Source organism: Acomys minous (genome assembly GCF_964271855.1).
Source record: "Acomys minous genome assembly, chromosome: 12".
NCBI classification, from domain to species: Eukaryota; Metazoa; Chordata; class Mammalia; order Rodentia; family Muridae; genus Acomys; species Acomys minous.
Window position 1 is genome coordinate 82,633,538 of NC_140493.1, and position 71,625 is coordinate 82,705,162.

Consider the following 71,625-nt stretch of genomic DNA (forward strand, 5'->3'; position numbering starts at 1 on the left):
TTGTTTTTATTTTGCTTTTAATGTTTGTACAAAGCAAAGCTGTGTATCTGAGAGGGTGTCAGGGAAACACAATAACAACAAAAGGTAATAAAACCAAAAAGCAGGGGCTTAGGGAGGTGACTCAGTGAGTAAAGCACATATTGCGTAAGTGAGAGGTTGTAAAGTTCTGGGTTCAAATCCCAAGAACCCATGTAAAGTTTGGAGCAGTAGCACATTTCTGCAGCTCCAGCGCTCCCACAGCAAAATGGGGCTGGGAGAGTAGAGACAAGAGAATCACAGAAGCTTATGGGCCAAGTGTATGCTGCAATGAACAAGAGGCCCCACCTCCAACAAGGCTGAAGAGCACCCGAGGGTCACCTCCCACTTCTAAGAGCATTCTGTGGCCTAGGAACACCTGCACTCACAGGAGTGTTCATGTGAACATATACCTGTGCATGCACTCACACTTCATACTTGCATACTTAAATCACGCACGCACAATTGCATAATGCGTGCACAAACTCACACATACACACATGCGCGTGCACACACATACAGTATATACACATAAATAAATGTAAAGTTTAAGAAAATGTGAAAAGCTAGATAAAACACTATGAAGTCAAAGTGGTGGGCTCTATTGCAGGTTTCACTACCCATCATGAGAACCCTGCAGATGTGCTCACTTCCCTATCTGCAGAGCAAAGCATGGGACACGGATTCTGATTACTCCATGGGGCATCATTACTGTGTAGAGGGATAACATGAAATCACACAGAACATCTCAAAGAAACCTTTGGAGCAAAGGGGTATAAGGAAATGGAAAATAAGGTCAAATTCAATCCATTTACAATTACTTTGTTGTTTGTTTATAGGAAAGAAAATGACAACTACTATTTTGAAGGATTTTTATCTTTTATTTTTATATCAGAATACCCTTTTTAAAAAACAAAGATCCAAAGAGGAAGAAAGATAGTATAGCCTCAAAACTTTTACAAAAATTCTCTTTGTTTCCCCAAATTGGAGGTAAGTGAAGTAGGATTCTGGGTTATCCACTGTTTCCTCTCCCTGTACATGGCTTGGCTAATTTAAGAATACTAAGGTTTCATCGAGTATTGGGAGAAATAAATTAAAGTAGCTGCCCCAAATTGGATTGGCTCAAATCCCTTCTTCTTAGCTAATCATTTGAAAGGTCTTCACAATTGTCCTAGAGAAGACAAATTAAACCTGCACCCTCCTCTCTTCCTTTCCTCCCCCTCTCTCCCTTCCTTTTGCTCCCGCTCCCTTCCTCCCATCCCCCACCCCCCGCCCCTTGGAGGACATTTAAGCTTCAGCTTATTCTAGGACTGACCTCCCAGGCATCTTTACTTTCTCTTTGTCTCAGGCAACTTCCATATTTTATTGCCCCACTCACCACCCTTCTCTCTCTCTCTCTCTCTCTCTCTCTCTCTCTCTCTCTCTCTCTCTCTCTCTCTGTGTGTGTGTGTGTGTGTGTGTGTGTGTGTGTGTGTGTGTGTGTGTGTACACATGTACATGAATATTTGTGCATGGTATGCATGTGGAGGTCAGAGGACAGCTTTGGGTATGGGCCTTCAGGATGCCTTCTGCCTTTTGCTAATGACGGGATGTTCATTGGCCTGGCACTTTGCCAAGCAGATTAGGCTACCCAGATGGTGAGCCTCCAGGGATCTACCTGTCTCCGCCCCCAATCTCATCATTTCTGGGATTGCAGGACCATTTCACCATGCCCAGGGTTTAATGTGCACTCTGGGCATCTGAACTTGGGTCTTCATGCTCATAAGGCAGCTACATTACCTACTGAGCCATCTTTGCCCACACAAAACTGTTTGATCTTTAGGTGAGAGCATTTTCTCCTGTTCATGAGTATAAAGAAAGCCATGTTAAATAGTTTTTTCTTTTATTGTAAAGATTGTTATTTTATTTTTATTTTTACATATAATTTGTATTATTACACACGTATATGTAATAAACTACCAACAGCAAGAAGAACCATGACACAATCAGAAATTATGTAAGTGTTATATTCTTAGTGTTTTGGCCATTTGTATTTGGCACCCTTGAAGAAAACCCCTTTCCTATCTTGGTGCATCTAAAATTCTGAATGTAAATCAATCTCCATTACATCTTGTCATTATCAAACTTAAAACATCTATCTAGACCTAAAAACATCTTAACCCCTAAACAACTAAGCTTCATTGTAAATCTAAGCTACCTAGTCTTCAACCCTTTCATGTTAAATAATTTGTCCACAACCACAGAGCTGGTGACAGAGAATAGTTCACGGTGGAGGTGAGGTTCTGTAGAAGGGGAACACTACCAACCATTCGGCCAGGGAATGCATTTCATGAGTCAGAGCCGAAAGTGTGTGGATGGGAAAACCTAAGACAGAAGATTTGGCTCCCAAAACATTTTCTAATGTTTATGAGCCATGATGACCTTGAATCAGACACTTTACTCTTCTGAGTTTCAGTTCGTGTGTGCTTGGGAGGAAGGAGGGGTAACTGGTATAGTTGTGTGGAGATGCTATTGCACAGTTGAAACTGTGGCTTGATTCTCAGCCCCCACAGTTCACAACTGTCTGTAAGTCTGGTTCTACATGATATTGGATATGAACATGGAGCACAGATCTACATGCAGGGAAACAACCACACACACAGAGTAGTAACAAATACAGTTTAAAGAAAGTACTGTGTCATCCCAGATAGAGGAGAGAGTCCCTTATTAAGTTGTGTTCAACATCATCATAGTTTAAAACTACGATTCTCACCAGCACAGCATCATTAGCACTAGTATCTACATTATTTTCTCAGCAATTTCTATTCTCAAAATATATGAAATAAAACAGCAGGTTTTATATTAATTCCTATAAAAACCCATACTAAGGATATCCACACCCCTTTTCAATACAAAGAATGGAATGCCATGTTTTAATCCAGACTCAACGTTTAGGAAGAGTTTCTCAATGTTACATTTCCTGATTAGAGTTCAGGGATTGACTAAGACATACTGTATTGAAGGAAGTCATCTTTACCAAGTAGAGTATTGCTTTCCACCTTTTGTTGATCAAGGTTACTTGCACATCAGGATTGCTATGGACCTCCACCAGGGTTTCCTCTGGCTTCGCCCTGCCCAGGAGTAGCTCACCATCTTTTGGATCCTAATCCCTGAGCAAGGATATTGATGGAGATTTGTGATGGGTACTGGTAGGTGAGCATGATGGCTGAGGTCAGGTGGTACAACCGGGTTCTCTGCTGAGTTATAGCTCTAATAAGCAGTTGGCTGGCAGCATTGCTGCTATTCTTTTAGTGCATTAAGAACATCACTCAATGTTCTTCTGACTATGATAATTTCTGATGAGATGTGTGATAATGTTTTTTATTTTCTCTCGAACACTTTAAATATTTTTTTCATTCCATGCATGATAATGCAGTGGATTTAAATGGAGTTTCTTTTTCTGTTTCTTATATGACTGGTACAGGTATAGGGCTTACCTTCCTGCTCACTCTTCCCTCCCTCCTTTCCTTCCATTTTTCCTTTTTTCCTTTCAGTGCTGGGCATTTTTCATGTTTTCAAAGATGGGGATGCAGCCCAGGGCCATACACACAACAACATGCCAAGTCTCTACCTCTGAGCAACAAACCCAAGCCTTATCTTTTTGATACATAGTTTCACACTGTAGCCCAGGCTAGCCTTAAGTTCATACTGCACTCACTCACTCACTCACTCACTCTCTCTCTCTCTCTCTCTCTCTCTCTCTCTCTCTCTCTCTCTCTCTCTCTCTTCTCGTAGTTTTTCCAGACAGGGGTTTCTCTGTGTAGCCCAGCTGTCCCTGTCCTGGACTCACTTTGTAGACCAGGCTGGCCTCGAACTCACAGCGATGCACCTGCCTCTGCCTCCCAAGTGCTGGGATTAAAGGTGTGCGCCACCACGCCCGGCTTAGTTCATACTGCTCTTGCATTTGCATCCCGAGGGCTCAGTGTGGGAGCATGTGTCATTATGTCTAGCTTGTAACATTTTTTAAATCAGTAGCTTGATATCCTTCAGCAACTTAACAAGTTTTTCAACCAGTATCTCTTCAAACATTGATGGAGACTTGTTATCTTTCTTATTCTTTTTAAATTTATTATAATTTATTCAGATTACATCCTGAATGTTATCCTCTACCTTGTATCTTTCCGGTCCCATTCTCCCTCCCTCTTCTGCCCTATTCCCCTCCCCTGGACCATCCTGTGGCCATATGGTGTGGGAGGAGGTTCCCATCTCTCTTCTTCTTTATTGGAATGCCTCTTTCCCTGCCTTAATTAACTATGATTCATAATTATAATCATGAGATTCATCAAAGATCCCATTCCAAATGATAGACCTTGTAAAGCCATTTAGTCCTTCTTGAACATACATAATTCACAACTGTATATGGATGTGTTATACAATGTCATACACATTGTGTATATTGTATAGCATGGCATATATTATTTATATGTAAAGTTATTGGTATACTCTCCCACTCACACATCGACAGTGTCCTAGTTTAAGAGCACTGATTTCTGTTCAGGGACATCTAGGTTGTTTCTAGATTCTGACTGTTATGAATAAAGCTGCTATGAACATATCTGAGAAAATATCCTTGTTGTATGATAGAGCATCTTTCAGATATATGTCCAGGAGTGGTATAGCTGGGTCTTGAGGTAGCACCATCCCCAAGAATGGATAAAGAAATTGTGGTACATTTACACAACGAAATACTATTCGGCTATTAAAAACAAGGAAATCATAAAAATTTCAGGCAAATGGATGGAACTAGAAAAGATCATCTTGAGTGAAGTAACACAGATCCAGAAAACACACATGGTGTATACTCACTTATAAATGAATATTAAGCATGTAATACAGGATAACCATACTACAATCCAGAGACCCAAAGAATCTAAATAACAAGGAGGTCCCTAAGGAGGATGCTTAATTCTCATTCAGAAGGCAAATAGAACAAACACCAGAAGTGCTTGAAGAGAAGGAAGAGGACCATAGAGGTCCCCTGAAAGACTCCACCCAGTGGAGGACTGAAGCAGATGCTGAGACTCACAGCCAAACATTGGGACAGAGTGCAGGGAGACTTATGGAAGAGTAGGAGGATAAAAGAACCCAAAGAGGACAGGAGCTCCAGAAGAAGAGCAACAGAACCAACAAATCTGGGCCCAGACAGTCACAACTGGTATCATTCCTTTTTAAGTGGAAACTTTTCTGGCTAGGACAAACAAGGCTTTGAAATACTTCTCAAAACAAGAGATAAATTTAAGCCCATTTGTCATCCTCTCTTGAGTTTTTTCTACCAAATAGCATGGATTGCATCACCAGAGATATTTCCCTAAAGGAATTCTGACCATGTCTGTCACATGTCTCAGAACCCATGAGTATGGTTCACCTCTTATTTATAAAATAAGTTAAGAGTTTATAGCTTGAGCATTGTGACTTTTACAACCCACTTCCAGTGGAACTCTTTAGCTTTCTCCATCATTGGTGAAAATGTGCTGTATGCTGTCATGGCAACCTGCTGTCCTACACCCACAACTCAAAGGGCATTCATATTCCTTGTGTTCATTTTATCACTTCTTCTTTCTGGAACCCTAATCCCAATTGGCTGTCTGTCCATTTAACTCCCACTTCCTTTTAGTTTCCTGACATCTTGCAATAGAGTGAGTCGGTCTACATTTTTGACCCCTACAAATCTTTAATAGCATAGCACTTTCCACTCACACGTTGCCAAATATTTACATATTTGTCTATGCAGAAGATCATTCCAGGTACGAAGTGTGTCCTCAGTTGATGGCAAATTTTCTAGCAGGTGCTTATTTACTGGAAACTAACAGAATTTTAAAAATGGGACAAAGTCCCCTTCTTTTGGGCATACCATCACTTATTTCCTTTCTGTCATTAATTCAAGAGATGCGTTTCTTTATTACTATTTTGTGATAGTCATAGAACACCGTCCAGGGCACAAATCTCTGATTTCTTCTGAAGCGTCACACTCCATCCATCCACTCCATCCAGAGCACCAAGAAGAGTGTATGACGCTCCTTTAAGTCGTTTCACACAAACATTTCAATCTGTCATGCTCCTTTCCATGGGTGAAAGACCTGAAAATGAAGTATTTGGCTCTTGGAGAGTTATGGTACAATTCTTGGCTCACCTTGATAAATATTGATCTTGTATAAATTACTCAGGACGATGGTTCTCTGGGCAGCACACACAGCCCCCCTCCCCTTTATGCAAAGACATAAATCATCCATGAATGGAGCCCCACATGCTCTATGAATAAGTCCTTGGATTCCAGGATGACTGATACTCAAGTATTTTTCTCATTTGAGTGCAGACCTAAATTTAAGCAAGCAATCAGACTACAGACTATGTGAAGTTACAATGCCCTTTTGTTCACAGTAAGGTGAGAGATGCATAATAGGCTTTCAAGGGTAAACAGCACTTGTTTCAAGATAAACACCATTAAATGTGACTACACATCTGTGCCCTTAATAAAGGCGATGTCAGGCAGAAAATTCTTGAGAAACATCTCAGGTCGTGCTCACTCAATTTTAAGTTTTAGCTGCTGATGGAAAGAGGAGTGTGTGTGTGTGTGTGTGTGTGTGTGTGTGTGTGTAGAACTGGTCTTCTTTGACTACAGTTGAATTGAGCCTTTGGTTTCATCTAGAAAGTTGTGACTAGCACAATGAAGGGTCTGTGTGTGGCAAGGAGTCATTAAAATGAGGCACCAGAGGGCAGCAAACATTGGTTTTCTGAGATTCTTGTGGTAAGATTAATAATGAGTGTTTAACCTCTGGGGACTTCATCACTGGAGAGACATGAAGAAAGATAAATAGACAAACTGACAAATAACTTGTGGTCTCTTGGCAGGGCCTGGAATTTGTCATTAGGGCTCACACAAAGGGCTGAGATGCTGAAAGTTCTTGGGAAAAATAAAGGAATGTGACTATGCTTTTAGGCACTTTTATTGATGTGACTTTTCCCACCTTCACTGCTTTTGTCCTCTGATTCTAACTTTTTTTTTTAAAAAAAAAAAACATTCTGTGAATTTCTGTCAGTGCAATTTAAATTGCATCTAACTCATCCCTAATACACCCTAGTTTTAGGAAATTATGCACAGAAAGTCTTTAAAGAGGACTCACAGACATATATTCAGAGGGAACTGTTACAGAATTATTTCTGGAGGAGATGAAAAAAAAACAGCCAAATACTCATAATGGGAAACTGGCTAAACAAATTATAAAACACTTATCTGAGAGAGAAAAAAAGTGCAGGAGGCAAGTTGGCAGGCTGACATGGATTTGTCAGATGGACGGTTGTCCAAGTTTTATTGATCTCAAGCAAGAGATGCTAAACAATTAAGACCCCCACATTGTGGGTATATACACAGTTCTGTCATGTGGTCATATCGTGAGAAACATAACCAGAGAAAGACTTCCATGTCTCACATTAGGTATGGCTGTGTTGCATTAAATTATGGTAATTGTAAGGGCTTTGTTTTAATGACTGAATTTTTAAATATAAAATCCCACCTTCTCCGCAAGGGAGCTATGGACTTTGGATCACCTTTGCTGAACACATTGCATATCGTGAAGACAATATTTAATTTGTGCCAAGCTGGCTGAAATCCAAGTTCAGTGCTACCACTTTCTGGCCCTAGAATAACTTTGGGGGAAACGACATCCCTTCCAAAGCTGCATTTCTCTCTACAACATGGGAGAGCCAGTGCGATAAGATTCTTAGGAGCTGTAAAATGAGATGTGTGGATACACTCATTCTTGGTGTGCTTTCTTGTACATGTGTAACTGTGAGGGCCAGCGCTGCCATCTTTACCAGCTATTTGTTCACTAGCTTAGGAAACTATTGTGTAAGGCATGTGATAAGCTCCAGGGCTTCAACATTGAGCAAGCAAATTTACCAATTAAGTCTAGAAATCATACAAGTAATCAGACCATTGTCAAACAGTGTAGTAAGAGAGAATTGGGAAACTAACTCCAGGAAGTACTTCTCAACTCACTTCCCTGGACAATGAATAAGTTTTCGAACGGAGGAAGGATTAGGAATGAACAGGCTTTAGAATAGAGAGAGGATTTGAGATGAGGTAAGGGGGGAGAGGATGATGACGGAGGCTCCTCTTGATGGTTTTTGCACATGCTCAGCATAGTTGAACCCTAAAGAGCCTAGAAATGGTGCGATCAGGGGGTCTTATGCCTCCCAGACACGGCTCCTTCCCACAGTCAATAAATGGAATAGAAGAACGAGTCTCAGTCAGCAAACCTAGACTATTGGGGAGTGAGGGTAAGAGATGTGTTTATGTTATTTTGGATTGGGGTACACTGGGGAGCTGAATACAGCAGCATCCATATCCTTGAAACAAAAATCACTGAGAAATGACATTTGTTTAAAATTAAGTTGCTAATGACCCACACAGAAGCTTTAGCACTAAGAACGATGGTTGGAATGTTAACAATCTGTGTGAGTGACTAATCCCAGGCAGGGCTAAGAGGACCAACTCGGGGCTGAAATAGGGCCCTGGAGGTCAGCTGGGAGGACGGCCCTTAGCCATTCATCCATTCAAACGTCGACGAATCGCCTCTGGTAAGTGCCTACTGGAGGAAGAGGAAGGTGGAAGGGGCTTGAGCGCACTGCTTGTCGTCTAGTAAGAAAACAAACGTGTGACAGCTGATGACACAGCATGCTAGAATGGGACCTCATGAGTAGAAGCTGACAAGAGGACGTCAAAGAGGCTTGGAAGGAAGTTGCAGCACTGGGTTGGTTTTCAAAGGACTCATGGCAGGCAAACATGCAGCTGTGGACCTGTCATCCTAGCACTAGGGAGGAGGCTGGGGACTCAGGAGTCAAAAATCATCCTCTGCGACACAGCAAGTCTGACAGTCACTTGGGCTATGGTGAGACCTGGTCTCAGATGGGAAAGAGGAGGATGCGCGATGTTTCGGTTAAGGCCAGGAGCAGGAAGACAGCACCTCAGGAAGTGAAATCAGGGAGCTCAGATAATATGAACACTGAAGTCAGGAACAAATCATAGCAGTGACGTCACCCCCTGGATCTTAAAGACAGTGTGTGGGGGGGGGATTCGTATCTGTGACCATATACTTACTAATATGAGGATCATATATGTATATCAGCTTTGAGTTTATAAGAAGTTTAACCTTCAATGAGTAGAAGTCATATGTGAGCACACTTGTAACCCCAGCACCTAGGGCTGAGGCAGGGGTTAGCCTGGACCTCGCGGCAAGACCTTGTTTCAGCAAAATGAGACAAATTGAGTACATGAAGAGAAGAAGATGAATGAGCCATAACTCCTAGCTTTATAATTTGGGGGGAAGGTAATAAAGATTTTACAGAAGGTAGGTGGGTGGACAAAGTGCTGGACATGAAGCTGTTCATCGAAAATATACAAAGTGATTAGGTGTGTAATTTAATGTAAACGACAAATGGGGATGTAGTGGATTAGCTCCCATTTCAGGAATGAGAAAATAAAGAAAATTAAGGCTTGATGCTACTCTGTGACATCTCTGGAAACACACAAAGCCCATGGGCTTTAGACTCAGAGTCAGAGTCCTGCTTCCACTGTCCTTTCAAGGATGTGGCCGTTTCTCATATAAACCCTGGAAGAAGAGGGAAATATCAAAGTTCCTTAGAAGGCAAAGGAATCAATACCAAGAGTTTTAAAGAGGAGTGTGGGGGCGTGTATTTCCATGCAGGAAGACTAAACCTAATAAAGTTCATAAAGGAGGTACAAATCTCACCCAATATTTTCTTATGACAAGTTAAAAATATATGGAAAGTTAAAAAGATCTGTATAGCAAATATCCATAATGCCCCATGACCTAGATTCTATAATAAACTTTGCTATCGCTGCTATCGGGTCTGATACATTTTACAGGTAATTCCTGTATGGTCACTATAGTAATTACAACTACAAGGCTATAGATAATTACTAAAATTCAAATACTGTACCATTGTCCCTGAGAGACCAAGGATTGTGCTTTGTATGTCTATGTAGCCAATGAGCAGCCTGGACACTGAGACGGTTGGCTCCTTAGACATCTTTGGTGAACATGTGCCTGATAATCCCAGTGAGGACGACTTGATTCAACCAATGGAGCTAATGCACTCTTTGACACTTTAGTATAAAAGAGAAACTGCGTGGTAGTGGAAGGAACCACTGTGGAGAACTGAAGTGTGGGGCATGTGGAGCATGCGACGACGGGGAAATCAGCCTGGAGCTAGTGAGGTCGAGATGTCTAAATCCCAACAATCTCAATCTTGAGACTGGCACCAGTAAGGATTGCTTCTCTCCCTGTTCTGTGCCTGCATGCTCACAGTCTCTAGACCCCCGCCTCTGCAATTCTCAGAGAGTCAAGTAGCCTAACACCTGGAATTCCTCTCCATGCAAATACAGAGTTCCCAGTACCTCAGCCCCAGCCAATGATATTCACTCCCCCAGAAAACTCCTACCCCTACCCTGTATCCTCCCGTCCCAGCACCCCCAATAAGAAGCACTGTGCCACAATACCATTGGGAGAGCTGTGATGCTAAAAGGGCTCTATCACTCAAGGAGCTGTTTAGAAGAAGGCTTTCTTCCTCCAGTTACTCACAGCCAGACTGGGATCCTGAGAACCATCCATCCTCCAGGGTAAGCTTTATTCCTTTGGGTCCAGCACCTGCACGCTCCAGTGCCTGGATGCTCCCAGGGAAGAGGCAGAACCTGGGCTCTGGAGTATCAGATGGTTGTCGGATGAATAAGGGCAAAAACAACTGAAGAAGGTCTTCCTGGAAATCCTGGCACACACTGCAAAAGGGGTGAGGGCTGAACGCCTACCTCGAAACCCGCTGTGGTTTAGGGTGGTCTTCTGTTTCAGCCAACTCTCAATTACACCGTAGAGGATATGGGAGCTGTGGTTCAGCAGAGTTTACAGATTTAAATTTGGGGAAATTAGTGGAAAGGTTTTTTTTACTATTATTTCACAATTGACTTAAAAACATAATAGCCCATATTTTAGTTAACAGGAAAAAAATAGATCACAAAGTTTACAAATGTGTTGTATTGTGAGTTCTCTCAGTGCTGAAAAATTCTAATATATTATGCATATTACAGTATATATTATGTAAATTATAAATATATTAATATAATATTATATATTATTATGAGGCTAAATAAACAGGGGCCTTCGGGAATAGAGAAAGGAGGGTTTTGGGTTTGGGGTTTTGTATTGTTTTGTTGAATTTTCAGTACACAGGGTCTCTTTGTGTAACCCTGGCTGACGTTGAACTCACAGAGATCTGCTTGTCTCTGCCTCCCAAGTGCTGAGATTAAAATTGTGCCACCACTGTCTGACTGAGGATGGAGTTTTAAGTGATAAGGGCCTTGATGATTATTGTACAGGATTGAGGAGTTTGATCTAGGTAAAGATGGAAAGAGAGAACCAACTCAATAAAGTTGCAGTCTGGTATGCACAGACACAGCCTGGCATACACATGCCTTCAGCACAGACATCTTATTGCTCAAACACACATTGGTTAACGAAAAAAAAAATTGTAAGGTCATGAAAGCATTGGAAGTAGTTAGACTAAGAAAAAATGTGGTAATTATCTTCAAATTGAAGGATGGACGGAAAAGAAAATAGAGATACTGGTCTTAAGGCTGACTTCTAGCTACATATGCTTGTAATTTATGAATATGTACTTACAATTTACATATCTAAATATCATGTGTTTATATGAGATATATGTAAAAATAAACATGAACTGAGACACAACACTTAAAGCATCACCGTGGCTCAGAAATGGATAGAAAACAGGTGAGACAAATGGTAGAAGGAGCTGTATGCTGAAACACTGGTGGCAAGCACAGCTGAAAATGACAGGAAAAACAGGAGCACCCTCACTCAAAACTAGTCATAAATGCCTCCGGCAACTCTTGTGCAAGTAGATGACAAACAGCGCAACTCATGACCTCACTTTATACACATGCACACACATACATGCATGCGTACCACACACACCTGCAGAACCCACATACACCTGTTACAAATGGACAACAGGCAATGTGGGGCTTTGGGGGAGCTCCCAGGTGTTAGTGACACCAAAGAGAGTCCTGCACGTACAGATGATGATGCTGTGGGCCCCGTCACTGCCATCAGAAATGAAGTGTGAGCACATTTCCCATGTGCCCTGCACATGCTCACTGGAGCCCTTCTGTCATGACACCTCACAAGGGCCCCGTGAAGCTCCACCCAGAAGGATCTGCTTCTAAGTCACCTGGGACCTTGGTGGCAGAATTGATCCCTGCCAGGCCATCCAAGTGATGTCTCAGCTCTTAGGTGGCTATTATCCAGAGGCCACACTCCGTTCCTTGTTGGTCTTACCCCAGGGCAGCTTGCAGATGGCATCTGTATTATCAGAGAAAGTATTAAATGCCAGAGAAAGGGCATGGGCATGGGCAGGAGAGGGAGGCCCAGTGGTTACAGTCTGGTCTTACATGTCCCACTCATCGCTTTTGTCCTGTTCTCTTCTCGAGAAGCAAACCTGAAAGAAGGGCATTACCCCGGAGACTGATGCCAGGAGAACAGACTATCAGAGCCAAGAGAAGATGCTGCCTGCCCTGGGCACTGTACCAGCCCTGGGGGTAGCGCAACCCAGAAGCTTGTGTTTATGTGTATATGAGTGATATGAGTGTGTGTGTGTGTGAGTGTGTGTGTGTGTGTGTGTGTGTGTGTGTGTGTGTGTGTGTGTGTGTGTGTGTGTGTGTGTGTGTACAGGTCTCCTCAAGAGGCCAAAAGAGGGTGTTTGGTACCCTGGAGGTAAAGTTACAGGGAGCTGTGAACTGTCCGATGTGGGTGCTGGGAACTGAACTCAGGTCCTCTGTAAGAGCAGCAAACACTTTTAATCACCATATGTCTAACTCCTACTCCTGTTCCCTCTATGAAACCATGGAGGTGGTTAATGCACTATTGTCTGCTTGTTTTCAATCTTAATGGCATCCTGTGAGGAAACTGGGAAACCCATGTCAATCGTCCTCCTCAGCATTTTTTTCCCCTGAATCTTCAGGAGGTGTTAGGCTCCTGTATGCTGTTCAGGGAAGGGAGAGTTAGTTAATCCTGTGTTTGGTTTTTGTTTTTCACACAGGGTCTCATGTGCTGACCTCACCAACTTCTGCTCCTCTTGTCTCGACTTCCTAAGTGCCGGGGTTATAGGCATGCACCACCACCCTAAGTTTACGTGGTTCTGGAGCTCCAACTTGCGCACACTCAGCAAACACTCTGCCTGCACCCTGAGCTACATCCCCAGGTCTACTTGGTCTCATTATCACTACTCATTGTAATCAGTTGAGACATCCCACTTTAACCTCAAGCAAACGTCAGGGAAAGCAATGAGTGGGGGGAGGGGGGCAGGGCGGGTAGACAGGTGGACAGTTGATATGATCCTAGCTGTGCATGGTGGCAGGGATGGTGAAGGTCTCCCATAGCCTGCATGCTTTCAGGATGTTGCTTTGGGGAGGCTTGCTGACTTCCTGTGGGGAGGAGACGGAACTTATTTACGTTAACTTGCCAACTCCTTCTCCCTGTTATCTGGGTCAGTTAATCCCAGCATAGAGCTCTGAGCTCTTCCTTGGCCAAGTTGCTTTGTTTTGAAACTCTCCCCCAGGCCACCTTGCCCAATGATGTCAGAACCGGCCAGAGCAGTGCCAGACCCCGCCCCCGCCCCCACGCAAGGTGATGTATGAGGGGAAATGCATCCTATCTTTGCTCAGGAAACATCTGCTTGATCCAGCAGTCCTCAGGCAGGTCAATGCTTTATAAGTTAGTGGAATAGAAGCAGATGGGAAGATCTGGTGGGGGTGCGGGGGGGGGGTGCCTCGGGGACTATTCATCCTCACCATCAAGAGTCACAAAGGCGAATGAGATGTGAGGAAACGGCCTCCAGAGCAGACGCTCTCCAGGGACCCGGCACTGTTGCACATAGTCACATTTCCTAGCTTGTAATGGAAAACGAATGCTGTTTACAAGAGCTTAAAGTAGCTGAAATGGGAGCACACGAGCCAAGCTGTGTAGTGGAGGGTAAACTTCTTGGAAGCTTTCAGCAGCCCTGTAATTATTCAATACCCGGGCCTGAAATATAGACTCCTAAATGAAGAATGTTATTCAGTCTCCCTCGGAAAATGAAACACGACATTCATTGGGAAGCAGGATCCATGACCACTTACTTAAACACAGGTCCGGGCCCTCAGAAGCTGCCTGACATAACACAAAAGTCACTGTATGGCTTACAAGGAGCTCTCTAAGTGCCATTTTCAGACTGCTCAGCTTCCAGCAGGTATTTCTCAGCTTGTGAGCTAATGGAGAGGAACCAAGGGCCGCAGATAAGAGAAGACGGATGTCATATTTTGTCCTCACCTCCTCCCAGCTTTGCCCCAGGGGGAACCCAACTTCTCTTCACATTCAGGGCTCAGGCCTGTAAGTGGCAAGACCTCCTCTCCTGTTTCACAGGTCAATCAGTAAAACCATTCTTCCTGCTATAGATCCGCTAAAGGTGTTGAATCAGAATGAAAAAGGCAAATAATAGTGATGAGGAAAAAGAGAGGAAGAAAAAAAAGCCTCAAAACACTAAATGACTCATATTAAAAGTTTAAAAATTCTAAAAAGTATGTCTGACCTGGTAGCCCCAAGCCACATATCCTAACAATTTGGAGTCAGCGTGGAGGAAGTGGAAGCAGAGGTCACCGGGACACTTTGCCACCATCAATCTTCTGCTCCCATCCTCAGCTCATCCTTTCTCAGATGCAGTGAAGAGGGGGACAAGTGAGGTATCACTTTGGAGGACCCTGAGCTGGGAAAAGCACATACTGTACTCTTGGCACTGGCCAGCACTTGGTCCTGGGTGCACACCGTCACCGTCTTCTGCTAAAACTCATTCCTCTGGGATCCCACGGGATAATCGGCAGTGTCTGACAAGCTCATGTTGCTCCTGTATAGCTTGGTGAGCCCATGTTCTTCCATCACTGTGCACTTGTTCTTCTGGTGTCTCTGCAGACAATGAGATTCCTATCAGAGGAAGCCATTTCACCTTCATGGATGTTACCAGGCATACCAAGGGAAGACAGGAAGCCTCACCATGTTCTGTCACTAGATCATTGCTTACCTTAAAAGTGAGGGCCATAGCCAGGTGTGGTGGTGCACACCTTTAATCCCAGCACTAGGGAGGCAAAGGTGGGAGGATCGCTGTGAGTTCGAGGCCAACCTGGTCTACAAAGTGAGTCCAGGACAGTCAAGGCTACACAGAGAAACCCTGTCTTGAAAAAAAAAAGAGTGAGGACCAGTCACATGTACCAGAATCCATTGAGTGTGCATGCATTCATAGTAAGATATTATAGACATCCCCCAAAGGCTCCTCTGTATTTGAACACTTAGTCCCCAGTTGGTGGTGGTGTCTGGGAAGGTTATGAACCTTTTCAGGAGGCGGGGCCTTACTGGATGAAGCATGTTAGGCAAGGTGGGCTTTGAGGTTGTGTAGGCTGCCCTTCTCCCTGTTCCCTCTGCCTCCTGTGTGCAGAGGAAATGGGATGACTCCACTTCCCGGCTGTCATGCCTTCCTTGCCATGATGGACATGGCCCCCTCAGAATCAGCAAGCTACAAGTCAACCCTTCCCCCTCTTAGTTGGTTTTCATTGGGCCATTCTACTACAGAAAAGTAACTAATAAGCAAATAAGCCAAAGTAGTAATTTATCTAAAGCCCTCCATAATTGACCTAATCAAGCCATATATTTCTATTTTCTCAAGATAGATAGATAGATAGATAGATAGACAGACAGACAGACAGATAGATAGATAGATAGACAGGCAGGCAGGCAGGCAGACAGACAAGACCCTTTCCTACAGTGAAGGAATATTTTAGGGAAAGAACTGCTTACTTTTGGAGTACCTCACACTTTTTATCTCCCACTTCTGGACTGTGCAATGGTCTTTCTCTGACTCACTACATGGCATGATATAAGACATATAAAACACAACATGGGCAGGAGAGGCAAGATGTACATGGATGCTCTTGGCCTTTGATTTATTTATTTATTTATTTATTTATTTATTTATTTCAGCTAAACACCGGAGCTATGCTCTGCTTCAGAAACTCCATCAAAGTGTGGGCAGTATGAAGGGACCTTGGAGCATCCCCCGGGATCACACAAAAGGAATTCCATGGTCACAGGTGTCAAGGGACTGTAGGAAAGAATGGAAGGAATCAGGGAGGAATAAATCATACCAGGTCACTCCTCCAGCTGCAGTCCTTCGGAACTCACAGGCGGCTTCGATATCCAACCTTGAGTCCTCACGTGGCTCTCAGGATCTCCCCTGACCTGTATGTTACTTCAGTCATGCAGATTCCCAGGCCACTGTTCCAGCCACAGCAGCCCTATGAACTCCGATTCATCTGGAATGGTTTTCTTCCTCTGCCTTCTCTCAGCCAGTTCCAAAACACACTCAACTTCGCCTCGTGTCGTGTGTGTGTGTGTGTGTGTGTGTGTGTGTGTGTGTGTGTGTGTGTGTCCCTTCTGAGCACATCCCACTCACTCTTCAGCAGCTTGTTCAGTGCACCTTGCTCAGCACACCACAGGCTCCTTGAGGGCAGAGGGCAGGCCCCCAGTGTGGCTTACTCACTCCAGGATCCTTCCTGCCTGCCCTCAGTCCTAACGATACCGGCATTTGGACAAAGACCTACAATGTGATTCAAGGTCTCCATGCTTTCACAGATAGCTCTCTGAACTGACTGGGTGGTGCCTTCCTGATTTGTCTCTTCCGAATCCTAGTGGGAAGCAGGGGTTGTAAAGGGCAAACACTGTGGATGTGGGTCCTGAGGGAGAAATCTCAACCAGACGGGGCGGGGGAAGGGGGGAGGCCAGGGCTTCTCACTGTGAAACATTTGCGAGGGAAATGACCCTGTCTGGGAACATCAGTTCCAAGGTGATTGCTAACTTTGGATTATTACATGGTGAGGATGATTTGCCTGTGGAAAGAATTTTGCACCACAGTAGGCTAGCTTCTTTTACCCAAAATCCTCAGTACGCTGGGGTGCACAGCATCTGGATTGCACCATTTCCAGACATCACAGCAAAACGTGCATATAGCCAGGCAGCAAAACCATCCCTCTCCAGGGCAAAACTCACACATTTTCAGGGAAGGACCAGTGGGAACCTAAAGAATCTAGAATTTTCCAAACCACTGATTGGAGGAAGTCAATCAGGAAGGGTTTAGTCTCCTGAGTTTGCATTGTTTGCTCAACCTTCTCTAAATCATTTATCCACTTTCACCACATGAATGTCTCTGACACGCTTCCCCAAGGCCACTAACCAGTGAGCAATACGGCTTCTACCCAAACATCTTACTATCTACTACTCTGTTTGATGTGTGGTCTGTACAGAGACTCCGCCTCAAAAAAAACAAGACAACCAACCTTAAAACCATTTGGTGTTCTCCGAAGCAACAAAGCCCTTGACTGTCTAAATGAAGTGGTTTCTTGGCTCTGTGGTTAGGAGCACTGGCCACTCTTCCAGATGATCTAGATTTGATCCCCAGCACCCGCGTCTCAACTCACAACCATCTGTTCCAGGGTATCCAATGCCCTCTTTTCGCTTCCAAGGGCACCAGACACAAATGATGCACAGACATACATGCAAGCAAAACAGTCATATACATTTTTAAAAAAAAACTCTTTAAAAATGAAATGGCTTAAGTGACATCGTTTTCTGTCAATCCTCTGGTCAAAAGCTGTGATCTTTGTGCTTAGATCTCAAGGTCAATTTACATTCACAATACAAGACAATTAGATGCTATTTTTCCCAAATTAGATACCAGCCACTTACTGGTAATGACATATTAATGACAATTTTGTGAAGCATTCACTTACTTGTATAATCTTATTTCCAGGATCACCAGGCACATGCCATCAGGAGAGTTTAAATGACAAGGAAGAAGTGTTCATTGATAAGAAATCAATCCCTCCCTCCTTCCCTCTCTCCCTCTTTGCTTGGCAGAAGCCTGCTTACTGCTATTACTAGCAATCTTGCCGTCAAATTTAGATAAACTGAAAAACAGAGCTGATTATTAAACTTAACTTAAGCACTTCACTGATTCTTCCCAGAAGCCACATATATGTAGCCTTGAATGTAAGTGAGCTATAAATTCTCTCTTCTTAAAGAGATTTATTTAAATTAATGAGTATTTTGCCTGCATGTCCGTAAGTGCATAGTGCGCATGTGCTGTCTGTGGAAGCCTGAAAAGGGTGTCAAATCCCCTGGGCCTGAAGTTATTTAGAAGGTGGCTGAGTTGCCACGGGTGTGTTGGGTACCTGAATCTGAACCAGGGTCCCCTGAAAGAGCAGCCAACGTTGTAACAGCTGAGCCATCTCTCCAGCCCAAACGTTTCCCGCCCCCCTTCTAGTCCTGAGCTGGGGCAGGTGTCCATGCAAATCATGCAAACAACTGATTTCTAGCTGATTCCTTCTTCCAAAAAGAAAGAGGTAAGAAAAAAGCGGCACAAGCGGGAAGCATAAGTCACTGTGTGTTTATTCATAGAACACAACTTTCTTCCCGGAGAGGACACACAGCCTAAGGAATTCCACTTTCACGATTCCTTTCTTCTGGCTTTGCATCCTGAGTTTCCATATCCGTTAATCAAGGTTTGCACAGAATGATTAAAAATTTTCCCTGAGATCATCAAGGCCGTGTCTTGTCCACAGAATATATTTTCCTACAAAAGTTCAGGATGAAACACAGGGCTCTGAGAATCCTTGTTTGGAAGAGGTAGAATCCCTAAGATGGTGAAAAGCACACCAAAGCATTACTTCAATTTCACTTCATTATAAACTATCATTATCCCTTCAACATCTCCGAACATTCTAGAAGGGTAAGTCACTGTACCACACAGGAAGACACTGCCGGCATGCTATGCACAAGCCATCTTTCTTCTTGACGCCTCAGGCTTGCAATCAAATGTACAGCTAGAGAGGTTCAGGCAGCATTTCCCCAGTGGTTTATGGGAAAGAAAAGACCCAGATGTAGGCAATTAGGAAAATGTGGTCATCTCAGCATGCCCTCAGTCAGGCCTGGGACACTCCTCATAGTGGCCTGATATCACAGCAGCTACTGATCCTGCACACATGGGAACACAGCCAGACTTGCTTGCCTATCCAAGCCAACAAAGTGTAAAGAGAACGTACATCACTGTAGCTCCAGTATTTGAACATGGAAGGTCAACTATGGACCAAAATCCAAGTCTTCCAGTTGCAAGAAAGAGTATTGAAGTGAGCCAGCTTTCTGGGAAGGACCACTCTTACGTTTTCTCATCCTTCCTCCTCTCACCCATCCCCCTAAAAATGGCACAATGGTATTCCCCACTGAGAATTTCCCAGATAAAAAATAAACAAGCACAGGCCTCCCACTCGGTAGTGGAAGAAGGGAGCAGGCCTGCAGGAGGACCAGAGGGAAAGAAGGCAGCAGATGAGCCAGGCAAGGGCAGGCACGCCTGGGGTACGTGTAGACCTCTGAAGATGGAAGGCTGAGCATCACTTGGTGTGGCACATCTGGAGATGTCCTTCATAGATGCCGGGTACCGTTCTCTTTCTTAGGTTTTCTTGAGGTAGTTCTGACATGCTTTCACCATGTCTTTCAAAAAGTTTGGAACTCCATTCTGCAAAGGGAAAAATTTTTTTTCTATGTATACCTCATTCTCTGGAGTGTGGCAAACGATAAAGAGTGATGGCTTTCTGGATAATTAAAGATAACAGGACCCATGATTCCATTTCAACATGACGCTGTCACACAAAATGGCAGAGGACAAGACCCAGAGCAGACAGACTGCTGCTTCAAATATAGGGCCTTCCAAGGGACAGGATATTCTCCATGGTGAAGTGGAGACTGGGGACTGACTTTCACACGTACTCTGGTGCTCCTTATTTGGCCATGTCCCCTTGACGGTGAGGCCCGATGGCCCTCAGAGGAAGGATAGCCGACTACCAAGAAGAAACTTGGTACCCTAGCATCATATTCAAGGGGAGGAGGTCCCCATCAGTCACAGTCATAGGGAAATGGAATGGGGTGAAAGCGGGACGGGAGGGAGGAATGGGAGGATGCACGGGATGGGATAGCAATTGAGATGTAGTATGAATGCTTTTATTTTTCAATAAAAAAATAATATAAAAAAACTAACAAAAAATATAGGGCCTTCCATTTGACTTAAAACTACAGAGCCCTTTTTGAAATATTACTTATTAAAAAGAAAGGAATAGGAGGCTAGCAAGATGGCCCAGAACATGCTTTTCCTGCAAGGGATCTGAGCTCAGTTCCCAGGCCCTCTGTTAAGTAGCTCATAGGTACCAATAACTGACTCTACCTCCAGGGCTCCCACACCTCTTCTGAACCCTGCACACACCTCCACTCACATCTGTTCATCTTGCCCCCATACACATATACGTTTAATTTCTTAAAAATAATAATGGGGGAAAAACAGAGTCAAAACAAAACAAGACTGGGATTCCAAAACAGAACAAGAGCCTGGCAATAGATCGCTGGCTTCTTCCTTAGAGGAATGGAGGTGCTTGCCCTTGTTCAGTGTTAAGCACTGGGCAAGACTTTCTGTAAACGCTGTCTCACTGACTTTAGCTCCATGCAGTAGGCAACATTCGCCTCTGGTTTTTAAAGACGAAGGAAGTCGGGGCTTCCCTATCTAACACAAGACGGTCAGTAGGAGAGGCCAAATTCAGAATTCTATCTGTTTGGCACTGACGCCTACAGACAATTCTTGCTTTCCCTGAGTCACTGGAGTTTGGACCTATGCAAAGCCTAGTGAATAGTCACAGTGATGCAGGAGTCTAAAAGTAGCAGCCTATACCTGGCCACAGTTCCCTGGCCTTAAAGAATCAGGGGAGGGGGGGGGCGACAACTGAACCAGAGGCTTCCTTCGGGTCAGGACATGTCTGCCTGCCTCTACGCAAGGTCAGTCTGTCTTATCCCTTCACAGGCAGATACCAAAAGCACTATTGTACTTACAAGGGGCAGACTTTTGTCTGGGAGTTACGGAGAGTGATCTTGGAGGGTCTGGGGCCACCAGCAGGAAGGAGTGACATTCCAAGCTAACAGATTCTTTGTCCTATGTCTCAGCCTCCATCCTGGGTGTCGGCCACTCCAACTCTCACCAAGTCACTCAACCAAGCTCTTCATAAAAGGGTCTTATGACCCTGGGACAATGTGTCCCTTCAGCGTGACAACCCGCAGGCTAAGTCAACATTTGTCAAGTGCGAGCTCCCCACTCCCTGCCTCCTGGGATCTCACCTTGGCTGCCCAGTTAATGAGCCAGGACGGAATTTGGCCACCCGGGTTATCAAAGTAGTACATGAAAACTAAAAGGGGAAAAGAAAAGACAATTCAGAAGGGGGTGGGGACTGGGAAAGTGCACTAACAAAGCCCTGAAAATCTATCTTCAGATTTGGGCCCAGAGAACATGGAGGAAAAAGAGTAAGTTATCCCAGTGAACAACCCAGACCGGCCTTTTGGCTACTGACACAGAAGCACTGTTGAAAATACAGCCAGCGAAACATCTGGCCGTGATTTCTTAGATACCTGACAAATGCTAGACAATGGCTATCATCTCTCATTTCATTATCCAAGCAGCCCCAAGGAACTGACAGTTAACCCACTTTATCCACGAGGAAATAAAAGACTCAGGAAGGTTATAACAAGCACCAGACACATAGTTCAGATCTTTGCCTGGCATGGGCCACACTCATCCAGTATGGCAGACATGGATGAGCCATGTTTTTCCTTTTTGGGTACTGTAATGAGTCGCTGGCCTTGTGTTCATGAGAGCTGTATCCTCTGATACACATCTGCCAATCCACTGGCCCTGTCCAGGCCCGGCCCCTATAGCCATAGGATAAGCCTGAAGGGCCTCTTCGTAAACCCTAGGGTCTGCTTTGAGTGTTCTGATTTCATCTGGTCAGTAAAGAATGGATGGCTGGTGGGTAGGACTGGAGAGCTGGCTCCTACATTTACAGCGGATCCCGGTTCGATTCCCAGTACCCACTTGGTGGCTCACAACGATCTATAACTTCAGTCCCAGGGGATATGGTGCCTTCTTCCAATCTCCACAGACATCATGCATGAAACATGTGCAGCTAAAACATGCGTGCACATGAAAGAATAAAATTTAAAAATCTAAACAAACAAAAAAACCACTCGTTGAGTCACACTGAAACATGTACATCCAAGCCCTAGCCCATTTGGCGTGTGGAGTGAGACTCTCCCGGATGCTGATCTCCCTTCTGCTCTGTTCCCAGGCCGTGGTTACTTTTTTTTAACAGATAAGCTTTTGTGCCTAACCTAGCCAGCGTTCAAGTGGCGCTGGCTAGCTGCTGACCTGCACCCCAGGCTTTACCTCTGCTCCCCTGCTTGCCATCACTCTCAATCGCCAGGCTCTGCTTGTACTGCTTCACTCGGATCACCCCGGACTTCTCGGGAAACTGAGGCACAGGTATGCACTGGGCCAGGACCACGTGGATCTTCCTCCCGTCCACATCTAGGTCTCTCCGCTGGCGGGTGTAGACATACTACAGAGCCGGTCAAGGTGGGACACCGGCATGGGGAGAGTAGCCCACACTGGTGGCCATGGGAAGCCACTGGACGCCCTCACTGAACATCTCTTCCCTTCTACTCACTGCCTGACCTGCAAAGCTGAGCCTCACGACCAACCCTAATTCCTACCGGAGAGCACATGTCCTCTGCCTGTGGACGGCCCCTTAGGCTCTCAGTTAGGCAAGGGTGTCACATTCCTCATTTCCTCTGAAGGCACACGGACTGCACTGTTCACTTAGCTGTGACCACAGAGAAGCTAATCAAATGCTCTCAGACTCCGATTCCCTGGCTAGGAGACGGAAGTGCTATTTGGTCCTCGGGCAGGAATGTTGGGGGCAGAAGAAGCTCTGGGTAGAAACTGGATCAACCTGTGTCCTGCCCCCCTCCACAGCTGTCATCGCAGACCTCTGCACATCGAAGGCAGTCGTGTCAACTAAGCCCTAGGAAGACATGTGGGTACCTCAGATTTTAGTAGGCTGATGTTCTCTCTGAGTTAACCTTGGTTTGCCGGAAACAGCAAAGCTATTTCACCTTTGTAAGCCTACACAAAGCATTCCCAAAGCCAACCGCACTATTCTATCAAAGATAATGCCATCTTTTTAAACATCAGTCTTATGTCGATGGATTTTTTAAATTAGTGTGCAAAGTGATGGGCTCACCTTGACTTCTTCCACACATGTCATTATACGTGCCCACTTCCACTGCCCTTAGGCAGATTATTGTCAGCAATTGTTCACAGTAGCAAGTAATCAATCTGCTTAAATGTGAGTGGAAAAACTCCCTATATTTCAGTCAACTGTTTTGCTTTATAAACAAAGAAACAGAGAGGAGAAGCCTGCACCCGGAGCCAGCAACTGCCAGTCAAGAGGACCATGCTGAAGAGAGACATAAAGGGAATAGAGAGGCTGAGTCCTGGCTCCTCTGTCGTATCAACCTCTACGATTATCATTTCACTTTCATGGGTCCCAACTACTCCTCTCTGAGAGCAAAAGGTGTGGACCAACGTGGACTGTTCCCCCTGGACCCCCACCTCTGAGACTCATCAATTGCTATCTTTGGACACTTTCTCTAAAAGTCACTTTCCATTGATCCCATGTGTGGTGACTGTCCTATGTGGTCACACCCGGAAATCACACTCTGAAGTCCCTGAAAGTCACACAAGCGGCTGCAGCAGTAGCAGATGGTTCCACAGGAGTCCAGGACAGCACTGTCCACAACTGCTGTGAAGTCAGTTGGTCCCAGTGTGAGCGCCATGGCTGGGAAACACAGGACTCCGAGAGAGCCAAAGAGCGCAGTGCTGTGAGAAAAGGATACATCTCTGTTGGACAGAGGGAAAGGGTACTTCACTTCCCAGTATGCCACCATCTGCCCATCGCAGTCCTTCTCGTAGAGCTCTGAAAGAGAGCACAGGAGGTTAAGGCATCTGGAGAGTTCCGCGGCTTCAAGACGCCTATGCAGCCTCAGTAGATGATAAACCTCCAACTCACCAGACAGACAGACAGACAGACATACATACATACATACATACATACATATATATATATGCTTTTCGAGACAGGGTTTCTCTGTGTAGCCTTGGCTGTCCTGGACTAACTCTGTAGACCAGGCTGGCTTTGAACTTACAGCTATCCACCTGCCTCTGCCTCCCGAGTGCTGGGATTAAAGGCGTGCGCCACCACCGCCCGGCTGACAACTATATTTTTGAAACAAACATGTATTTAATATCACTGGACGCTTGCTGCCCAGGGTTGGTCTAGAGGACAGAGAAACACAGAAGACCTATATAAACCTGGCACTTGTCCTCTGTACCAACAGCATGCTGGGATAGAATGTTAAGGAACCAGGTATCAAGAATTAATCAGGGGCTTTAAAGCAGGTAAACCACCAGATGTCAGTAGAGTACCAGGAGTTTTGCTCGCCAGCCCCTCCTCCTCAGGGTTTGCTTCCACACTGTTAGCCAGAGACTGAGCAAGTCAGAGTCTAGAGCTTTTAGGCTCAGGGCATCTCAGAAACAAAAGGCCCATAGAAGGCCGTGTCCTTATACAGCTAGACAGTGGCTGAACTGTGGCTAGCGCCAGCTTTCTCTCTTCTCTCCTCTCTCCACAATACGCCACAGCTTTGGTAACTAAATTCCTTTAACATCTGTGCTCTTAGGGCCAGGATATGCAAACTGCAGCTCTTAGGCCAGGGGTCAGCAAAGGAACTGAAGAGCAGGCATGTGGCTAGGCTGTGTGGTGGGCTCTCATCTCCCCATGCAGAGGAGGATCAGAAGATCCTTGGGAAAGATGCGAAGGGTACGTTTAGCACTTAAAATCAGACCAAAGCATTGACGAGGGAGCTTGGTGGCCCCTCAGTGCCCTTCAGTGACACACTGAAGACAGTCCTGAGCTGAGTGAGTGGATGTATTGCCTCTTCCAGTTCAGTATTCACTGTCCCCAGCACCCACCCCCTCCCTGCCCTTCTCTACTATGGGGCTTAAGTAGGTCATGTGGTCATTTCAGGGCTAGGAAAAGGAACAAGACATGGCTATGATGGTCAAGTGAGCAGGGCCTTACTTTGTTCCTTTAGTAAGTTTAGGCCCCATTGGTCACAACTTGGCTATTCCTAAAACCCAGGAGCAGTAATGTATGGACATCCAGATTTTTCTGGCAAGGCCAGCGGCGGCGGCTTCCACGGTACCCGAGACCACAGTGTCAACAGCTGTTGGCAGGCAACAAATTAAGAGGCTCTGCCGTTTTCTTTTTAAAGTCAGGTGCCCTAAGGGACCTGAACAAAAGAGGTTTTGTAGGCTCTCTGCCTCCTCATATGGCTCTTTTCCAAGCAGAACTCACAAGGGCACCTATTGGCAAAGTCTGCATCGTATGATTGCCTGGCGACTGCTGGGACAGTGAGGCGGTGCCAGCCTGCTGCCTCAGGTAGGCAAGTGTGCTCATGCTCCGTAATGAAGACTAGGGCGTGAAAACACGAGACTGCTCACTCCACGGCCAGTGTTCACAGGATAAGCAGTGGCTTTGGAATGAGCTGCGGAGACTGAGTCCTGGGCTGATTCTGTCAGGAGAATGTAACTCTCATTCCTAGAGTTATTTGCACAGGGAGAGCACAGGCCTGTGTCTTCTGGAGGAATCTGCCTGCGGATTAGGTCAATACAGCACAAGACAGTGTAGAGCTGAGGAAAGAAACATCCTGACGGGATTGTTGACGGTCCCCAAGCAGCATATGTGGAACCCAGAAGCTTCTGGACCTTTCCCCTGCCATAAACAATACATTTTTCTTTAAAAATGGTGGGGGTGGGGGCCACTGCCTCTTTCACACTTGCAGAAGGCTTGACTAAAGACTCCACTTGCCCTCGGCTGACTGAGCAAGTTTAATCCACAATTGGCTGAGATGGCAGAGTCAGGGGCTACTCTCCCCTTAAGATGCAGGAGGTTCCCTGTTTAATGCCTTTCATCTCTGTGTTTCTCCCAGGATAAAAGCCTCCACGATGTAGACTATGCAGGCTGTGGATTCACTTCCTACCACAGGTCACTAAATGTTCTCAGCCGAGCAAGAGAGGACGCGGGTCAGGGGGCCATCACCACCCGGCAACACCCACTGCCAATGGCTTCGGAAGACGCTGCTTTGTGCCTTCTGTCACGCAGGTTCCTGGACCTCCGATGCCTTCTAGTCACTCTTTCTCCTACTTCCTCACGTCCTCACATGTATGTATCCTCGCTTGTTTGGAGTTCTTTGACTCAACTTCCAAAAGAAAGTTTGGATTCCCCCTCTTCCAAGAAGGTTTCCATGGCAGTCAAGCTACACGGGTGAGTCCAGCTCAGGAAACAGAGCAAAGCAACTGTGAGGAGAGAAAGAAGGCTGACTCTAAGGCATGGTCAGAGGATGCCCCGGAAATGGCGAAGGTACGTTTAAGCCTCGAGTATGCAAAACTAAAATAGACAAGAACTGATTGACTTTCTAATGATTTTTTTTATGTACGCCGTCACTCACCTTTCACATACTGGTCCCATTGTTTTCTGTAGTCTAAGTCCATGTAGACATCTGCAAGTAGAGCTGGTGAGCAACCTTCCAGAACACCAAAGACTTTATACTCATAAAGTCCGGTTGGCTATGGAAACAGAGTGGGAGGAACAATCTGTTGATACCGGCGTTGAGATCCCGCATCACATGGAAAACAGCTGGGGCTGGAGTTCAAACACACCAAATGTTGACCTCCTCTAGGGTCTTGATGACGATAGTCTAGAAGTAGGCGGGACCCCTGGTCTCTTGTATCTCATATACAACTATAGGTGCTGGTGCAGGGAATAGTCACAAGCATTACCCAAATTATGTAAATAGGTATAAGAAGAGTTACACAGTAAATGGTGTTTTGTGGAGGACCTCTGTCAACAGGTAGATAGAAAAGGCATCTATAGGGACCATCTCCCAAGATCTATCTGGATATCAATGTTCTAAGTGTCAGAAGGACCAGCCACTGGGAGATGAAGAAAGCCACTCCTGGTAAGAGGAACTGATAGGGTGACATGTTTAAAGAGAGAAGTCTACAACACAGAATGGTAGGAGCTGAGGCTAGAAAAGTTGTAGTGTCAAGACAGCACTGACCCTGGGAATCATGCTAAGAGGTAAAGCTCTAATTCTCGTGGCTTTGGAAAACTGTGAACAGCGACATGGCCAGGTATGACTAGGGGTAGTTTAAGAATGACCAGATCTAATTAGATTTTAAAGGTCCAAGAGTCTTGGTGGAGAGCAATGCCATAGGTGAACAGATATGGCTTTAAAACCCTGAGCACTCATGGCTGGTTGATATCCATGGGAGACCTGCCCTCTTCTGAGGAAAAACAGAGGTGGGCAGAGGAACTGGGAGGAGAGAATGGAGGGAAAACTTCAGTCAGGATGTAAAGTGGTAGATAGATAGATAGATAGATAGATAGATAGATAGATAGATAGATTTTTTAAGATAATAAAATAAAACTCAGTGCACTAATGCAGATAATAGATGGGTACTAACAACAATGCTTGGAGTACCAGGAAGGTAAATCCAATAAGAACTGTTGCTAGAAGAATGAGGAGAGGAAATTAAATTACTGAGGAGAATTCTGCCAACCATTGTTGGACATGGTAGGGGAGGGAGTGGACTCCACTAACACAGAAGAAACAGGAAAAGAGGTGTCTGTGAGCTATTGGGGTGTGTAGGATTTCTAGCTTAGTCTGGATGATTTCCCAGTACCAGGTATACATTCATGCTACAGAGGCAGCCAGAGTTCTGAGGAAAGGGTATATTCTAAATATCCACAAAGCACAATGAAACCAATGTATTTTGTAAAGTCGTATACAAGACAGAGTTTTTCAATTGTTTTTGTTTGGGGAGGGGTGGTTTGTATTTGTGGCTTGTTTGTGTTCTTGTCTTATTCTTTTAATTGAGCAAGAAAACAGAAAAGGGAACAGCTGTCTGTTTCAAATCATGTTGAGACAGATGGTTCTGTTGTTTAGAAAGGAGGGAAAAACAAGAAAATTTCTACAAATACGAGTGAGTTCTTTCCTTCTCATGTCAAGCCACATCCTTGTCTGTGGGGGTTGTAGGCTCCAGGTGGCCCCACTACGCATTCAGTGGTGGCTCTAAATCAAGAAAAGCAATGAACTGACAAAAGCAAGCAAGGGAGAAAACACAGCTGTTAGACAGGTCTTGGGTTTTACTGACTATTTGTGAAAGAAGCTCCTTAAAGCCCAAGCCAAGGACCCCAGCAAAGTCTAAGAAAGCCTTGGGAGATCCTTTTAAGCAGTGGCTTCCAACTCGGCTGCCTTTTAACATAACATGCCACATCCCAGTTTAGGAATCTCAGATAGATGTGAACGAAGCCAGGCAAGAAACGGAAGGTGAAATTAAAAGCGAGGCCACAGTGTCATGTCAGCTGTACAAGCATATGGCTTGATGCCAGGGGTCTCTGATAAGCCAAGCGTAACTGGGTGGATCTAAGATTGTGCGCTTCAGCATGGGTTGCTAGGCTGAGGGAAGGGCTATCCCTGGGACCTCCTGAGAGGCCTCAGGAGGAACAACTTCCGCTGCCCTCACTGCACGCACAGGAAGGACTAGGGGTGAGGGCCCCTCCATACGCACCCGCTTACACAAACACAGGCCCATTTTAGTCAATAGAGAGAGAACGGGAAGCTTTTGAGAAAATAAGGGTCCTATTTTCTATTTTCACCAAAAACAGGACACTTACCTGTTAAGATATGATCATGGAGTCTTTCATGATTTACTGTGGATGTCTACAAAAATTAAGATAGACTGTTTTCTTAGACTAGGTCCCTGCCTTTCCTGAATGCAGTTACAGCCCTCCATGACCTTGATCCCATCCTCATCACAGAAGAGGACCAGAAAGTCAAAGAGAAAAACAGAATGACCTACAGTTTGCGTGAACACAGAAGAACGGACTATTGTGATGACTTCCTTTAGCCCCTCCCATCGTGGCGGAACTGAGGGACGCCAGAACTCTGGAAGAGCAAGACCCTTGGTGCCCCCTTCCTCATCTCTGGGCCCCACAGTCTTTTTGCTGAGCTCCACGGCCTGGCCCAGATGCCTGGATCAAAGCACTTTCTCATTCATGATTCCTAAATGGATCCTGCACACACACTCATTTTTATGTCATCCTTTAAAAGATAAGGTGATTAAAAAAAAAACAAAACAAAAAACAAATTACTGTAAAAAAACAACAACAACAACAAAAACCCATATTTCTTTTAGAAAGTCTGAAGACACAAAGAACTACTTGATGACTGACACGTAGCCTCACAATTCATAAGAATCTAATATTAGCATTTGATAGTATTCAACTAAAGGAAGCAGAGGTCTGTCTGCATGAGCAAATATTTGTGATGTGGTATCAACAGGTGGTCTTCTTCCCTGAAATGTAACGTCATGTTGAGACTATGGAAAGCTCACGTGAAACAATTCTTTTCCAAATACATTTCTGCTTCGGAATATTTTATAGAAATAAGATTTTCCAAAATAATCAGAAAGCACTCAGTCCAAAATCCTAGTTCATTTTCTCAATAGAGAAGTCCTCTCAGAGACGAGTGTTAGGGCATGAGCATTGCCATTCTAGGGCTGTTTGCACTCTTTTTAAATTTTAGAAAGCTTAGACAGCAGAACACGCTCCCCCGGAGACAGCAAAGAAGCAGCTCCCTGGGACTAGGTCCCGCTGTTTTACAATTTGATTCAGGAAAGCACAACACTTAGCTTTCCTTCAACACAGTTCATATTAACCTCATCTAAAGCCCTTTTAAAAATTCTGATTTACAGGTCATTTGAAAATATCGTTTTGGATAGTCTTGCAAGCTTGCCAACACTGTAAATACGCGTATGCAAGAGAGCCTCGGCTTTTCTTGACGCTTCCGACAACTACCTCTAAAAATGGCCCACATTCCTCATTTATAGCAAAATATACGCGATGTCTGATGTTCCATGTGTAAGACCGCCTCCTACACTTCAAATACTGAAAGGTTATGTGGGTGGCAGTGAGTTAACAAGTACCAGACATTGAATACCACAGCCATAAGCAAGAAGGTTTGGATGATATGGTGTACTCCCGCTTTCTCCATTGCTGGGAGAGCTCTCGCGAGAATGTAAGTGGCTAGTAACTGTTCTTGTCGCCTGTGTTGGAGCGCATCCGAGTGATGCTCCCTCTCAGCTCTGGATGGGGACACAATATTGGGATCTTTGCCAACTCTTCTGGGACTGAAAAGCAGCAAGTAAATGGCAGAGTAGAAAGACGGAGAGTTTCTGGCATGCTGAGCTGAGCTGAGCTGATATCCAGTCTATAGACCTCTGATTTATTAGCTATGTAAGACAAAGAGGTACCTTTATTTAGGGCATCCTCTGCACTGTTTTTTTTTTTAATTACTTGCTCTTAAAAGTAATCCTAACTGATCCAAAAACAGTTTCCCCTGACAATGCAGAATTTTATTTGAAATGTGTGTTATTAGGGGAACAAGCTTCAGATTCAGGGAGCCCCTGTCTCAAAACAAGGTGGAAGGTGGGAGAGACAGCTCAACAGTTAAGAGCACTTGCTATTCTTGCAGAGGACCTGGGTTAAGTTCCCAGGGCCATGCGTGGACTAGGCCTAGACCCCCTATACAGATGTAGGCGATGGGCAGCTCAGTCTTCATGTGGGTCCTCTAGTAAGGGGAGCTGAGGCTATATCTCTGACATGGACTCAGTTGTCTGCTTTTCGATCGCTTCCCCCTGGAGGTGCTGCCTCGCCTAGGCCACGGGGGAAAAGGATGCGCTCAGTCCTGATGCTACTTGATGTGTTGGGTTAGTGGGGGGCAGGGGTCCCCTTTTCTGAATAGTAAGAGGGATAGGAGGAAGAGGGAGGGAGGGAGGGACTGGGAGGAGAAGCGGAAGGGGGCTACAGTTGGGATGTAAAATGAATAAATAATTTTTTTTAAAGTCCTCAGCAGCCGTAGTAGGCATGTCACAACCTCACCTAACTCCAGTTCCAGGACACCCAACATCCTCTTCTGTCTTCCAAGGGCATCTGTATGCACCATAGTACATGTAAACTCATGTAGGCATGCATAAATATAAATAAGTAAATATGTGGACATGCATGAATACAGAATAAAGCGTTTAAAATACCAACTCTCCATCCTTTTTGGTTCCTAATACACTAACTACAAAGGAAATAGGAAAACAACACCAACAAAAGAAAGCCACTTCCCTTATAACCGCAAGGGCTCACACAAGCAGATTCCCCAAATTCCCTTTCTTTGCGTCATAAACATTAGCTGAGCTGCCTCTCCTCGCTGATCGATCAAAACAAAATGTTTGTGAAGCAAACTCAATGGACTTCTCTCCTTGCTTCAAGGCCCTGACCTTGTGAGGCAGCGTTCACTCCCTCCAGCAAACAGGCCGGGCTCAGGCTAAAGGACTCTCTGACTGCTTGCCCAAACACGCCAGCCTTTCATCTCACTTCCCACACATGGTTCTTCCTTACCCTATTTACTACTGTTCAGAAAAGGCAAAGTCACTTGCCAAACTTTCACAATGCTGAAGACCTGGGGGCTGTAGAACTCCCCCCCAACTGCAGTAGCCACCTAACTCTCTGCTAGTCTATTACTAGATCTGGAGCGGAGCTTCATTGCACATTACTCTAAAACCGGATGGCAGAATAGAGCTAAAACCTGTGGATATCTGCAAGACAAGGCGGCTATGTATAAGCCCACCAGAACACTACAGAAATACAAAGCCTTGCTAAAATTGCATTGCCAGAGCAGGGAAAGGGCCGTGAGAGGAGAGTGGAGCCTCTCTTGGCTCAGGGTGAGTATCTTAGTTATTTCTCTATTGCTGAGAAGAGTCGCCATGGCCAAGGTAATTTATAGAAGGGTTCGTTGGGGGCTGCTTGCTTATAGTTTTAAGGATGAGTCCATGGCCATCATGGCAAGGGGAATGGCAGGAGGCAGGCAGGCATGGTGCCAGAGTGGTGGTGAGAGGTGAGAGCTTGCATCTTTATCCAAAAGTAGGAGGCAGCAGGGAGGCAGGTCGCTTTTGACACCGGCTCCTTCTACTCCAGGAGTGGCTCCTTCAGCTCCACTCTCTGCATGTTTCGTCCAATCAAAGGCTTACAGTTAAGGTAAAGAAGGCCTTGTCACATAAGATCTTACCTCAGGCAGGGACCATACACCAATGACATGAGAGACAAGAGTGACTTGCTGAGAGTCAACTGATGACACTTAATGACAACGCCTGCGTAACTTGTCCCTTCTGCTGCTTTAGCTGCAGAATGGGCTACTTACTGGGAGTTCCCCTGGGTCCCTAAGCCTGGTGCATTTGCCCAACAGCATCCTGCGTGGCCCACATACTGTATTCTAGAAAGTTCAGACTCAGACAAGAAGAAAAGCAGGAAGGGAATAAGGATAGTGGACTCCATTTTAACTGGCCAGACACTGCCAGTTTCCTCTTCTCCCTAAGAGATGTCGCCTACACCCCGTACGCCAGAAAGAACAGCACGGTTGTGACAGCAAGGGCTTGGGGCCACGAACTGAGTTGATTCTAAGTCCGCTGCCCACTAACCTGTAAATGGGTCAAACAAGGGCTTCCAACTTATAGAACGGCTCTGAAGGTCACTCTCCAGGTGATCCAGCTGAAGACGGTGAAGTGGGTACACAGACAATTGATCCCCTTTTTTTCCAGATTAAGAAGTGAGGACTGAGAGCCACAGGGAACCAACACCACGCCAGGCACTACGCCAGGCATCACATTAACCAGCTGAGCTTGGGGATACAGGCCGCAGCATCTCCACCTTACAAATGGAGACATGGGAGCTGCAGAGAGAGGCCAAGTGGCTAGGACGCAGCTACCAGGGTGGCTGGATTCTAAGGTGTGATTCTGCTGCTGATGGATTGTGTAGACAGTAAGCCATTTGCTTGTTTTTGTTTGCTTGCTTGCTTGCTTGCTTATGGAATATTGGCTAAGACAAATTTTCCTGTTTAAAGGAAAGGCCATGCAATTTACTTTCAGTTGCCCTGCTAAGGTTGTTGGCATGCTGATTTGACCTCAGCCGAGCCATTTGCCATGTATTTGCATGAGGGAAATGGAAACCGTCAAATGTTTACAGTCGGCCTTCGGCAATTCCCAGGTAGAAATGATCGCCTGCAGATAGCATCTGCCCACACCATACCCTCCTGACCTGACCTAGACAATGAGTAACCCGCTGTTTACGGAGCTTATCTGGCTTTCATCACCACCAGCTAAGGGAGGGCAGAGGAAGAGTCACATCTGCAGAGGTAGACTCCTGTCAGCAAAGGTCACCTGAGCCTCTTTCTTCAGGCCACAGCGCAGCCTGGATCAATGCCGTTTCACTGTCCTCTGGGACCGGGGACAGCTTCTGTTGGTCAGTCAGTGGTGCCAGGAAGAGCCATCGCTGGGAAAGAACTATAGGGTCCTCACTTAGCTGAGGCCCAGACAAGGACCAGCACATGCCAGGGTAGTCCCTACTCTACACGCAGCATGTAGAGATGACCTACTAAGTCATCAGTCAGACCTTTTCAGCCCAGCATCCTTCTAAGACAAGTTGTGAGCTCTGTTTGCCAGCCTCGGTCTATCGGCTATATTGCTCACTATCGCCACTGCAATGATACAAGACATGACTAGAGATCACCAAGGAAGATCAGCTAAGGGTCTATGGTTCTTCTTTTTCAGAAAACCTAGGATTACTGCTCAGAGGACCATACTCACTCTCAGTGGGGGCTCAACCGAAAGATCAGGGGCGACCGATCTTACAACAGACACTGATTTTGCCTTCACTGCCCTTGTACCTGTTTATACTGGTTCTCGCCCCTGGAAGACTCTTCTGCTTCTGACGGAATCTCTCTCAGTATCAGAAAGCCCACACGTGCCACAATAGGCTGTCCCTAGGCACCAGTGGATCTGGAAGAACAGTTGTAACCTGTGGCTTCAGCCGCTGGTTAACGTATCACGCAGAAGAGCACCCAGGACGAGCACTGAGGCTCTAGGTCTATGTAGCCATGGCCAGACTTAAAAAAAAAATAGGTGCTGGGGATTTGAAGTCCATCCTCCTGCTTTCCCAGAAAGTCTTATTTCCTTCTGAGCCATCTTCCTGCACCCCCTCCTTCACTCCCCCGTTACTTGATTTTCTTCTCAGCATTTTTCTGCCCAACGTCTCTTTATACTGTAGAGCATTTATTCTTATCACCGAAGCCAGCTCCTGTGGAACCCTGAGAAGGACTGGTGACTCACAGAGAAGGATTTCGCCTTAGTGGGTCCCGCAGCCCTTACACTTTGTGCTGAAGCGGTAGAGTCCTCTCCTTTGCTCACCACCGTGTGCAGAGGAAGCAGCACGTGACTCCCCTGAATGACAGGATGAGTGAGAATGGAGCAGAACTGAGGTTCTGAACTCAGGACTGCCCGCCTCCAACGTCCATACTCTGCCCATGACGTCACAGTGCAGCCTTCACCTAGTGCGGCTCGCAGTATTCTGGCCTCCCAGCAAGCTGCGTTTTTAACAAAGGTTTCATCCAAGCACAGTAGCTCTCCTGCCGGTTGTTTCACACCCATAAGGTTTTATGTGACTCGCTTAGCCTTGCTTCGCCCCTCTACCCGAGGGATAAGAGAGTAAGCAAGCGCACGCCTGCCTCGCTTCCGGACTCGTTAGAAGGTGCGAGTGAAGACATACATGTGACATGCACAGTATTTTACACATTGCACGCTGCACACCTCCAAGTTATCATCACTACAACATGGGTAGAAAAAAAAAAGAAAGCAGTAGATGAAAACAGATGAAGGTCAAGCAAAAGATGGTAATGTTGGGGAGGGCGGTCCTTCCTTGTGGAACAGGCTGTGACTTAATAAAGAGGGAAACCCTAAGCTTATAAAAAAAAAAGTCCCCTGTAGGAAGATATGGTGGCGCATGCCCATAAATGCCAGCACTCGGTACGTGGACACAAAAGGAGCTCCAGGATAGCCTGGGCTACACAGTGACTTCCAGGCCAGCTACAGCCACATGATGAAACTCTGTCTCAAAATAGGTAACTACAATTAAATGAGGAAAAAACTCCCACTTGTCCAACAGTTTGATTCGGAATAGCATGCATCCACTTTAAAGGATGGTACAAATTTACTTTTTTTTATGTAAAATACAATTTATTGCATTGAAGGATGTTCCGAAGTCTCTGTATCTGTTTTAGTCCTTTCAAAACATCATTGTAAAATGACCACCATCACATTTAGATGTGACCACAGTTTTGCTTCTCTCTGTCCTCGTTTCAGTAAAGGACATGAAATGAGAAACCACAAAGAGCAGCAAGATTGCCACCTCAGGTGATGTACACTGTGATGCTGAGCATGGGAGACCAAGCAGTCACTTATCAATGGCCACCTTGCGGCCATCCACAACACGCTAAGCATAATCCTTAAAGGCCCGTCAGTCCAACCAACCTGCGCAGCACCTTCCTTAAGAGTCACAGCATTTCCCTTAGATCACCATAGAGTCAATGAATACGGAATGGAATGGGTATGTGGCCAGCCCTCTGTCTCTCTTTCAGTATGCTAATAATGAGGCAGAACGTCTCTCCCGGGATAACCCATGCCACATTCCGGGTACTCTACCACAGTGTGAGGTAGGAGGTAGGGTAGTGAAGGGCCCTCATGGGCAGAGAGACAGAGTGTCACTCTGGCAACATTCCTTAATTCTAAGCCTCGGGTGTATCATGTGCCCACCTACTAAGCATCTTTACATTCATATGCCGAGGATGGCCTAAACCCATGAGAACGGGGAGACAGTGCTGGAACAGCTGAGCAGAGACCTTAGCATCCCACCAGGCTGCACGTGCCCTCTGCTCACAGAGTCAGAGGGTGCAAGAAGCAAGTGTGGAACCAGACAGCTGGCTTCAGAGGCTGGTTCTAACCTTGACCAACCAACGCTTATCCTCCACACACGCTCCTTTCCACCTGGCTAAAGGGGCGAAGATCAATGGTGTCTGTCCCAGGGCTGATGTTAAAACGGAGTAAGTCGATAGTAAGTCAGTATCTGCTACGTATCTGGTGCCCAGAATATAAGAAAACAGGCAGCAAGTGCTAGCTATGACAATGACTGGTGGTAATTCTGTGACTAAGGGTGACAACAAAAGGATGGCGATAAGATCAGAGCCTTTCTTTCTTTGTGCTGTGAGTGTGGGATACAGGACAGCGAAGAGGTGGAAGGCCAAGGAGCCGGTTAAGAAGATGAGGCAATATGAGGTGAGAGGTGCTGAGAACGAAACTTGAGAAAAGGAGGAGAGAAACAGATGTGATGCCTGACACACAACTTGGCAGGTGCCTTGACAATGTGGCTGGCAGGGAAGGGGTAGGATCGGGGAGAAGACAGAGGGATTTTGTCTGAAAGCGTCCACTTTCACGCGGGGAGTGGTTGAAGTCTCAATAGCATGTCCATTTTGTCTGGTCTGTATAGCACGTCTCCTGTTCACCTTGCACCAACCTATGGTCCTGCTACACTACAGGCAGCTAGTTTGATGAGTGAATAACTGCCAACCTTAGCAAAACATAATTACAGTAGGAAGCACGTGCCATTGGATGCGTGTGAGTGCAAGTGGTTAAAAAAAAAAAAGACAAAATGGCAGCTAGAAGTTCTTTATGAGGTAGGAATAGAACCATCACCAGGCTGATAATTACCATCAGTAAGTTACTATCCCTGACACGACCGAGGTGAACAGTAGGACTTCCTATTGATAACCTCATGAAGTATTCCCAGGCCCCAGAGGACTGTCCTGCATCAGTCCAAGCTGCGCTGAGGCCTCAGAAAGGGAGCACAGACGACCTTAGCTGACAGGAGTGTACCTCAGCCAACCAGAAGCCTCGTCCACGTTCACATAGTTCCGTCTAAACCAATCTGTTCTGTCCGAGGCTGCGAACCCTCCCACCGCACGCACCTCTGCTGTGAAACTTCCCTGCCGCTCTGCAGAGTTCCTTCCTGCATCCCTCCAAATCTGTTTCCTTCACGTGTGAAATCCAGAGCTACTGAGAAATTGTAAAATTATAAAATGTAAGACGCTTGCTTGCCCTGCCCGGAGGCTTCTCCCAGTTCTCGTTACTACTAGCCTCAGAGTTCCACCCTAGTTCCCAGAATAGCTACATGCGAGCTCCCTATATCAGAAGTCCCATATGGTTTCTAGTAACCGCCCTAGGGACCCACACCCAAGTCCCCACAAGAAGTCTCCCACTGCCAATGTCCATACGGTTTAAGCTTGATAAGGAACCCCACGTGCTTTGTGGTTTTAGCCCTTAAAAACTAGTCTGTAACAGCTACTCGGGGTCCTTCACCTCCCGAGGGCTGAGGGACCCTGGCGCGTCAGCAATAACAATAAACCTTTGCTTTTGCATCAGTGCGTTGTGCCTCTCGTGGTCTCTCACGGCGACCCCCTTTCCGAGTTGGGCGTGAGAGTGCAACACTACCATAGTAAATGAGTGTTAGGCTCCTTCACCCTAGCACTCTTAGTCGTGTGCCAGGGAACTGCGGTTGCCTAGAGCAAATCAACTGTGGACAAGCTTCCGTTTCTCCCACCTGGGTAGCTACGTGGTCCCAAACGCTTCCAAAAAGATGCCCCAAGATGCTGAAGAACCAACTCCACCGCTCCTCCAGTTTCCGTGGTTCTTTCTGCCCAAGTGTCACAACCAATTTCTTAAATACAACTTAAAATTCGAGCCCACACAAGACAGGCACTAAAATGGTGAGATTAATATGGTCACCTCTTGGCCGCTGAGAACAGCCAGTCCTTGCATCTCTTTCCCACCTGCTCAGGACACGGTCCCTCCCCACCCCACACAGCAGTGGCACTCACCTGGCAGAAGGGAAGGGAACCATGCTCTCTGCAGGCGTGCCAATGGTTTAATTCTACCATTTACTCCTAACAAACTACTTCCAGAGCTGGGCTAAACTTCCAAACTGCTCATTTCCTGCTGCCTGTCAGCTGATTGCTGACAAAAGCCTGTCCTTTGCGAAGGTAGATAACCACATCCTCCCAATGCCTAGGCGCACACCACTCCAGCTCGATGTCTGAACCAGTATTGGACCCGTTATACCCATTTCTAGTGAAAGTCTACACCCTAGACTGGGTACCTAAGGCACATCGACCCCATTTCCAAACACAGGCCATTAAATACAGTTCCCCGGGCCGTTTGATTTTTTTCTTCTTTTTTTCTTTTTTTGCAAACCCTACAGAGTAAGACAAATTAATAACAATCCACAAATCCAGCAACAGAAATGACCTGAGGCTGAGCTCAGATAACCTCTCAAGCACGTAGGATCTACAGAGCACAAAGTTATTCAAGAGGAGTCCAGTCACTCCAGCAGAACAGGGGGCCCGTGGGGAGTCCTGACCCGGATACCCAGGCCACTGATCTGCTCCAGCCGGCGAGTCAGCCGCTACCTGGTCAAGCAGCCGATAGATGGTGATGCCTGAAGCTTCCACCAGCAGCTGCCAGTCGGCCCCGGCTAGTGCCGGCTGCTGGAGCTCCGCACAGGCCTCCCGGAACTGTTCGTCTGAGAAGCAGCCTGCGGCCCCCGCCATTGTTCTGCAGCTGGGATACAGCGCCCGGAGCACCGGTCACCCACTGGCCCTTAGAGAAATCGGGGGCGGGGTCACAAGGTGGCCCCCAACCTGATTGGCAGAGAAAAGAGAAGGCGGGGCTTGGTAGATGAGGCAAGGGTGTGGGGAACAGAGGTTGTAGGGGAAGTTCCCGGCCTCAAAACGGGCAGGACTAAGCAAAGGGTGAGAAGAATGGAAAAGAAAAAACTAGAACAAAGCTAGAGATTATCTGAGGAAAGAATGAAGGGCTGAAGAGGAGAAACTTCGGGGGGGGGGGGGCACATCCTATGCTCACCTCCATAACCTTTAAACCTGTGTGGGGTCCCTACCTACCTACCTCTCTGAAGGTGGACTTGGGGGCGGGGCGGGGAAGAGGAGCAGAAAGTAAGTGCTTGAAAATCTCAGAGGTCAGACGCGAAGAGCATATTTCAATCAATCAATCAATCATTCAATAAAGTTGCTCTTCTTTCTGTTACACAATTAGAAACACTAGCTTGAGAATCAATCTCTTGGAGTGAGCAGAAGGCCAAGGGAGGAAATAAGTACACGACGTGAAAATAGTTAAGAAACTGAATCACAGCGAGCAAGATCTTTGCCACCCCAATGAGTACAGATTATCTGGAAGACACACTGTCTGGATTTCTGCGGCTTGCCTAAGTTAAGTCTTTGTGCAACTCAAAACATCATTTTGTTAATGGTTTTCCTGGTATTACAGACTCTCGACTCTCAGCAGAAAACTTTACCTTGGCTTTGAATACAGTAGGCAGTTAAAGATAAGTGCAACAGCCACCTGATTGCCAATACAGTCTGGAAAAGCGTTTACCTAACCTGTAAAACGGGTCAAGGACTGCGCTGCCTTAAATAGTTGAGGGCCTTAGAACATGCTTCCCACTGCCTGGCAAAGTAATGTTTAATGATTATTCCCTGCTGCTTTGTGAAAATAAACTGGAATCCAATTCTTTCTATACTAGAAAACAAACAAACTACTTAAAACCAGTTTACAAAGGCTTCAAGATTACACTGACCACAACACAGATAAACCACTACTTTATTTATTGGTTTGTTTGCACAGGACAGAAGCAAAGTAAGATATTCCTAAATACACACAAAAAAATTGATTCGAGACAAATTTCCTTACAGGTTTAATAGTGGCTAGTAAGCTTTTTAATATTTGTAAACTATTGTTGAAACGAACAGTCCTGTCCCCCACCCCAACCACCAAAAAACGAAACCACTGTGGAAGATTTTCAAATATCTTCAAAAATCTATTATGGCTGTGTGCTTTGATGAATTTGTAGCTTTACCACCACCACACCAAAAAAAAAAAAAAATAGATGAATGAAATCAGGCCCAACAGATTGAACAATACTGTATAAGACATAAAGTACCAAATTCAAACTCCATTTATCGTATGTATTTAAACATCTCTCTCTCTCTCTCTCTCTCTCTCTCTCTCTCTCTCTCTCTCTCTCACACACACACACACACACACACACACACACACACACACAGTTATTTTAGTCAGTACAGGATACAATAATATTAGTGAGTAGCTTTTCTTTACACAGTCCAAAACAAAAAAACAAAAACAAAACAAAACAAACCTAGAATGACTTAGAACAGGGTGTAAAGAGGCCGGTTCTTGGCCTTATACATAAATAAACCAACTTGTTTCCTTTATATTTTTTTAGGCATGGAAGAACAAAGTCTCACCATGTAGACCAGACTGGCCTCCTGTGTGCTAGAGAGAAAACGCTTTCCAGATGAACTGACTATACAGCCACCCAAGCTCCTGGTCTCAGATGTAGAAATGTTGGCTATGACAGGCTGAAAATACTCACAGCACAGATGAGGACAAAGAAGTGCACTGTAGATTGCAGAAAGGTGAGACAAAGTGAAAGCCACAGAGAGATCCAGCCCCAGGGATATTTCAGAATGGACAGCTTTCGCCCCCTTGTTGCCTCATCCCCCACTCCCATCCCTGTTCCCCAATCCTGTGCTCGTGGAGGAACTCTTCTTTAAAAGAGGCAACTGAATATGACCGGAAGAATTTCTGGCACCCTTTCGATACTTGCCTACTCGTAGAAAACATGCCTTAGGTTACGCTGTAGAGCCAAGGGGCAGGTCACCGGGAGCCTGTCATTCTATGCTTACAAAAAAAAAAAAAAAAAAAATATATATATATATATATATATATATATATATATATATATATATATATATATATATATATCTCCTCTAAGCAGCTTAGTACAGTAAAAGATAAATGCTGGCATACTTTTCCCGTAGTATGAATTTTAATCTCACTCTAATTGAAGCTGTAGGATGAGCACGCACTTCCTTGAGGATGAGGACTTCCTGTTTCCATCTGAATGACAGAGAGAATTTTTTTTTTAATAAGAGGAGCCTGGTCCAGGCTCCCTGCCTGTCATAGCCAGAGCAGCATCTTCAGTTTGAGCAAAAGCGCTAGCATCTCAGTCTGCATCCCTTGGACTTGATGCTGCCTTTGGTACCTGCATTGAGAACGCATGAGAACCACAGGTAATAAGTAGGCGCAAAAGTTGACTCGGGACCATTGAATTGCTGGGCTGTTGTCAAAATCAAACCAGGAGACACTTTCACAACCAGGATCCATGGAGTTAGTTACCACAGAGAGCATAACACCCACAGAAGATGGATGTACAAAGTAAAATAAGGGTCACCTAGACCTGAGGAAACAGAGCCTGGGGTGTGGTTCGGTGGTAGAGCCTAGCATGCATGAGGCCCTAGATTTGATCCTGATGATGAATAAATGATGAATGTGTCAGGCTGCAGATGTAACTCAGTTGTATTTACTTCAGATATGTGATGACCCAGTTTTAATTTCCAGCACTGTCTGCAGAAACAAACAATGCCATACAGACACACACACACACACACACACACACACACACACACACACACACACACACAAAATGCCAAAGTGTGTGTGTGTCTATGTAGTTAACTCTACACATCGTAGCTTTAAAAACTTGTCCCTCCTCCAAGTCCATGCACCAGTGAGCACACTCACTCAGTGACCCAGATCTTGGCTTCTATACACCATTCCTGCTAAATACTTAATACACCAACTGCTTATAGGTTCAAACAGGGAACTTATAAACCTGGGGACATTGTGTGCCTGAAACTAAGGAGATGTCCAAAGAGTACTGGAGCCGTGTCAGAAAGACACGGGAGCTAGCTTGTAGGATTATCCATATCCACTGGCAAAATTCTGGGAATTGTGACATTAATGCAAAAAATAGGAACATTAATGAGCAAAGATTTCAAAAGCAACCACAGGGCTAAGGAGGTGGCTCAACTGGTAAATTGCTTGCCACGTTAGCAGAAGGACCTGAGTTCTATCCCCAGCATCCATGCAACAAAAAAAAAATGGGCTTGATGGAGCATACTTGGGGTCCTAGTAGCACGAACGCAGAGATAGATGGTTCCCTATCCAGTCATCAGGCCAGGTCCCAGTAAGAGACTGTCTTCCTAAACAAGCTGGGGCCAGCAAGATCACTCTGGAAATAGAAGTTCTGAGAACTGGAATTCAATGGCCAGAATCCACAATAAAAGGAGAGAACCGATTGACATACATATATGAACATCAACCGACACCCACATGTGTGTCATGGCGTATACACACAAATCATACAAACACACAACTCTAATAGTAAATAGTAAATTTAAAAAGATGGATGGCTCCTGAGGAGCAATGTCTGAGTTTGGCCTCTAACCTACACACATACATGTATACCCACACATACTCAACATGCAAACATGCCTCCCCAAACACCTGTGCCCACACAGGCTTATAGGCACACACACAATTGAGAGGAAAGGTGTGGGAAAGAAAATGAGTGGAGACTGAGAGGGGAAAAGCTCCATCTCTGAATATGAATGCCAAATAACTGAAATAGAAATGAAATAATTAGAAAATTCCCTTTTCTCACCCTCAGTGTTTTGTTAGATTAAGAAAAGGATGCCCAACAGAGGCTAAATCATAATGTGAAAGGTTGCTGGTAATTGTATCAATTGCCTCAAAGTACTGGCCACAGACTTATTTTTTTAATGTATTTTATTAATTTATTCATATTACATCTCAATAGTTATCCCCTCCCTTGTATCCTCCCATTCCTCCCTCCCATTTTCCCCAAACTCCCCTCCCCTATGACTGTTCCTGAGGGGGACCTCCTCCCCCTGTATATGCTCATGGGGCATCAAGTCTCTTCTTGGTAGCCTGTTATCCTTCCTCTGAGTGCCACCAGGCCTCCCCATCCAGGGGACGTGGTCAAATATGAGGCACCAGAATGTGTGTGAAAGTCAGTCCCCACTCTCCACTCAATAGTGGAAAATGTCCCATCCATTGGCTAGATCTGAGTAGGCCACAGACTTCTTAATGTGTACATTTAGGAATGCATAACTCTATGGAGAGATGTGGTCATTAGCACCCGATCAAAGATCAATAGTTACCCAAATTATAGGACAACTACCATTATACTTCTCTGAAATTACACAGAGAAGTTGACAGCATCATCTAGACTTTTAAGCCAAATGTTTAATCTGTAACCAATTGTAAGACACCAATCAAATAGGGAAAGTAGAAAAATCTGTCAAGATACCCACTCTAATTTAAAAAAAATCAATAAACTGAAACCCCTCCAGAACTCAAGAGGCATAACAACTATATGTGATATAGTTGGATTATAGAGTCACAAAACACTCTTGCTCTGGAGCAATAAGGGGTATTTGAATATGAAGCTTTCAGATGATGTTCTTGATTTTTAAAGCATAGAAAGGATGTTGTCATTGAGAGGATGCAGCTTTAATTCTTGGGAAACACTGGCTAAATTTCTCAGGGAATAAATACCATGCTCCCCATCAATTGTTTCACTTGAAAAGGGAGTGTGTGTGTGTGTGTGTGTGTGAGAGAGAGAGAGAGAGAGAGAGAGAGAGAGAGAGAGAGAGAGAGAGAGAGAGAGAAATGGAATCCAGGTCTCTGTTGTTCTAAACAAGACTATAAACTTTGCTAACAATGAAAACATGTCTTAGTTCCCTTAAGGAACTCTTGTGACTCAGGATTTTCTATTATCAGTTGTCCAGTGCATCCCAGAAACCACCCTATGAGATCACTTGATACCCTTTGTAGCCCTTTGATATGCAACTTCAGAAGTGGCCCAAATCCAAGGCAAGGCTATTGGGAAGACATTCAAGCTTGCCTCTCTTTTGTCAAGCCCACACTCAATATTTTGGGTATTTCTTACCCTTGCCTTGAGCACTTCTCCTTCTAGTAACCCTCATGTCTAAACCTCAATAAAAATCCCATTAAGCCTCAACTCAGATTAATAAAAATAAATGATTGATTGAGTCAATAAGTATACAAATACACATTTATTGCTGCTGTCAGGGAGTTTCCTCCATGAGCTAAACAATGTCTATCTGCTCCTTAGAAGGTCTCAACAATAAGCCAAAGTAGAATTCCGTGAAAGTTCACCCTGGGGACTCAATGACCTTATCAGGATTACTTACAGAGTGAAGTGAGGGTAACAGGCAGCAGCATGGGTAATGGTAAGGCAGCCTCACAAGGAGAGCTACACCCAGTTTCCTATGGCAACACAGATGGAGACCCCCTCAGTTAACCTTCTCCAGGCTACATCCTCCAGTGCCTTCCCCAAGCATCTGCATCATGTGCAATTAGGGCAAATATACATACAAATGGATGGGAAGATTGACTGGAGACTGAGTTGAGGGTCCAGTGACCCTCTCTGCTCCTTCCCCATCTTTGAGAGAATGGCAGCAGTCCACTGGATCCATCTCGATAGGTTCTCACATGGAAGCACGGCTGATCTCAGGAAGATGGTGGAAGGTTTGCTCTTAAAACTGAATTCTGTAAAAAAAACAGAAATTAGCCAGCAATCAATTCCCAACATCAAATTTCTTTCTGCTTTATTTCCTCTGCACTGATCCTTGACTAATAACTGTATCAATTGATTAAGATACTCAATACATCAGAGAGGGCCATTCTGGCCACGTTAAACTATAAATCCAATGAGATCTGGGCAGAAGTTCAGAAGTTGTGTTCCTGGCGTGTGGCACCAGTTCTAAAAGTTCAGAGGAATAGTCTAGGAATGAAGCACTTTTAAAATATTTTTTTAATCACTAGTGCAAACCGTTCCTGTCAAGTGGCAGAGAAATGAGTGGGTTCCCTGGTATCACAGAGAGAAGATCTGAGTGACTGTCACTGAGTGGGTAAACTAGACAACACATCTCAAATAGCTCTGTGGGGTAAAAGTCAACACATCAGATGTCTTTATTTTTATTTCATGTGTACAAGTATTTTGTCTGCATATATGTTATGTGTACTATGTGCATGCAGTGCCCAAGGTGGCCAGAAGAGGGCTTTGGGTCCACAGCAACTGGACTTACAGTTGTGAGTCACTATGTAGGTATGGAAAGTAAATCCAAGTCCTTTGAAAGATCATTTGTCCAGCCCCAGAAACTCCTAAGGCCCATCTTCTATTCCAAACGGCTCTATTCTGGTCATTTCACCTTGTGAAATTGTTCTAAGGTTTGGAATCCAAACATTCCCTACAAATCCATACCTTAAAGTTTTGATATCCAATGGATGATTTCATGTGGTTGTAGAACCTTTTGGGTGTAGGGCCTCCTGGAAGGAAGTTAGTTGCTTGAAAACGTGCCCTGGAGGGGATACTGGGAGCCTGGCCCCTTTTACTTCCTCTTCGTTTCTCAGCTTTATCGAAGTGAACAAATTTTCCCCCATGTGCTTCTACCACGATGTAATGCCCAAAGCCATAGGTCCAAGTAACCATAAACTGAAGCCTTTAAAGACAGAGGCTAAAACAAGCCCTTTGTTCCTCTTGAGATACGTTGGATAGCTGTTTTATTACAGGAGAAAGGCAACTGGCTCAGACAGAATGTTTGTGTCTTGCAATGCTCACAAAGGTTTGCACCATACATAGTATTTTGGACTTCTAAATTACTCACAGGTTTAACTATGGCAATGCAATGGGGAAATATAAGAGAGTCAACATGGGGCTGGTGAGAAAGCTCACTCTCTAAAGAACTGGCTAGCTATGTGGGCAAGAAGACCTGAGTTCTATCCCTGGTGCCATGTAGAAATGCCAGCATGCTTGGCACACACTTCTAATTCCAGAGCTGGGGAGATAGTTCTGGGACAAAAGAGTCCTTGAGGTTCAGTACCTACCCACTCCAGCCTAATAGGTGACCTCCAGGCCAATGAGGGACTCCATCCTAGAGAAGGCAGATGATGTTCCTGAGGGTGATACCTGAAGCTGTCCTCTGGCTCTTTACACACGTGTGCGTGTGTATCCACACATACAAAATTACGCATACACCACACACTTCCAAAAGAGGACCAGGCTGATGTGGTGGTCTCCGAAGCATGCACAGTAACCTCTATAAGCCAGCCAGCCATAGTTCAAACCATGCCAAAGTTACTCTTTATGAACCAGAAATTATGGGAAGTCTTTGTATTTAATTTCCATGGTGCCAGCCTGAAATCAGTGCTGATAGAACCTTCAGGTTATACAAGAAGCAATTAAGGTTTTTGAGGGGCCTGTCATAGCGGAGTGGATGAAGTCTGTACTAATCTCTGTAGATGCCGTTCTCTTACGCTTAGTTCACCCACAGCAGATGCAGAATCTCCTAATTAAATTGTGTCTACAAAGGTCTCCGTGCTCAGTAACTTTTTCATGAGTCACCACAGCAGTAAGAGTACAAACTTTCAAGCTGAAAACCGATTCTTCTGCTCCTCTTTAACAGGTTCTATTTTTATTCTTTCGGATACTTCTATGTCAATAAACAAGTAGACACCTACCTTACTGGAAGCATTCATTCAAGGCAGTATCTGGTGGCTCCCTCCACTTAAATTGACTCTCTTTCAGGCCTTAGCAGCGGCTGCTGAATAGAAAGCTGCAGTTGTACAGCCTTCTATCCTTACCCATGGATCCACTCGAGGGCAGGACACAGCGGGTAAATATTATCCAGGCTGCAGCTTTCACTTTGCAGGTAAGAAAGGCAAGATGCAAGGATCTGGGGGAACGTCATTCAGCGTAAGCACTTTAATCATTAAACACCCTTAGTATAAGGAACCGGGGATGACGTATAAAACAAGAGCACACAGTAGGTGTCGTGAGAAAGGACTTTGCCTTTTCATACAAGTACTGCACATGAAACAGTCAGTGAAAGCGACAGTCGAAACAGCCAGGCTTATCCAAATCCTGGAAGAGATTCAGAGAATAAAGTTATCATCCACCTGCCTTCCAGGGAGGGGATTCCAGAGGCAGACTGGCTGTATTGTATTACCGAGTCCTCCTGAGTCCCTTCCGCTTCCTAAGCACAGTGAGGGATCTGAGTTCAGCACCAGGACTGCTCAGCCCAAGGTGTAGAGTTTCACTGGGGCTGTGATTCCCACAGCAAAATCATCCACATGGTAATCAGCACCAATTCTGCCCTTTCCCTGTACACTTGAAGTCCTCTCTTTAATAAAACAGGAGGCTTCAAAGTTGGGACAGAGCCTGGCTACTTTCCTCTGGGAAGGTAGGCCATACCCTGGGTAAATTCAGCAGTCCACCTGGAAAAGGATCTCATCGGGGTCCCCTCTAATTGCCGTCTTGATAAGGCTTTGTGTTCGTGGGGACAAACAAAACGTATCTGAATGTGTGGACGCCTCCAATGTCTCTTTTCTTTCCTTCAAATCCACTATTATTGCATTAACAGCCTCTGCCCTTCCTACTTCCTCTGCGGCTTGAAGTCAGCCCTGTCTTCCTGTCTGTTCTGGCCACACTAATGTCAGGCCACCTTCACAGTTCCTCGTGACTTTTTGGCTATGGTCATCTCCTCGCTGGATCCATTCTTCACTCAGAGTCTGGGGTAGTTAGCTTAAGATGTTATGTATATTGTGTCATTTATGTCTTCACAGCTTGCTATAGATTCGTTTCTGTAGCTTTAATTTAAAAAAAAATAACCCGACGAAAGCAACTTTAAGGGGGAAATGGGGTTTCTTTGGCTTAGGATTCCAGGTCATACATAGTCTCCATACTTGTAGGAAAGTCAAGAGAGGAACTGGAGATCACTAGTCATGTTCACAGTCAAGAGCAGAGAGAGAATGCACGCGTGTATGTCCGAGCATTGCTCGCTTCCTCCGTTCTAGGACCCTAAGTCTAGGGAATGGTGCCACCTGTGTTGGGCTGAGTCTCCTATATCAGTTAACATGATCAAGATGACCCCCCACAGACATTCGCAAGGCGGGTTCCCTGTCTAGACAATGCTTCAGTGAGTCTCTTCCCAAGTGATTCTAGATTGTAACATTTGGGGGAGGGGGGGGAACCTAACCGTCAACAAGCCTTCAATGTCTTCTCCTGGCATCAAGCAGAGTGCAAGTCCGTCATCCCGAGTCCTCAGACAGTGGCCTGCCTGCATCTCGATCCTCGTGAACGTCAAGCTCTCCCTTATTACCTTCAGAGTCTCGGTTTATGTCCCGTGTTTCTCTGCTTCCTGAATGTGTCACTCATGGTGTTCTCGATCCCACACCCCCTTTCCTTGAACTCTTCACCATAACTGTATCCTTCAGGTATCGGGCTGAGTTGCTCTGCGTGGACTCGCCTTCCACAGCAGCTCTTCCCCCCAATCTATTCTTGGTAGTTTCTAAAAGTGGGTTGCTTCATATATTGTAATGTAATGGTAGAAACTTTTCCTTTCCTTCCTTATGAAAAAAAAAGTACTGCTCCTTGTTATGGGGCCTGTACCTGAGTAGAAGCAGGACGAAAACAATTAAAGGTGAACGAGTACTTGTCTCACTCTGTAATTAGTTGCGCATCTGTCTCCTCCATTAAATAATAAGCTTGGCTGGGAATGAAGCTTGAGGTGGAGTTCTTGCCTAGTATGTGCAAGACTGAGTTCAGTGTTTATTACCAAAAATGTTTTATGAACTTCTTGCCCCAGTTTCCATGACAGCTGACCCCCTTCTTTTCCCAGCTCTTAGCCTTTGTATTTTCAATTATTTCTTCTTCTTCTTCTTCTTCTTCTTCTTCTTCTCTCTCTCTCTCTCTCTCTCTCTCTCTCTCTCTCTCTCTCTCTCTCTCTCTCTCTGTGTGTGTGTGTGTAGGTGTTTCAGCAAAGTGACTTACAGGATCTTGGATAAGGTATTATTGACAAGAGCTTGAGTAATGTACTAGCAGCCTCAGGAGCCCCTCCTAATATTATAGCTATTTACAGACATGAACTGTCAATAAATCTCTAGGAAGAGGAAGTGATCTTGATCTCCTCCCTCCTCGTTATGGAGGAGTGATGCATCCGATCTCATGCTGGCTTTGTGTAACACAGTTGCTGAGAAGCTCAAGGGTGTAATTGCATACCATGCCTGGGAGGCAGCGTTGCACAACACTCCACCCTTTCCACCCATTCTTCCGTTCTTTCCTCTCCCTCGTCTGCAATGTTCCCTGAGCCTTTCATTAGAGCTTCCTACTATCTTTACCAATCATTGTCCTTTTCTGTGTTCATCTTTTGTCGCTTTTCTACTGTGAGGCTCTGTAAACCAGTTTAGGAAGGGGATAGATTTCTGCTAAGGACGAATCTGAGAATCGGTTGCGCCAGAGCTTCTGGGAGGCCGCTAACAGTAGTATCACTGTTTCTTTGTGTTGTTTTCTTAAACAATATTTACTGACGACAGCTTAGTATGTGTCGGTGACTACACTCAGTTCTCAAAAGTGCAGTCTCTGGCTGGCAAGGCTGGCTTGTGTATCTCTATATCTTATTCTTAATTTGGTTTGCTACACTAGCCAGTTAATTTTGGGTGGGTACACATGTGCTAAGGCATCCATGTGAAGGTCAAAAAAAAAAAAACCAACTTGCAGAAACTGGTTCCCTTCTTCCCACCACGTGGGCCCCAGAGACTTGTCAGAAACCATGTTTTCCCATGAGTCATCTCACTGGCCCCGTGTGCCACTGTTACTATTTAATAGGTGTGACTCAGGATCACATCCACAGGTATTGACGTCTAGATCTTTCTATTTCTAGCCATTTCTCATAACCACAAAGCTGATATGTCGACATATTTAAAGAGGTGAATGCCTTTTTCTCCTTTAGTAACTCTGAGTGATACTAGCAGTACTTTCTAAAAATGACACAATGCAATCTTCCATCTCCCATAACCTTTTATGATATTACCCTGGCCTTCCTCCCATGAAGGCGTTGAATCTGGGTTCCCGTGGCCTTCTGACGCTCTCAAAAGTGATGCTCCGCTAGGTATAGTGGCAGATGCTTGTTGTTCCAGCTACCTGAAAAACAGAAGCAGTAGGGTAATGAGTTCAAGGCCAGCCTGAACTACATAGCAAGACCTGTCTCAGTAAGGGGGAGGGTGGGTTTCTGGGAATGCAGCTCAAAGGAAGAGTTGAGTGTAGCAAGCACAGGAAAAGCAGTGATATCAGGTGAGCTCCAAGACTGGGCCATAACTGATGGTTTCTATCCGAGCTATTTCTCAGAACACAGACCCCATGTCAAGAGGAAGCCCACACAGCCTATAAGGGTATCTAGGAAGGGTTGAAAGTCTTTGGGTGTAATTCAGTCCTGGTGAACCTCCCCCACCAACAGTTAGCATCAGTCGTTAAGGCCCAAAGACAGCTGTTTCCAACAGGAGCGTGTAATAGCCACGCTTCTCTAGAGGAACAGATTAGAATGGATATACGCTGAAATGGATTAGATTGGTTTACACGATCTGGTTTGGGCAGCCAATGACGGCTGTCTTCACAGTCTGCCGGCTGAGAACCCAGCAGCTGCTCATTCTTCGAGGCTGGGTGCTTCGGTCTTTGCAGTGTGGTAAGGAAAGGCTTGGAGGGCTCCTGAACCTCTACTGTGCAGTCCGCGTTGGAAGCCGGAAGAATCTGGGTTCCGAGTGCAGCAGCAGCCGAAGCCTAGATGAACTTGTCGGTGAAAGCAAAGGCAAGTGGACAGAAGCCAAGCCTCTCTCTTTCACCTGCTCTTATCTGGGTTAGCACCAGAAGGGTTTACCCATATACAGCTTGGGTTTTCCCACTTCAAATAACCAGATCAAGAAAATCCCTTCCAGGTATAACCCAAGGCTTGCCTTTCAGGTTGAGTCCAGATCAGTTAAGCAGATGACGACTAAGATCAATCATCCAGGAGCCTTTAACCCACTCCTCCACATCATCTTGACACAACACTGCCTGCAGAGACATGAGCTGCCTCTACAGTGCTCCACCTAAGCTACATTTCGCTGCTTTTAAGCTACCAAGACATGGGTTGGGTTTTTTATTTTTATTTATTTATTTATTCACTTTACATCCTGATTGTGGCCTCCCTCCTCTCCTCCCAGTCCCCTCCCTGACTCCACCCCTCCATTCCATTCTCCCCTTTCTTTCTCCTCAGAGAAGGGGGAGGTCCCCCATGGGTACCAACCTGCCCTGGCACATTAAGTCAATACAGGTCTAGACACATCCTCTCCCACTAAAATGAGAAGAAGGCAGCCGAGTTAGGGGGACTGGATCCAAAAGGAGACATCAGTCAGAGAGGGCCCCCATGCTCCAATTGTTGAGGGGATCCACATGGAGATTAAGCTGCACATCTGCTATATGTGTGCAGAAAGCCTAGGATCAGTCCAGGCGTGCCATTTGTTTGGTTCAGTCTCTGTGAACCTCCATGGGTCGAGGTTAGTTGACTCTGTAGGTCTTCCTGTGGAGTCCTTGACCCCTCCGGCTCCCTCAATCACTCCCCCCAACTCTTCCACAAGACTCCCTGAGCTCTGTGTAATGTTTGGCTGTGGGTCTCTGCATCTGTTTCCATCAGCTGCTGGCTGAAGCCTCAGAGGAGTTAGGCTAGGCTCCCGTCTATAGGCATAGCAGAGTAACATTAATAGTGTCAGGGATTGGTTCTCTCCCATGGGATGGGTCTCAAGTAGGGCCAGTCTTCAGTTGGCCATTCCCCCAATCTTTGCCCCATCTTTGTCCCTGAACTTCTTGTCTGCAGGAAAGTTTTGGGGTGGAAGGTTTCCTGGGTGGGCTGGTGCCCTTATCCCTCCATTGGAAGTCCGACCAGGCTAAAGGACGTGGCCACTTCAGGCTCTACATCCCTGCTGCTAGGAGTCTCAACTAGGGTGACCCCCATAGGCTTCCCAGGGCCTCCCTATGTCTCTGGCAAGTCTCAGAATGCCCCCCCCATCCAGGGCTGCACACCTCCAGTTTCCATTCTCTCACCTGCCCTCTCCACCCCCACCCCAGTTTCTCTTTACTCCTAATCCCTGCCCTTGCCCCCCTCCCTATCCCCCCTCCTACCCCGTTCCCTCCCTCCATCCATACTCAATGCCTATTTTATTTCCTCTTCTGACTGAAACTCAAGCATCCTCCCTTGGTCCCTCCTTGTAATTTAGCTTCTTTGGATCTATGGATTGCAGCACAGTTACCCTGGACTTTATGTCTAATCTCCACTTATAAGTGAGTACATACCATGCATGTGTTTTGGGGGTCTGGGTTACCTCAGTCAGGATGATATTTTCTAGTTCCACCCATTTCCCCGCAAACTTTAAGGCGTCCTTGTTTGGAATAGCTGAGTAGTATTCCATTGTGTAAATATACCACAATTTCTTTGTCCATTCCTCGGTTGAGGGACATCTGGGCTGTTTTCAGATTCTGGCTTTTATGAATAAAGCTACTAGGAACATAGTTGAGCTAGTGTCCTTGTGGCATGGTGGAGCATCTTTTGGGTGTATGCCCAGGAGTAGTATAGCTGGGTCTTGAGGTAGAGCTACACCTGGCTTTCTTAGAAACTGCCAGATTGAGTGCCAAAGGAGTTGTACAAGTTTGCACTCCCACCAGCAATGGAGGAGTGTTCCTCTTTCTTCACATCTTTGCCAGCATGTGTTGTCGCTTGAGTTTTTCAACCTGACGGGTGTTTTTTGTTTGTTTTTTGTTTTTTGTTTTTTATGCAGTAGCATACTAAAAGAAAAGACACATATTCTGTACCCCTACTGCGCTAAAGAAGAAAAAATGAATATAGAAAAAAAAAGAAAATTTAAAAAGAAAGTTCTACTAGAGTGTACCTTCAGTTTTTGTTTTTGTTTTTGCTTGTTTTGTTCTTTAAATTGTGTGTGTGTGTGTGTGTGTGTGTGTGTGTGTGTGTGTGTAGGTGTGTGCATGTGAATTTACGAACCACATAGGCCAAAAGAAGATGTGGGAACCCCTGGAGCTGGAGATACAGGTCGTTGTGAGTGGTCTGGTGTGGATGCTAGGAACCTAATTCAGGTCTACTGCAAGAGCAAGAGAGCTCTTAACCACTGAGATATCTTTCTGTCCCTGTGGGGTTCTTGTTAGTTTTGCTTTTGTATTGTTATTATTTTTATTTTGATATAGTCCTGCTTAGTAGGACAGGTGGACCATGAACTTACAATCCTCTGTCTTCTAACTCTAGGATTACAGACATGAGTTACCATGTTTAGCTACCCGCAGGCATCCACAAGTCTCACATGTATATCAAGAAAAAATGTTATTTTCCCTGTATAAAATAGATATGTCTATAGCCCCTCTCACTAACTCTCTGCCAGTTCCTGGATATGTATATATTTTGGAATAAAAGCATAGATACTCATTATTATTTGCAATATGCATCTTCACCTCCTTTATAATTTTGAAACATTTATTTGTGTGGAGGAGGTGCACAGTGTTGTAACACTTATACAGAGGCCAGAGGACAGCTGTGGAAGTCAGTTCTCTCCATGTGGGCTCCAGGATTCAAAGTCAGATCATCAGATTTGACAGCAACACCTTTACCTGCTGAGCCACCATACCCATCCTGCATCTCCATTTTTAAACATTCCCATTTTATCTTTGTAAAATGTTCTAAGAGACTGATTTCGGTGTTTAATTCTAACCCTTTCAAACTGTGTCTTTATTATCCTGGAGCTTAAAATATGTTTATTTAATTTTTTTGTTTGTTTTCGGTTTTCGAGACAGGGTTTCTCTGTGTCACACTGGCTGTCCTGGACTCTCTTTGTAGACCGGGTTGGCTTCAAACTCACAAAGATCTGCCTGCCTCTGCCTCCCAAGTGCTGGGATTAAAGGCGTGCTCCACCATGCCTGGTCCTGAGCTTTACATTTAAATTAAAATTTTACTGTTTGTATTTCCAGCCACGTTAAAAGTCTTATGGATGTAAATTGCTTGGCATTTAGCCTTGGGCAGAATGTCCTGATTTATTTTTGTAGTTGCTCCCTTTTAAGAGCCTCAATTTTCTCTTTCCTTCTTCCTTCCTTCCTTTCTTTTTTATTTTTTTATTTTTCATGACAGAGTTTCTCTGTGTAGCCCTGGCTGTCCTGGAACTTATTCTGTAGACCAGGCTGGCCTCAAACCCACAGAGATCCACCTGCCTCTGCCTCCAAAGTGCTAGGATTAAAGGTGTGCACCACCACTGCTGAGAAAAAGGCTAAATTTTTGCAATAAGTTCTACCTACCCAGTGCTGTGTTGTTTTCATTTCTCCTCCGGGAATCTTTTAAGTGTCAATCATATTTCCTTCTTCAAATTTTCCTCTTTTTGTTTATTTGCTTGCTTTTACTTTTGGCTTGTGTCCACTCCGTCCCTGTCCTTCTCCGCAATTCCTGTTTTTCATATACTAATTTTCTTGGATTATGATTCCATATTTACCCTTTTCTCATATTTTCATATATTCATATTTTCCTTCTTTGTGGCTATTGATATTTTTCTTAAGAAAACATTAAATATTTAAAATATGTTCCACAATTTTTGTAAATATTTTAGTGCAAAGTAGCAGACTATATGACGATCAATGAAGGCAATGAGAGGGAAAGAGAAATATTTAGTAACGCACCACATCTGTTGAGAGCCAAGTACTAAAAGTGTCATTTTTATTAAGTCTGATATTAATGATATTAATTATCTTGTCATGAGTGCAGATTCTAATTTCCAACACCTCTTTGTGAAGATAAGACATGAGAGAAAGTGCTCATTTCAGCAGCACATACACTAAAATTGGAACGACACAGAGAAGATTAGCATGGCCCCTGAGCAAGGAAGACATGCAAATTCGTGAAGCATTCCATATTTTAAGCACCAACCAAGGACCATGTATGGCCTGGACCTACATCCCCTACAAAGATGTAGGTGATGGGCATCTCAGGCTTCCTGTGGGTCCCCTAGTAAGAAAGCATGGGTGAGGGTTGAGGGTGGAGGTTCTCCCTGACATGGACTCTGTTATCTGCTTTTTGATCATTTCCCCCTGGTGAGGCTGTCTGGCCAGGCCACAGGGGAAGAGGCCACGCTAGGTTCTGATGTGACTTGATGAGCTAGGATGGATGGGAAAGGGGACTCCCCTTTTCTGAGGAATAGGGGAGGGTGAAAAGGAGGGGCAGGGAGGGTGGGGCTGGGAGGCAAGGAGGGATGGGGCTATGACAATAATTATGATGATGTACATGTGTGGTGTATGTATGTGTTCATGGGTATTCATATGTATGCACACGTGAAGGCAGGGACTGAAGCTGGGTGTTCTTCTCTATGGCTCTCTACCTTATAGTTTGAAAGAGGGCCCCTTACTGAACCCAGAACCTTCTATTTCAGCTAGATTGGATGGCCACTGGGCCCCAGGAATCTTCTTGTCTTCCCTCCTTCTAAACACTTCATCCAGTGAGATATCTTCCTAGCTCTCTGCAGCATATATTTTATATCTTTAATATATACATACATATATATACATACATATATGTGTATGTATGTACGTACGTATGTATGTATGTATGTATGTGTGTGTGTATTTAGACAGGGTTTCATTATATAGACCAGACTAGCCTTGAATTCACAGAGATCTGCCTGCCTCTGTCTCCCAAATGCTGAGAGTAAAGCCATGTACAACTATGTCTGGCTCAGCATACCTCTTTAAATAATAATAACATTCATATGTTAACAAAAAATAGGACAAAACCACAATAAATGTTGATAGTTCTATTGAAGGCGTGATCAGCATGATTTCTGTTTTCAGTTACTTTCATCAGTATGATTTCAATTTTAACATTATAACTATGTTTTCAAAGAGGAGATAGCGTGATTCCTTAAGGAGATAGTTTACAGGTTCTAACTTTTGTCACGGGCTGGGAGGAATTGTGATCTTGTTTTAGTTACAGTGTGTATTAATACCTATTTGCAGTCAGTAGAGGGCGCAAAATAGAGCCAAAAAGAGAGAACGTGTGCAGCTGCTTAAAGGGTTTCAAACCACTGGGAATTTTTTTTCTTTCTTTCTCATCTTCCTTATGAAATTTCTAAGGTATAAGATTAAGTGCAGTTTTATCATTACTTATTTTTCAAAGCTTCTGACGGTGTACTATCTGAAGAGTCAAAATGTGACCTTTCACTGAGTAAATAACCGTCTGTCTTTTTTTTTTTTCCCCTGCCATACACTTTATATACTGCCATGGTTGGTATAAAGGTCAGTCAATCTCTATAAGGATTTTCTACAGATAACAAATGCGCTATTAAAATAAATGGGCAAAAATAAATGCAGGCTTGGTGTAATGTTCCTCGCCCTTAATGCCATCACTAAGGAGACAGGAGCAGGTGGATCTCTGTGAGTTGAGAGCAATCTGGTCTACCTGCTGAGTTCCAAGATAGCAGGGCCTAAAGAGCGGGATGCCCTGACTCACAAAAAATATTTAAAAAGAAGGAAAAAATAAATATTCAAATATAAGCTTGCATGCAAAATACATATTGAAAATTTCTAGTTTAATAGTATCATACCACTAATTGATTTAATACTGAAATATATGCATATATGTATATATGTATACATATGCAACAATAATGTAGTATACACTTAGAAAGTTTGCTTCAGAGTAAGTTTCTGAAGGACTTATGGAATGGTTTAAAAAGAAATGAATGGGTAAGTGAACAAACCACGGTCCATCCTAACATGTATATACTCTCCTCCACAGATAAATGTACAAACAATGTATGTTAAAGATATTAAAGAATTGAATTTTCTTCCAGTTATCTCACAAATACTCAAGCCTTTTTGTACTTTGTGTCCTAACCTAACAATTTCATGACCAAAGTGAAACAGCTAAAGCTAACATGAAGCAGAGAGCCTAGATAATCCACTCCAGACACTTAGAACTGGGAGAGATTGTCATTTTGTGTCTTCGTTTTTCATTTTTTAGGAAGTGAGGGGGATGATGTCTTTCTGTGTATTCCTGCCTTTATCCTAGAACTCTCTACTTAGACGAGGCTAGCCTTGAACTCACAGAGATCCTCCCCCTCCCCCCCACCGCTGCCTCTGCCCCCTGAATGCTGAGATTAAAGATGTGGCACACCACACCCAGACCCCAAAGGGTTTTTAAAACTGAAAAACAAAAAAGGCCCAGTGTAGTGACACATGCCTTTAACCCCAGCACTCAGAAAGCAGAGACAGGGGGATCTCTGTAAGTTCAAGGCCAGTCTGGCTTACATAGTGAGTTCCAGGACTACATAGAGAGATCTTGTCTTGAAAAAACAAAATAAATTGTGTGTGTGTGTGTGTGTGTGTGTGTGTGTGTGTGTGTGTGTGTGTTGCACGTGTGTGTGTGTGTGTGTGTTGCACGTTATGCTCATGGGTGTGTAGATTCACATACTTGGGTACACATGCTTAGACCAATAAGAACCAGAGGATGATTTAGGGTGTCTTTCTTCATTCCCTTTAGACAAATTTTCTCACTATCTTAATATATATGAACTGGAAGCCTACTATTTAGGCTAGGGTGGCCAGCTAGTAAGTTCCCAGGATCTGCCGGTCTACACTCCCAAAGCTGGAGTTACTGGCACAGCAGTCATTATTGACTTTTTCCTTGAGTATTAAAGATTTGAACTCAGGTCCTCCTGCTTGCACAGAAACTTCTCTGACCTCTGACCTCTGGAGCCACCTCTCCAGCCTCCATGATTGCCGCTCCTTAAACAGATACTGGTGGGTCTTCTGTGAACCATTTCAGGCTGTGTTGCTTTAGAAACTCAGTCCATATCTGACTAATGGAAGGGTCTGCAGACAGAAGACTCATGTGAATGAACTCCTAATTAAACTCAGTTTTGACAGGAGTTCTTGAGCATGACGTAAGGTTTTGATTAAGAAAAATCCCTTCTAAGGTTTTGATTAGAGAAAACTCTAAACAGAGTTTAGAGACATGAACAAAACCTCAGCCCACCCCTTTCTAGTGCTCTCATCTTTATTGGGTTATGTCATCCACACACCATTAAACATATCTTTCTGTTAAAGACAAAGGAACAAGAAGGCTGGGAGTTTGTGGAGTGTGACAAAGTCTTATGACCAGGCCTGCCTGGGTGTCTAAACTGGCTTCACTATATATAGTTTCTCTAATAACTAGAAACCCTTATATATAATCAGCATGGTAGCCCCATCAAAAATACCACACAATTGAACAATATTTAATACTAATAGAAACCAAAGGATTTAGGCCCACTTATTTTGAATTGTATTTACCTTTGTAGTTCAGACCTCTCGTTCCTAGGCTAAGCGTTTTCTCCTCTCCCAGAGTTCAGTGTCCAGAAGCCATAGTGAGTGGTTCACACGCCCCACTCTAGTGCAGCTGCAAGACATCTGACGCCTTCTGGACTCCTCAGACGCCTGTACTCATATGTTCATGTGCCTCTACACACATACACACACACACACACACACACACATACACACTTGCACTTGCACACACAAGAACACACAATTAATTATAAAATAAAAATTTTAAGCAAATAATTGTGATCAGAATGATAGCTAAAAAATAATTGTTTGGAAACAGAAAACTCTGAAATGCTGTCTATTTCCAAGGCCACAGTAGCCCTGGATCTTACTGACCCAAGGCTTTACAGACCACTGGTTTTCACCAGCACCGTGCAAGCCAACATGATCAGGTTGCAGAGCTCATGGAAAAGCTGCGGGTTGGTAGGGGAGGTAAAATCAACACAAGAGGGTATCGCATCTGTGCTGCAAGCTCTGCCATATTCTCAACTAGAAAGATGTTAGGGCTGTAAGAAATGAGCACTTTTCTTAATGACAGTTTTAGTAAATAAAACAAAACAAATCCAGTAAATCTGAAAAAAAAAAAGAAAAAAAAAGAAAAGAAAACTTGTTTTTGAAGTAAGAAAAGTAATTTTGGGATAGAACAGAACCATTTTCAATTCCATGAGAAAATATTTAATTCTGATTGGGAGGGGTTAGAAACAATAAACAACAATGAAAAATAAAAATGTGTCCTTCAGTTTAAATCTTCAGCTTACTTGTAAAAAAATATAAAATAATTCAATATAATACAAAAAGTAATAATCCCTACTTTTAAAGAAATCTGCCCTCTCTCACAGGAAACAGGGCCTAGTCCTGGCTGTGCAGGTGTGTGTGTGTGTGTGTGTGTGTGTGTGTGTGTGTGTGTGTGTGTATATATGTGTATGTACATGTGTGTGCATGTGCATGAGTGCACGTGTGTGTATGTGTGTGTGCGTGCGTGCGTGTGTGTGTGTACATAATTGTACGTGTGTGTGTGTGTGTGTGTATACATGAGTGTGCATGTGTGTGTGTGTGTGTGTGTGTGATATAATGTGTTTATGTGTACGGGTACCTGTCCACCCAGTGCATGCATGCATTTGGAGGCAAGAGGTTTGATACTGGGTGTCTTCAAGTATCAGTTTCTGCTTTGTTTTCTGAGACCGTCTTTCACTGGACATGGAGCTGAAAATTCAGTAAGATGAACTAGCCTGCAAGCTTCAGGAATTCTGTCTCGCTTTCCCAGCAGAGGGCGTCAAGCTCACGCCATTACACCAGGCTTTTTAATGTGGGCGCTGGGATCCGAACTCAGGCCCTTGAGCTTACATGGGAGGCACTTGGTCATATGTCATATCCCCCAACGGGACATTACTTTAAGCTTTAAAAACAGCAGCATGAGCTACAGTGTAGGACAGGTAGGAAAATAAGCCTTGGTCTTGGTCACTTAGGAGGCAATAGAAAGATCCTGACTGGCTTCTGTCAAGGATAGAAGATGCAAAGAGAGCAGTCAGGAGTTACTTGACTTCTGTAGTCTGGCTGCTCCTGGGTTTACCACAGGTAGGCTAGTCGGGGCTCGTGGGGTATCCCGTCCACCTTTGTCGGCTAACCAGGGTCCTTGGTAAACTGAGCTCAATCTGAAGCAAATTCTGCTACAGAAAGCGAGGGAGTCTATAGATCACAGCGATGAGCTGGGATACCACTGGGATGAAGTACCTGGAGTGCAAACTGATGTTATAAGACAGTCAAATGGACCCAGAAGATGAGCAGAGAGAGTGAGCGAAAAGTCCTCCTGTAAGACAACAAATAACTGCCGAGTGTGTTCTGCCACACGCCTCAGAGGTGGCAGCCTCCTGTATAACAACTGGCTGAGATTTCCCTACCAACTCTGGGGATTTGGAGCTTCCCCAAATGTGAAATTATCTCATTTCCTATTGCTGATATTAGGATCCAGGAATCGAGGAAACAGCTATCCCAGAGCAGAGCAGAAAAGAACCACCAAAAATTAGATGACTAATCCATCCAGGATGGAGAAATCAGAGGGTCCCAGGGTAGAGGACGCCCCTTCAGCCACGCTCAGCTTTTCTTAGGTGAACTGAAACAGGCACAGGCATTCATCGGTTAGGACAGTCATAGTGTCTTATAGCAGTGTGCTCTGCTCAGGACAGTCCAGTAATTAGGGGGACCCAGGTGCTCAATGTTATCCAGGCTTTAGGTCATAAAAAGCAAGCTCAGCAGCAGTGACCCGAGGACACAACCTTCCACGGCTGTGCTAGCCATTGTCCCTTCCCCACCCTTGCTCCCTCTCATTCTGTATGGTAACGAGGCTAGTGTTAGTATCTCCTCTTCCAAATGAGTGACTCAGAGGTATGGAGACATAGCTCATTGGTCCACAGTCATATTTTAAGCCAATTAAGATCTAGTAGTTCATTTTAAACATTTTTTTCTTTCTTTTTACTTGTGTGTATGGGCATTTTCTTTGCACATGTTGTCTCTGTACCACATACTGGAAGACAAAGAAGGCATTGGATCCCCTGGGCTGGGGTTATAAATAGTTGTAACCCACCAAGCAAGTGCTGGGAGCCGAACCTGGGGGGGGGGGTCCTCTGGAAGAGCAGCCAGCGCTCCTAACCACTGAGCCACCTCTCTAGCCTCTGATGCAATGGTTTTTGATGTAGGTGTCAGAAACCCATCAGCTGAGTTTTGCTCAGACGTGTGCCACTGGTCTCACTGTGCATCGGGCTGTCTTCAGTACAGAAGATACAGATAAAGTTGGATGTCTCATGTTCTTGAGAAGCTCCCAGTCTGTTAGATAAAGCCCTAATTTCTACCCTATTTGGTGAGGGCCGTAGCATAAGGAAGCGCCAAGCAAGGGTCTCAACTCAGGGAAGTCATGCTCTTAGGTGTGATTTAGTAAGTCTGGGGATGAATGGTTGTCACTAGAGGGCTTGTGACTCTGTAGGCAGCACAGAGTAACAACTAACGTCGCTGCGGGTTATTCTGGAAGAACATTTCAGCCCTTCACAGTAAAGGAAGCGTGTCAACATTGCCCAGATTGGGAAGACCTGCCATAGGGCATCATGGGACCAGGGAAGGTACTCAGACACAAGGAGTCAAACATGGAGGAGGATTTGTCAAGAAAGATAGCTTAGAAGCAGAGCCAGGTGAAGAGAGTCAAGGAGAGATGCTCCTATAGCACCTTGAGTGATCAAGAGGAGGAACACAAAATACCGTGTAGAGATTTGTAACATGAACCAACCCGGGTCTGAGGCCGACTGGCCAAGTCATGGCGGTGGGTCCTGGAAGGAGAGCCACACTCCTCCTTGAAGAAAAGGTGAGAACGGATGTGTTTTCACCAAGGGAGTGGTGTAATCAAGTTCACATGCCTGTTTAGTTTGGAATGTAACCGGGAGAACAAAAGACTTTAAGCATCATATGAATAAAGAAATGCAGGCCTAGGGCGTCTCAACACCACAGCAAAGGAGAAGATGCAACAGGCAGCAGTAGAGCTCGGCATCCCCTGTGGCAGCCATCAGCTGGACCTCGCTGACCAAGGGGACCGTGGTGACCACGACTTCACTCTTAGGGCTTTTCTCCATTATCACAGGCGTGAGAGACTTTGGGGATCCCAGATTCGTTTTCACGGGTTCTTCAGTCATTTTCTTTTCCTGAGGATGTTTGGAAAGCCTGGCCAGAGTGAAAGCTGTGAAGTAGGAGGCAAGGAAACATCAGTTATGTCATCAGCACCAGCCCTGCAAATGGAAGCAGAGAGGCGGAGAGGCACCCCCTGTCCAAGGACACCAGGTATCTCCCCCCATCCCTGCAACACACACACACACACACACACAGACACAGACACACACACACACACACACACACACACACACACACACACACACACACACACACACACTCCCCAAATATCCTAAGGCAGTAGCACAGTAAGTCTTGCCTATGTATCAGAAATGGATCCAATGCATTGAGTGGAGCCATATAACAAAGAGCACTGTCTCTTTTCTGGATTCTGTGCATGGGGAGGGGTGAAGCAGTAAGGAAGTATACACTCCCTGTAACCAGAACACACCCTTTGGCAGCCCACTGGGGGCCCAGTTGCTTCTCCATAGCCCGTGGAGCTCCTCTGTCCAAAAGTCTTGTTGGTCCAGAGAGGACAGCTTCCTGTTCCCAGCGAGCTTCACCCTTGGGCTTTCCTACCCCTCCTCCCCAGAGTTGGCTACTCATGTGTCCTGTCACATAAAACTGTGAACCGAGGTCTCGGACTTACGTCATGTCAGTCATAGCAGGGTGAGGCTCTGTTAGTGTGCATTCTGGCCTCTGGAGCTTGACTTTTGAGCCAGTCTTGTAGCCTGTCATGTGATCTAACAGTACACACACACACACACACACACACACACACACACCTTATTGTATCAGCTTACAGTCAGCATGATTGGAAGTCAGGATGCAGACATTTGCAAACATCAAATTTCTCAAGGAACTGAAGAAAACCATAGTACTGTGATCAGACCCTGAGCCATCATCCTGCTTGGAAATAGTCACAGTACAAGGTCAGTGGCTTGGCAGACAGATGTTACACTGAAGATTTTTTAAAATGAGGTTTCCTACAGCTGCTTGGGTGGCTTGGGTGACAGCATTAGCTTTCTGCCTCCCTCCTCCAGCCCCCTCCCCTGCCCCCTTTGTTTGCTCTTAGCTCTGACATACTGAGCCCACATATGCTTTTCAAAAAAAGAAGAAAGGAAAGAGTAGTAGAAGGTTTACTTAGGATGTCACAGATGGGACTTTCAGCAATTGGGTCCCCTGCTCATTGCCGTAAAGAGGACAGATTCAGATCCAAGCCTCCTGATTGTCGCTTCATGGCTATTGCCTTGCACAACAAGCGTGGAAAGTCAGAAATGTTGATGTTACTGTGGAAGTGATCCAAACCCTTATGCTGTGACCCGAGGGAAAGGAAATGATTGAGTTGTACCAGGGCTGTAAACAACGTTTTTCGTACTAAAATGACCTTAGAACATGAATAACCAGGAATAAATCAGGGGAGAGAGGTGCCCCCCAAGAATACTGAGACCGTCCAATTGGACATCCTTCAAAGGTATTGGGTGGCAGAATTACCGGCTGAGTGTAAGTGGTCAATTGGAATCTGGAGTCTCTTGAGTTTCCCACTCTGAGTCATGGTAGAAGAAACATCTTGTTCTCCTTTGGGGCCATGCACTCTCATGGGATCATTGGGTTTCACCGAGTTCCACACTTTGAAAAAAAAAAAAAAACAAAGACAATAATGACTTTTCCTGTATGGTTTACTTAAGTAAACAAGAAAGAGACAATGGACGGCTGTCTTTATGAAACGAGACTTTAATTTTTTTTTAATCTAAAGAAAGAAGCCAATGATGAGCGCTCGCTGCTTTGTTCCATAAGATAAGCTCATAAACAGTTCTATTTTGAATTCAGTTCAGCTGGACAAACTGTTCTGTTTCCTAGTGTCCACCCACGCCATGGACATCAAAGACTTCTTAAGTGGATCAGAATGCGTTCAGAAGGTTTTGTGAGCTGGTTCTACACCCAGTTGTCCGTGCACTCCTGCCGAGGCCCTATGGGAAGATGATTGCATGTTTTTCCTGGCAATATGATCGGTGCAAAGCCCAAGCATTTATTCTCAGTGTGCAAATACACTGCATGAACCACAGAAAGTGTCTGAGCAGGGGAACGGTATTCCCAAGTATAAGGACAGCAAGCTTGGGGCGATCAAGCACTAGCTTTAGTCCAGCAAATGACAAATGACTCACAAGGCCCTGCTCATCTTCATCTGTATAAGAGGGTGTTCTTGCGGCCATGCTCCTCCCCCCTTGGATCATTTGTATTAAATGAAATAATACGTCCATGGAAACAATATAGGTAATGAAATCAAAGGCACATCCCCTACCCGTGCATTGTCCCCACCCATTTCTGCTGGCAGTCTCATTAAACTGTTAATGGTCTGGTGTTTGAAGTCATGCTGATGCCTCTCCTGATGGCTGGTCCCATCTACAATCCACTGCCGAGTTTTGTTGATCTTAGCCGTCTTCCTAACTCCTGATTATTCCGGTACCAGGGTCCCGGTGTCAGGAGTTCTTGCCTGCTGTCCCAGCCTGCTCTCCTCTTCCCTATCTGAGTTTCCTCAGAATATTCCAACATTCTAATGCGGGCCACTGTTTATAATAGAGAGCTGATTGCGGCATCTTATTCAAAACCACTCATCTCTCAAAATAAATTCCACGTGCATCATTTGGTCACTAATAGGACTATGAGCCATTTTCAGTCCCTCTTTGGATATTTTCAGACTGACCCACACAAGTTACTCCCTACTCTGTGCAGAAGAAGATTTAGGACTTTTCAACTTTGTGTATCTGCTATGCAGAGTACTCCGTCTACCCAGAATTACTTTTTCTCCCTCATTCCTTATAGCATCAAATGCTTGTCTGCCATGAAGTTTCCAGTCCCCACTCATCTCTGCAGCTTACAAACCTAGTCCAGATTTGATGGATTCTCCCTGGGGTACGTGCAGCAGCTTGCTATGCTCTCTAATGCATGCAGATTGCCTGCCCTAGTGTTTCTGTGCCTTTGCTGTTGAAGACTTGGCTCCAAGATGAGACCTCGTTTTTCCCTCTGCTTCCGCATCTGCTAAGCTACAACCTTTACTAAGTCCCTGGCCTCCAAAAGCAGTACAATCAATATTGGGGAACTGACATACCCATGAAGATGAAAGAGTGGTCTGGGATACCCCAAAAATGTCCCTACTGCTGAAGCATCTTCCCAAGACTCCCTGGGTACCAGCCTGTGTCAATCTTGGCTTCAAACACACTCAATTTGTCTTAATGCTCAGAAGCATAGGAGACAAGACCCACAGCTCAACCAATACGTTTCTTTTCAGAGAACTAAGGGCAAACTCAGGTGGTAGGTGGCCATTTTTAGGGTACCTAAAAGTAGGGTACCTACCTTCCTAAAAGTAAACCTAATGACATACACCACACTGCACCCCCTCAAGTGAGACTGAATCCCAATAAAAAGAACTATTCATTAATCTTAAACAATCAAAAATAATGGGTAATAGATAGGCTTGGTTGTGGAGCTTGGTTCTGCCACTTGCCCTAGAAGTATAGATCTGCAAAAGTACCTCACACTACCCAGTCTCTGAGTCTTCCACAAGAAAAACATACACACCAATCACCGAGCTGTAGCCGGTGGGACGTGTGATAGATGCTTATGAGCAGTCACATGTTCCATTCCTCTTTACCCCTGTAACGCATAGGTCCACTCAGAATGGGGGCGTTGCTTTTAGCTTGACGCCAAACACCAGAGGCCAGGACATGCTCTGAGAGGTCCAAGCTATCCTTTCTCTCCACATGTGATCTTAGGAGATGCCAGTGCCTGGAAATTAACTAACAAATAGTAAAAAAAAAAAAAAAATGTCCGTATTGAAAGCACACTCCTTCCTCTTCTTATTACAGTTAGATCTTTCTACCCTAAGGAAACTGCCTGGAGTATGTTTGGGAAAGGTGACGGCAAGACGCGTGATTCAAAAAGAACACAAAAGCGCAGATCACTTTCCAAAATGCCCCTGATTTCAGAGTAAAACTACAGATACATCCAGAAAGAAAGAAAGAAAGAAAGAAAGAAAGAAAGAAAGAAAAGAAAGAAAGAAAGAAAAGCATTAGCTTAGAGAAAAGCTGGCCTGCTTCCCAAATCTCACTGGATTCAACAGGGTTGGGCGATGACGGGGATCTTCGTGTGGTGATTCGACAGAGGGGAGCCTGAGGAACTGGCATCTTCCCGGATGCTGGAAACGAGCCAGCGCAACCACACCAAACAAAAGCAGGAGAGCAGTCAAACCCATGCGAGGGCAGCTCTTCCCCAAATGCAAAGAGTGTGTGTTCTCAAAAGAAAAAATGCCAGCGCTTCAACAGCAGAGTGAAAGTGCCCCAGCCGTTGGCTTCTCCGGATGGGAAATGTGCCAGTGACCTCTTCACCTTACTGTTCACCATCCTTTTTGTTTCATTCTACCTCGACTCCTCCTTCCCCCTAAGCAACTGTGTGCCCCGTTGCTAAGGAGGAGCAGATGTTTTGAAGTAAGGGAGAATTCTCTCTGACATGGGAAATCCCTCACACTGTTGTTTGTGATGCCTTTGGTGGCCTCCGTTCTTCTGAGATGTGACAGTCCAGTGTGTTATCAATTCCATGCCGTCTGGGCATCTTCAGAGGAGGAACGTTACTGAACCAGATTACTTGGCTTCGGGGTGACAGGCTGTCCAGGCATCACAGCCTTATCTCTCTCATTATTCATCGCTCTTCTGACCACTTGACTATCCTGATGACAGAGATCAACAGGGTTCCCACTCTTCCTTCTCAAACTTCTCCAAAGGCTTGCCTTTACCCAGGCCCATCCCTCCACGCACCCTCCTCCAGAAGACCCGCAAAGGAGTTCTTTTCTGCAGCTTCACGTTACAAAACAATGATATCAAAAAGAGGATCTTGTCTAGAGAAAAACCTTTAAAAAGAGTGCTTGTATACTGATTTAAAACGAGGGAAACAAAGCAGAATTCCTAGTGGCCTTTTAAGTAATTGAATTATTACGAATTCACGCCTGTAATTACAATGTGTGACGTGGGCACGGAGGGAGACACAGAATAAAATACTACAGCATGTAAGGAATTTCCTCTCACCAAATTGTCTCCGGTCCCTTAATGGTCTGTTAAATCTCGCTGAGAACTTTGTGTACGGTCCCTAGCGTGGTGATTTGCATCCCACGACTGGCTTTGCTGTTGGCTGCCTCTTGCAGCTGTCTCAGTCCGATTCTGGCTGAGGAAGGTAAGGCTGGGTTTCTTTGCTCTTTGGAAGATCTGGGAGAGACTTGTCGAATGCCTGCCGGGGTTCGCTGTGGGAGGACGGCTACCGGCTGCCGTTCACGCGCTGGGATACCTTCAGAAAAGTTTTCCGGACTTGAGCCTTCCCAAGCCCAACGCTCTAAAAAGAACCAAGGAGATTTCTTCCCCCTTTCTGCATGTAGAGGGCTTGTAAAAAGAAGGCTGGATGCCTTGTGATGAGATTTTTGCACGTGGGGCCAGGTGTCCCTAGGGTGCTTAATAACAGATACTGTGTGGGCAGAAGAATGGGCATTCAAAGACGTTTTGCACCGTATCACCGTGAACTTCTTTTTGAATACCTTCTCGAGAGGGGAAGTTGGTTTAAAAAAAAAAAGGCTTCTTGTGTCCCAGGTTGCCTTGGTATCTATCTTTTCTGGCACGATTTCTGGTTAATTCCTAATCTTTCTATTTCTTTGAATTTACCCGTGCAAATCAGCTGCCTCCTGAGTTTGGAGACTGACATGGTCATACCCGGATTGATGCCTTCACACTTTGCCGGGAGAGTGGCATGGGAACTCACACCTGAATACTGAAGGCTGACACTTCAGTATTAGACGTAGTAGCAGCAAACCTGTGTGGCCTTCCAGCCTGGTGGCCTTCCATCCTGGAGGCACAGCTCTGTTCACTGGCTCTCCTTACTGCTTGAGCCGGAGCTGGCCGTGGGAAAGGATGCCTCTCTCCCTCTGTAGGTCTATTCCTTTACCTTTGGCTTAGGAGTCAAGGAAAAATGGTAGGATGAAGTGATGCTCAAAGCTTCCTTGGTGTTATTGGGGGTTTGCTTGACTTGCAGAAAACGGCCTGTGCTAGGAATTCAGGAGGACTTGCCCCAAACTTGGGAATTCTCAGGTGGAAAGGTATTCTTTTTGAGGGCTTCTCTTTGATGTAGCCCAGGCCTCAGGTCACCATCTTCTGAAATGCCCTGGTTCCAAATATGTCCGATCTCAGCACCCTGTGACGTCACTAGTTCTATGTGAGACTCCATTTTTCTAAGACTCACATTGACAGTTGCAGTCTGCGTGCACCTCTAAGTAGCCTGCAGGTACCTGCTATTCGCAGCAGCATGCTGGACCCCTCTGACTCAGCCAGGGCTCAGGGACTTCCCAGTGTGAACTCTTAGAACAAAGAAGCCCTTGCTGTGGCTTAAGCTCCTGATCTCTCTGTGTCATTGTTCCTAGGCTGGGCTAGAAAGATGGCAAGTGGAGGAGGTAGGTGTGTGAGAGGACCCAGGGCAGGAGCCAAAGACAGCTGCGCATCCTGCAGCTGGGAAAACAAAGCCAGCCCGTTATTAATGTGAATAAGTACCAGGATTTAATAAGACTTTCACAGATTAAAGAAATTGTGGGTGGATAAGCTTTAGAAATAGGCATGGGCTTATAGTGCCCTAGTGTTGTCGTCAGTCTTTTTCCTCTTGGGCTTTAGGCTTTTCAAATACTTTACGATTTCAAGTAGCTGTTCTGTAAGAAAGCATAGGCGCACCAGGCCACTGGCGATAGTGTGACATGGCTCTGAGTTTACTATTTGAGAGAATGGTGTACCAGGTGCGTGTGTTTGAATATTCAAGACATATTGCTCATTAAAACGGGACAAGGAACGTCAGGCTTGGCATAGGTGGATTGTTCTGGACCTATTTATTCAGACTTCATTTCCCAAGCTCTGTGGGTGAGCTTGCACCCATTCGTGACTGAGGTCCACTGAGCCTGGCAGTGGAGGCCTGTGACCCTAGCTACTGTAGAACCTGAAATAGGGGGGGGGGGACTTAAAGGTCAAGACAAAGAGTGGACTGGGAATGTAGTTCAATGGTAAAGTAATTGCCTAGTGCATATGAGGCCCTGGGCTCAATCCCTAGGATGGGGTGGGGGGGGGCATGTGACTGGAGTCTTTCTTGGTGAACTTTGTCATATTTATTTCCCTCTATGAGCCTCCATCACTTCATCTACAAGTGAATGAGAATTAATGCTAGTGTGTGGCCATCCTTAATATCATGCCACACCCACAGTAGGTGCTCTGTCAACAGCAGCAAGCACCAATGTTGATGATGATGATGATGATGATGATGATGATGATGACGATAGTAGTGATTTCAGGTTTGCTAAAGCTACTCCTCTCCTAGTATAAGTAGCTGTCAGTCCTGCTTAGATCAAGAGAGCCAGGGTTTCACAGCTTCGCCAGAAACATAGCAGTTCCCACCCCCGTCCGTAAATGAAGAAATATCAAATAAGGGGAGGGCAGTTAAGCTTCTTATGGTCATCTCATGCATATGGGAGAGCGAAAGCCCCGGGGAGAGCTTGGAGCAGGGCTATCTGCTGGCCTAGAGGCTGGAATCATCGCCTTGACAACTGCACAGCTGTTCCTGCCACCAAGGAGCTTCTGTGCCCCCAGTTCTGTCCCTCAGCGATGCTGATTCTAGGATTCTCTTATGAAAATGCCTGAAGGGCAAGCCTGAGGAAGTTTGGCTGGGGGGCGGGGGGCAAAAATGAGTAATTCAAAGCAGCCTGCTTAGTAAACGCTGTGCTGTGAGAGAAATAAAAGTCAGTTCTGGCTCCTCCTCTGAAGTGATGGTCCCGGATTACCATGTCACTGAGCAGAGCTCGCACAAGCCAGAACTCAGAATCTGTTGGCAGGGAAAAGAAAGAAGAAGAAAAAAAAAAGTGACAGGGAGTGGCAGACCAGAGGAGGAGGGAGTAAAAAGTGAGGGGGAGGGAAAAACAAGTGTCACTGAAGAGAAGGGTTGTCATGAAAGAAGAGCTCCAGAGTTAAGTATTTTTATGTCTGTTCTGTTTCTCCCACCCCCACCCCCACCCCCACCCCAGAGGCAATTGCTGACCTGTCCTTCTGCCAGTGCCCAGTGGGTGGTGACAGGTTCTTCCTCAGACCTTGACGGGAGAAGATACTATATGATACAATCACTGGTCCTTCTCTCTCAAGTCAAGCAGCTTCCCTGGGAATGGACCGCCTTTCTGTGAGGTATGTGTTGTTAATTTGGGGACAGATCTCTGATTTTAAGGTAATGGCAATCTCAGCTTTGTGGGGAGGGGGATTTTAATGTTAACTGCCCCCCCTCAGATAAAATGTCAAATATCCATTAACTGACCTAGCCAGTATAATTTTAGGGTCTCGTTAAACAATAATGGTTAATTTGTTGGTGACTAAAAATCATATACAAGTCACACCAGGTAGGCCTCTGTGATACTTTCGTTGCTTGGTGAGTTCGATCTCCTAGGGCCAGGAAGAATGAGCAAGGTTTGAATCAGTGCTGTGCATATTTTCAATCAAAGGATTCATGTCATCAAAACGATGTCAAGTGTCCTGCAACTCTGCAGTCTCTGCCACTGCTCGGCCTCTCCGGGGTGCAAGTCAGTGACTCAACAGGTCTGAGCTTCAGATAAGAACTTCTTCCTGGTTTCTCAACCCAGAGTTCCACCAGACGCTTTTTCATCTTGAGTGTTGTACTAAAACTTTCACGTTTAAAACACCTAGGAGGGGACACATTTTACACAGAAGGTCACTGAAGAAAAAATGAATTGGATAATTTGTGTGTGTGTGTGTGTGTGTGTGTGTGTGTGTGTGTGTGTGTGTGAATATTTATGGTTATTGGTATAAGCTTCTTATAAAATACAGACTAACAAAATTCCTCATTGTTTTTAAATGGAAAATATGTAAATGACAGCTAGTTACTCTAATAGTCGATTACTAGCTAATTTTATCTGAAGAAAGAACTGAAAAAGCAAAACTTTTTATAACCCATGGATTAGTCCAAATCTCTTTTTCTTATTGTTCCCTTTTTTATATGAGTAGAGGAATATTCTAGTCGTAAGTGCTTGAAGTGGCTGGCACCTAGTTATTTGTTGGCTTGTTTGTTTCTAACCTGCACATCTGTCTCGGAGTTGAGTAGGAGCGGTGGAGGTAGAGGTGGCGAGTTAGAGTAGGGTGGGGCTAAGAAGGTCCCAAGCAAGCACGGTACAGTCCACCCCCTTTAAGGAGCTGTCAGTTGATGGAGAAGCGTGTCCTTTGTGCACTTGCTGTTCGTCATGACGTTGATTTCCTGAGCAGTGAATGGGTGATAGCTCGGAAAGAATGCGTGCCATGCCGGGCAAAATTGGCAGAGTTCAAGTTTGCCCTGGGTTGGGGAACTGTTTATAGCATACGCTTCTCTTAAATGAGCTGTCTTTGAATTAGGATTCAGGTGTTTCTGTGCTGAGGGAAAATAAAGGCAACAGGCGAACAAGACTGGTTTTTCTCTCTGGAGGACATTTGTAGACCACCAGGGAATATGAAATATTGCAAAGTGCTTCCTGCCTTTTTATCTCTCTCCTTTCTGTGCGCGCATAGCTGCTTCACCCTCTTAAACCTAGTGGG

The 71,625-nt window shown here is 45.1% G+C and overlaps 2 protein-coding genes and 1 long non-coding RNA gene across 6 annotated transcripts in view; 1 reads left to right on the forward strand and 2 right to left on the reverse strand.

Annotated features, from left to right (window-relative positions):
• Nucleotides 1-18,591: 18,591 nt before the first annotated feature.
• On the reverse strand, nucleotides 18,592-38,800 carry PCTP (phosphatidylcholine transfer protein). Of its 2 annotated transcripts, XM_084748972.1 has the most exons (6): nucleotides 38,613-38,800; nucleotides 26,661-26,778; nucleotides 23,991-24,070; nucleotides 22,480-22,651; nucleotides 21,378-21,445; nucleotides 18,592-19,737 (listed from the first exon to the last, which is right to left on the reverse strand). In XM_084748972.1, the coding sequence occupies exons 1-6, from the start codon at nucleotides 38,751-38,753 to the stop codon at nucleotides 19,672-19,674; spliced, it is 645 nt and encodes a 214-aa protein (XP_084605098.1). In that variant the 5' UTR covers nucleotides 38,754-38,800; the 3' UTR covers nucleotides 18,592-19,671. The 2 variants fall into 2 exon arrangements, with proteins under 2 accessions (XP_084605098.1, XP_084605099.1); XM_084748973.1 differs by lacking the exon at nucleotides 21,378-21,445.
• A 5,364-nt stretch (nucleotides 38,801-44,164) lies between these two features.
• Nucleotides 44,165-46,827, reverse strand: LOC311578731. 2 transcript variants are annotated; one of them, XR_014772951.1, is made up of 3 exons: nucleotides 46,651-46,827; nucleotides 45,395-45,688; nucleotides 44,165-44,679 (listed from the first exon to the last, which is right to left on the reverse strand). It is a non-coding gene; the product is annotated as an uncharacterized lncRNA (long non-coding RNA). The 2 variants fall into 2 exon arrangements; XR_014772950.1 differs by lacking the exon at nucleotides 45,395-45,688.
• A 20,235-nt stretch (nucleotides 46,828-67,062) lies between these two features.
• Nucleotides 67,063-71,625, forward strand: part of TMEM100 (transmembrane protein 100) — a 5,969-nt gene continuing 1,406 nt past the window's right edge. The window contains exons 1-2 of one of the 2 annotated variants that reach the window (XM_084751056.1): nucleotides 67,063-67,213; nucleotides 70,080-70,233. The gene's annotated coding sequence lies outside the window, so the exon portion shown is untranslated. Of the gene's footprint in view, nucleotides 67,214-69,733; nucleotides 69,958-70,079; nucleotides 70,234-71,625 lie in introns of those variants that run through there. The other variant, XM_084751057.1, reaches the window with a different exon arrangement.

Excerpts from the sequence above, each read along its gene's own strand:
- PCTP (XM_084748972.1), bottom strand. The coding sequence starts at position 38,753 with ATGGCGGGGGCCGCAGGCTGCTTCTCAGACGAACAGTTCCGGGAGGCC. Across the intron at positions 24,071-26,660 it reads ATGGGACCAGTATGTGAAAG|AGCTCTACGAGAAGGACTGC; the intron begins GTGAGTGACGGC and ends GCTCTCTTTCAG. Across the intron at positions 19,738-21,377 it reads TCATTAACTGGGCAGCCAAG|AATGGAGTTCCAAACTTTTT; the intron begins GTGAGATCCCAG and ends TTCCCTTTGCAG.